We start from the raw sequence: 60,948 nt of genomic DNA on the forward strand, positions 1-60,948 counted from the left end.
TTCTGTATAACTACAGGGTGGTGGCGCTCTCTATGCGGGTAAACAAGCTGAGGAAATTCCTCTAATTTCTACAAAGTAAAGGGAAGGAGTAAAAGTTATATAGTCTCTACCCAGCATGTAAGGACCCGAGTAGAGTAAGCTTACAAAGTAATCAGACCTGCATTGAGACAAACTAGGCCTGGAAGATGCAATCTAGTAATTGATCCAAGCAGAACAGCTTAAGTAGAACTAGCACTGGCATGACCGGCCTTAGCTACGTGTAACCCGGGTTAAGACTCACAGATTCAAATTTTCAAAAATGTATTAATTAATCTTAATTTCCATTAGTGCAATATGAACTATATTGATTTGGAGTGGATGAGCCACTCCATGTATTACAGTACAATACACACACAAGCCTGTTAAAAAAAAGCTTTGGGAAAGGAATAAATGTAGAGAGTGTTTGTACTGACCAACATGTTGTTATGCTGATAATAAACTTTGATTGACTGAGCCACGGCGCTCGTGAACCAATCACAGCCAGCCCTTCTTGCAGGCCGGGATTTGGATTCTCCAATCTAGGAAGGACTGGCCAAATATGAAAGACAAGTGCCGGAGGTGAAGAGGATTTTAAAAAATGTAATATTTTTAAGAAAAAAAATAAAAGTAGTGCAGAAAAAAAACTGTTAAAATTTGGTAGTAATTGTACTAACCCATAGAATAGAGTTATCAGGTCATTTTAGTTGCAGTGTGTATGCCGTAGAAACAAGACGCACCCAAAGATGGCAGAATTTTGTTTTCTTTCCATTTCACTCCACTTGGCAGACACTGAGGACTCTGAAAGGACTCCAGCTGCCATGGCAACCTATTCGCACCTTGCGATTGTAAACCCAAATTATTTTTGCTGTGTTTCTTTTCCCATGATATATAGGGCTATATCTCTTTTTACTTAATTTTGTTCCGTTTTTTTTAGTTTTATTGGGGATTAAAAGCTTTAAAAAAAGGATTTTTAGATTTTTTAAAATTAGTATCTTTATGCTAAAATAAAATATGGGAATGGGTTCCTAATTTTGTTTCAGACGTTTTGACATATACTATATACAGTTTTTGATTACAGGGTCATTTTCTTTTTTATTTATATATTCTGATTTATTCTGTCACTTTTTTTAACTTATTTTTGTAACTATTGCTTTACCATCCATGTTCCTGATGACGTCATTTAAGACCTCTGGGGGTCATTCACATTCTTTATTTCTTTTATTTCACACATTCCAACTATAGCTGGGGCATCCATAGGAGCCGCATCTATAGGAGCCCCAGTTACAGAGGAAAACATCCCCCTGTAGTGACAATAGTCATTGGCAGAACTGATCAGGGTCTGCTGGAATCCTGCAGCTCTGCTGTAACAGGGGCACCCAGCAGTCACATGATCGCCAAGTCACATAGTGTAAATAATACTTCATAAAGAAAAAAGAGGAGAAGAGCTTACCTTTGCTGGGATCTTGCACCTGAGCGCTCTCGCAGACACACTTCTCCTTGTTAAATCATACCGCCCAGTCACAGCGGCTCCAGAAGAACAAATCCAAGGAAATAGGGTACTTGATTATCTTGAAAAGTGTCCTCCTTTATTACAGGAATACTGAGAACGCGTTTCAAACCCTTAGGCCTCATGTCCACGGGCAAATTCGGATTTTAAATCCGCAGCGTTTTCCCGCACGCGGATCCGCGCCCCATAGGGAAGCATTAGACACCCGCAGGTAGTTAAATACCTGCGGATGTCATTTTTCCCTGGTCCCGCGTGCAGGAAAAAATCCGGACATGCTCCATTCAGGCGCGGGTCTCCCTTCTATTGAAGCCTATGGAAGCCGTCCGGATCCGTGGAAGACCCGCACCTGAATTAAACTCACCTGCTCCGGGCGATGCAGGTCTTCCTTCCTTCGCGGCTGGAAACTTCTTTTTTTGGCCCGGCGGATGTGCCCAGCGCATGAGCGCGGCATGCAGCCAACCTGACGAGCACATCCGCCTGGCCGAAGAAAGAAGATCCGGCTGCAACGGAAGGAAGACACGCACGGACCACTGCGGGTAAGTTTATTCTGATTTTTTAGCATCATGTCCGCGGGGCAGGATTCTCCATGGAGAATCCGTAGCGGGCCTGATTTTCCCCGTGGACATGAGGCCTTAAACGGGTTCTTGATCACCTCAATCTTCATTCTATACACTTCTGTTTAAATAGACTAGACATATCAATTAAAAACAAATACTGTACCTGAATTTTAACCCTATGTGCGCTTTCTGCATATGCTATTTGAAAATGCCTTGTCCCTACATACAACGAAAATTAGGTATATATTTGAAATAAATAGAAATGTGATATATTTGTGTATAATTTAAGTGCAAATATGCAACTGGATTACAAACATATTAATTCATTTCATTATAAACTTTATAAATCTTTTTTGTATTCACTATTCCATACATTTACTATTAGATTTCATTGTTTTACCCTTGAATAAAATATTATTTATTGTATATTAATATCTTTATTTATTGCCATGTTTCTACCATATATTAATAATCTCCTAAATATTATATTGAAATATAAGCCCTACCCTGAAAATAAGCCCCAACTACAGAAAAAAAGTATACATCACCTAGAAGCGCTGGCTGGGTCTCCGCCGCAGCTTCTTCCTAGTTTCCAGCACTATTGCTTACCCATTCAGTGCCAGCGCTCGATGAATGGCTATGATTGGCTAAGCATCAACCAATCACAACCAGCGCTTCCAAAAGTCGGAGATTTTTCAATCCCCGGCCAGAAGAGATGAAGAGATTGGATAGCTCCGCCATTAGGTTAGGTATGGAAGTGTGTGGGGAAGATATAAGCATGAGCAGCTCATCTGCAAACATTGAGAGCTAGATTACTCCTGCCCTCTCGCAAAATAATAGATTCCTAACCTCCCTGTAAAAGAGGATATTAATAATTAATGCCTACCTAATTGCCATACTATAGCCCGAGTTTGTGGCGGACTGATGCGATTTCAATCCCTTTTATATCATGATTATTGCGAATTTTGATAGCCAGGGGTTCCATGGCCAGGATGAAAAGTAATGGGGATAGTGGGCAACCTTGTCGGGTCCCCCAATGGATCAAAAATATGTCAGAACAGAAGCCCCGATAGCGTACAAAGGCCCTGATGTGGGCATACAATATTCAAGCCATGAGAGGAATTCATCAGGAAACCCCATCGGTCAAGGACCGAAAATAGGTATTCCCAGCCTAAGGTGTCAAACGCTTTTTGTATGTCTAGGAATAGAAGCATAGCTGGGATACCTCTGGCTCTACAGAGGTGGGTGAGGTGGATTACGCATCATATACTATCAGGGGCCTGGGACAAATTCTACTTAATCTTTACCAACTAGTGAAGGAAGGGCCATATTTAACCGTGTAGTATGTTCTATTTTGTGGTGGATTCCATGCAGGCGGCTCCCATTGAAGTCAATGGAAGCCGTCCGATCTACGGCCCCACCACAGTCATCATTGCGGAAAAGTTGCGGGATGATTTCTGTTATGCCACTTGCTATGTTATATCAATAAACTGGTGGAAACGCTCAGGAACATCAATGCCATCTTGAGTATCTACTATATGGAGGGAACCATGTGACAGACTGATACTTCTGTCCAACAAACGTCAAGGGCTTCATAAACAGAAAAATCTAAAAGTCACTTTATGTATCCCAACTTGCCATTGCAGTGAGGCCTGTGCCGCACTCTGAAACTACTCATGTCCCCTTACAACCTTCAAGTGAAGAACTCAAAGATGATGATGATGATGATGAGACAATGCAGGAAGAAAGCAATTTTCAATTTGAAAGAAATGATCCTACAGTCAAACCTACAGGACATGCAACTTCACACTCCTTAACACAGGCCGGTTGATATCATTTAGTCCATGAATTAGGCCTAAGTAAAAGGAAGGCAGGACTTCTGGGCTCCAGGCTGCAAGAATAGATCGGCAGCACTTAGTAGGGACACACCTGAAGGAAGTACAGAGCAGGGAGTTGTGGGAAATGTAGTTACAAGCTGAATCCCGGTAGGGATGCAGTTGCCCTCTCAAAAAATTAGCAATGTTGGGAAACACAGAAACAGATAAGAGGATAAGAAGGTAATAGCTACGTGATTTATAACCACTTACCAGGACCTTTCATATCTGGAATGTTTGAATATTTGCTTCATAAGTGGAATACTCCTTTAGGCTCACTGTCAGTGTATTTAATGGACCTTTTGAAGAATGTTATGTCAAAAATTTCTGCTCAGTGCCAAATGGTTAATAAGTCGTAGATCAGACTTTACAGACATGATTGGGTCCATAGACTAATAAATAGTGGGCACTTCCAGATGTAGAAGCGGCAAATGATCTTGTAGCATAGGCTATGTACTTCAAGCTGAATTGGTTGTGGACCTGGGAGCAAGCAAGGTGGATCCTGATACAATCTAAGAGTCCTAAAACGAGGGTCTGTCAGAGGTCCACACCTGTAGGTTTCATTTCATACTATTCCACAAGAGACCAGTTTGAGAAACACTGTTGTATCACTCGTACCAGGGAGGTAATGCTGCCATAGGTAGATGCTGCCATCTGCCATCTGAAGTAGACCGTACAGGCCATAGCCATCACGAGTTATTACAGATTGCCCACAGGTCTACTGAGTTACTTTGTTTTATGGATATTGCATAATTCTTGTTATACAGTATAAGGCTGGATTCCCAGGGGCGTATACACTGCCCCTCTGATGCATTGGTTTACAATGCATCAGTGCACATGAGCATATTTACGCCACCGCCGGCTGCATAGACTCCTGTGGTAGCCCATGACAGCTGCCGGAGAAGGGAGGTGGGAGTTTAGCAGCGTGACTGTTAAACTCCCACCCTCTTACCCTACTCCTCTCTGCCCCTTGCCAGCTGTTTGCAATGATTACCATGATTTACCATGATTCTATATCTTTGATTTTCCTAGACTTCTTATGATGGGTTCAAACAAATATATTCAACTTTTTCCCAACCAGATCCAGGTGCATCAAATCTAAATTTACAACACCCTGGTGTGTTCTTGGAGTGTTCTTGTATGAAGTTGTACAGTCATGTCATTACTGATACTGTCCACAATGGGGAGTCTTGAGCTCACTGCTCCAGTATGCAGCATATACTTCTATATACAAGTGGTGAGCTATGATCACTAAACCAATGCAGGGACAGCTTAAACCACATCAGGACCACTGAACGACTATAAGTGTCCTGCAGTGTGTATGGAGTGAGCTCGGGAACAGAGTCCGCTCCATATCCGAAGGCTATCAGCTGTTTCTGATAGCTGCTGGTAACTGCTGCGATCAGAGTTAGCTTTGACCGTGGCATTTGAGTGTTTAGGTGCCACGGTCAAAGCTGGAGGAACCCCGCCTTCTGCACTGCATCAACACTCCCTGTAGCATGATTGGAGGGTGCCAATGGGTTACTGAAGGCTCGCAGGGCTGCCACACATAGGTGCCTATCAAGCTCTGCCCATGGCAGAGTTTGAAAGGCAATATGAAAAGCCGCTATATGCTGCAATACTTAAGTAATACAGTATATAGTACAAACAATAAAATGATTGCAAGGTCAAGTCCCCTGTGGGTACTAAATAAAATGTTGTAATAAATTTTAAAAAAAAGTAAACAGTCAAAACAAAAGCACAGAAAAAACACTTTCCTATTTTTCCTTTAAAAAAAATTAACCCCCCCCCCCCCCTACATATTTGGTATCACCATGTACATAAAAGTCTGAACTATTAAAATATCACAATATTTATTCCATACAGTGAAGGCTGTAAAGATTTTAAAAAAAATGAAATGGAATGCCAGATATTTTGCTATTTTTAAAAAAATCTTAGCTCCTAACTAGAGATGAGCGAACGTACTCGTCCGAGCTTGATACTCGTTCGAGTATTAGGGTGTTCGAGATGCTCGTTACTCGAGACGAGTACCACGCGATGTTCGAGTTACTTTCACTTTCATCTCTGAGACATTTGCGCGCTTTTCTGGCCAATAGAAAGACAGGGAAGGCATTACAACTTCCTCCTGTGATGTTCCAGCCCTATACAACCCCCCTGCAGTGAGTGGCTGGGGAGATCAGATGTCACCTCAGTATTTAAATCTGCCCCTCCCGCGGCTCGCCACAGATGCATTCTGACAGAGATCAGGGAAAGTGCTGCTGATGCTGCTGCTGCTATAGGGAGAGTGTTAGGTGTTATATTAGGCTTCAAGAACCCCAACGGTCCTTCTTAGGGCCACATCTGACCGTGTGCAGTACTTTTGAGGCTGCTGTGAGCAGTGTTGCACAATTTTTTTTTTTTTTGTATATCGGGCGTGCAGAGCATTGCGTCCTCAGTCTGCAGTCATTGTACAGTGTATAGGGCCAGTACTGGTGAGGCAGGGACAGTGGTACAGGGAAAGAGATATACAGGCTATATAGGCAGTGGGCTTTTTCAAAAAAATTGGGGGAAAATACTATATTTGGGCTGCCTGTGACCGTCTTCAGTGTACTGAGTGTCTGCTGGGGGTAGTAGTCCTAATTAATACGCAGCTAAGCGTTACAGCAGGCTTGCGCAAAATTTTCCTGGCTCTGCTGTCTCCGTTACATCACCGCCGTCATCCCGCCAGAGGGAAACAGTAAACATAATATACGCTGCCTACAGTATCTGTCTGCTGTATCAGCTCAGCATTTAAAAAAATAGAAGCAAAATACTTAAGGCCTACTAGTGGCCTTTGGACACTTGACTGCTTCTGCGCTGTGTATTCCACTAGCTCAGTCATACGCACCTACGTCTCAGTGCAGGCGTGCGCAAAATTGTTTCCTGGCTCTGCTGTCTCCGTTACATGACCGCCGTCATAGCGCCAGAGGGAAACAGTATACATAATATACGCTGCATACAATATCTGTCTGGTGTTTCAGCTCACCATTTAAAAAAAGGGAAGCCAAATACTTAAGGCGTACCACTGCCCTTTGGCGACTTGACTGCTTCTGCGCTGTGAATTCCACTAGCTCAGTGACACGCACGTACGTCTCACTACAGGCGTGCGCAAAATTGTTTCCTGGCTCTGCTGTCTCCGTTACATCACCGCCGTCATAGCGCCAGAGGGAAACAGTATACATAATATACGCTGCACACAGTATCTGACTGGTGTTTCAGCTCACCATTTAAAAAAATTTAAGCAAAATACTTAAGGCCTACCACTGCCTTTTGGCCACTTGACTGCTTCTGCGCTGTGAATTCTAGTAGCTGAGTCATACGCACCTACGTCTCACTGCAGGCATGCGCAAAATTGTTTCCTGGCTCTGCTGTGCGTTCCGTAAGCGAAGTCAGCCTCCAACCACAGGCCAATAAGCGGCACATTTAATTACAGCGTTCTGTTTCTGCACTACTGGTAATACAGCATGCTGAGGGGTAGGGGTAGGCCTAGAGGACGTGGACGCGGGCGAGGACGCGGAGGCCCAAGTCAGGGTGTGGCCACAGGCCGAGCTCCTGATCCAGGTGTATCGCAGCCGACTGCTGCGGGATTAGGAGAGAGGCAAGTTTCTGGTGTCCCCAGATTCATCTCACAATTAATGGGTCCACGCGGTAGACCTTTATTAGAAAATGAGCAGTGTGAGCAGGTCCTGTCATGGATGGCAGAAAGTGCATCCAGCAATCTATCGACCACCCAGACTTCTACGCCGTCCACTGCTGCAACTCTGAATCCTCTGGCTGCTGCTCCTCCTTCCTCCCAGCCTCCTCACTCCATTACAATGACACATTCTGAGGAGCAGGCAGACTCCGAGGAACTGTTCTCCGGGCCATGCCCAGAATGGGCAGCAATGGTTCCTCTCCCACCGGAGGAGTTTGTCGTGACCGATGCCCAACCTTTGGAAAGTTCCCGGGGTCCGGGGGATGAGGCTGGGGACTTCCGGCAACTGTCTCAAGAGCTTTCAGTGGGTGAGGAGGACGATGACGATGAGACACAGTTGTCTATCACTCAGGTAGTAGTAATTGCAGTAAGTCTGAGGGAGGAGCGCACAGAGGATTCGGAGGAAGAGCAGCTGGACGATGAGGTGACTGACCCCACCTGGTTTGCTAAGCCTACTGAGGACAGGTCTTCAGAGGGGGAGGCAAGTGCAGAAGCAGGGCAGGTTGGAAGAGCCAGTGCGGTGGCCAGGGGTAGAGGCCGGGCCAGACCGAATAATCCACAAACTGTTTCCCAAAGCGCCCCCTCGCGCCATGCCACCCTGCAGAGGCTGAGGTGCTCAAAGGTGTGGCAGTTTTTCACTGAGAGTGCAGACGGCCGACGAACAGTGGTGTGCAAGTTTTGTCGCGCCAAGATCAGCCGGGGAGCCACCACCACCAGCCTCACCACCACCAGCATGCGCAGGCATATGATGGCCAAGCACCCCACAAGGTGGGACGAAGGCCGTTCACCGCCTCCGGTTTGCACCACTGCCTCTCCACCTGTGCCCCAACCTGCCACTGAGATGCAACCCCCCTCTCAGGACACAGGCACGACCGTGTCCCGGCCTGCACCCACACGCTCACCTCCGCTGTCCTCGGCCCCATCCACCAATGTCTCTCAGTGCAGCATCCAGCCGTCGCTAGCGCAACTGTTTGAGCGCAAGCGCAAGTACGCCGCCACGCACCCGCACGCTCAAGCGTTAAACGTGCACATAGCCAAATTGATCAGCCTGGAGATGCTGCCGTATAGGCTTGTGGAAACGGAGGCTATCAAAAACATGGTGGCGGCGGCCCCGCGCTACTCGGTTCCCAGTCGCCACTACTTTTCCCGATGTGCCGTCCCAGGCCTGCACGACCACGTCTCCCGCAACATTGTACGCGCCCTCACCAACGTGGTTACTGCCAAGGTCCACTTAACAACAGACACGTGGACAAGCACAGGCGGGCAGGGCCACTATATCTCCCTGACGGCACATTGGGTGAATTTAGTGGAGGCTGGGACCGAGTCAGAGCTTGAGACCGCTCACGTCCTACCTACCCCCAGAATTGCGGGCCACAGCTCGGTGCTGGTATCTGCGGCGGTGTATGCTTCCTCCACTAAACCACCCTCCTCCTCCTCCTCCTACGCAACCTCTGTCTCGCAATCAAGATGTGTCAGCAGCAGCACGTCGCCAGCAGTCGGTGTTGCGTGGCGTGGCAGCACAGCGGTGGGCAAGCGTCAGCAGGCCGTGCTGAAACTACTCAGCTTAGGAGAGAAGAGGCACACGGCCCACGAACTGCTGCAGGGTCTGACAGAGCAGACCGACCGCTGGCTTTCGCCGCTGAGCCTCCAACCGGGTATGGTCGTGTGTGACAACGGCCATAACCTGGTGGCGGCTCTGCAGCTCGGCAGCCTCACGCACGTGCCATGCCTGGCCCACGTCTTTAATTTGGTGGTTCAGCGCTTTCTGAAAAGCTACCCACGCTTGTCAGACCTGCTCGGAAAGGTGCGCCGGCTCAGCGCACATTTCTGCAGTCCAAGACGGACGCTGCCACCCTGCGGACCCTGCAACATCGGTTTAATCTGCCAGTGCACCGACTGCTGTGCGATGTGCCCACACGGTGGAACTCTACGCTCCACATGTTGGCCAGGCTCTATGAGCAGCGTAGAGCTATAGTGGAATACCAACTCCAACATGGGCGGCGTAGTGGGAGTCAGCCTCCTCAATTCTTTACAGAAGAGTGGGCCTGGTTGGCAGACATCTGCCAGGTCCTTGGAAACCTTGAGGAGTCTACCCAGATGGTGAGTGGCGATGCTGCAATCATTAGCATCACCATTCCTCTGCTATGCCTCTTGAGAAGTTCCCTGCAAAGCATAAAGGCAGACGCTTTGCGCTCGGAAACGGAGGCGGGGGAAGACAGTATGTCGCTGGATAGTCAGAGCACCCTCATGTCTATATCTCAGCGCGTTGAGGAGGAGGAGGAAGGGGAGGAGCATGAGGAGAAGGGGGAAGAGACAGCTTGGCCCACTGCTGAGGGTACCCATGCTGCTTGCCTGTCATCCTTTCAGCGTGTATGGCCTGAGGAGGAGGAGGATCCTGAAAGTGATCTTCCTAGTGAGGACAGCCATGTGTTGCATACAGGTACCCTGGCACACATGGCTAACTTCATGTTAGGATGCCTTTCTCGTGACCCTCGCGTTACACGCATTCTGGCCACTACGGATTACTGGGTGTACACACTGCTCGACCCACGGTATAAGGAGAACCTTTCCACTCTCATACCCGAAGAGGAAAGGGGTTCGAGAGTGATGCTATACCACAGGACCCTGGCGGACAAACTGATGGTAAAATTCCCATCCGACAGTGCTAGTGGCAGAAGGCGCAGTTCCGAGGGCCATGTAACAGGGGAGGCGCAGAGATCAGGCAGCATGTACAGCGCAGGCAGGGGAACACTCTCCAAGGCCTTTGACAGCTTTATGGCTCCCCAGTCAAGGCTGAGTCGGTGGGAGCACTGTAAAAGGATGGTACGTAGCCGATCGCACGACCGTCCTCCGTGACGCCTCTGCCCCCTACAACTACTGGGTGTCGAAGCTGGACACGTGGCCTGAACTCGCGCTCTATGCCCTGGAGGTGCTTGCTTGTCCTGCGGCTAGTGTCGTGTCAGATAGGGTGTTTAGTGCGGCTGGGGGAATCATCACGGATAAGCGTACCCGCCTGTCAACCGACAGTGCCGACAGGCTTACACTCATAAAGATGAACAAAGCCTGGATTTCCCCAGAGTTCTCTTCTCCACCAACGGACAGCAGCGGTACCTAAACACTACGTATGCTGCACCCGTGGATGGAAGCATTGTTCTCTATCACCATCAAAAACGGGGACCTTTTAGCTTCATCAATCTGTGTATTATATTCATCCTCCTCCTCCTGCTCCTCCTCCTGAAACCTCACGTAATCACGCCGAACGGGCAATTTTTCTTAGGCCCACAAGGCTCAGTCATATTACTTTTTTAAACAATGTTTATACGTTTCAATTCTCAATTCAATAAAGCGTTGAAACTTGCACCTGAACCAATTTTTATTTTAACTAGGCTGCCTACAGGCCTAGTTCCAAATTAAGCCACATTAACCAAAGCGATTAATGGGTTTCACCTGCCCTCTTGGTTGCGCATGGGCAATTTTTCTGAGGTACATTAGTACCGTTGGTACACCAATTTTTTTGGGCCCTCGCCTACAGTGTATTCCTAGTAATTTTTAGCCCACCTGCATTAAACCTGACATTACCTCAGCTGTGCTGGGCACTGTAATGGGATATATTTATGTACCGCCGGTGGCTTCCTGGGACCCACCCATGCTGTCGGTCCACACGGAGTTGTAACTGCATGTGTCCACTTCTAAAGAACCCCAGTCTGACTGGGGCATGCAGTGTGGGCCGAAGCCCACCTGCATTAAACCTAACGTTACCTCAGCTGTGCTGGGCACTGCAATGGGATTTATTTATGTACCGCCGGTGGGTTCCAGGGAGCCACCCATGCTGTGGGTCCACAGGGACTTCACATTGGGGATTTGTACCTGCCTGTGTCTATGAATTGCTGCCTGGCCATGCCAACCCTCTGCAGTGTGTGCTTCCGGTTCCTCCTCATGGCAGACGCACTTATAAATAGACATGAGGGTGGTGTGGCTATGAGGCCAGCGTGTGGCATGAGGGCAGCTGAAGGCTGCGCAGGGACACTTTGGTGTGCGCTGTGGACACTGGGTCGTGCGGGTGGGGGGGGGGGGTTGGGCAGCATGTAACCCAGGAGAAGTGGCAGCGGAGTGTCATGCAGGCAGTGATTGTGCTTTGTTGGAGGTAGTGTGGTGCTTAGCTAAGGTATGCCTTGCTAATGAGGGTCTTTCAGAAGTAAAAATTGTTGGGAGGGGGGAGGGGGCACTCCTGCCACTATTGTGGCTTAATAGTGGGACCTGGGAACTTGAGATGCAGCCCAACATGTAGCCCCTCGCCTGCCCTATCCGTTGCTGTGTCGTTCCCATCACTTTCTTGAATTGCCCAGATTTTCACAAATGAAAACCTTAGCGAGCATCGGCAATATACAAAAATGCTCGGGTCGCCCATTGACTTTAATGGGGTTCGTTATGCGAAACGAACCCTCGAGCATCGCGAAAATTTCATCTCGAGTAACGAGCACCCGAGCATTTTGGTGCTCGCTCATCTCTACTCCTAACAAATTGGAATAAAAAGTGATGAAAACGATGTATGCACCCCAAAATGCTAATAAAAACTACAGCTCACTATGTAGCCTAATCGACAACAAAATAAAAAGTTACAATTCGCAAAATATGGTGATGGAAAGCAATTTTTAATAAAAAATTGGATTTACTTTTTAAAAATAGAAAAAACATTTTTAAAAAACTATGTAAATTTAGTATCACCATAATCATTATGACCCGTGGAATAAAGTTCATATGTCATTTTTACTGCACTGCGAACGCTGCAAATGCTAAATCACCCTAAAAATGGTGCAATGGAATTTTCTTGCATTTAACCCACTTAAAACTACTTTAAATGGTCCCATTAAACAATAAAACCCGACCAGCAAGAAGCATGCCCTCATACGGCCATGTCAATGGAAAAATTAAAATATCTTGTCTCTTCGAAAGTGGGGATGAAAAAACGAAAAAAACATGATAAATCTCTAGTCTTAAAATTGTTACATTAGGTGGGTCCTGTGGTGGATTCTCTGTTGAGGACCCCCCCTCTCCCATACGTGGCGCCCGCCGCCACTCTCATCCACAAGTGCTTCCTTGCTCATGGAACAAATGACGTCCGTCACGGTGCTCGCTTACAACAGTCCTGACCTGGTCTTGTGCACAGCACCGATGGACCTTGTGTGGGCTGAGAGATGAAACCTTGCCGTGGCCATAGATGATGTCCACATGTACGGGAATTCACTTTGAACATTTTGGTGTGGATCTGGGTCAAAAATTGCATCAAAATCCTCAAGTGTGCAGATTGTGATGTGGATTTATCCCCTCATTTCAATAGGTGAAGTTCTCTGAAAAAATGCAGCATGTGGATAGGGAGTGACTTTAATTGTTGACACAACCCCTTTAATAGACAGATAAATGTCCACAGACTGCAATAATCAATGGAATAGCCCTTTAACTGGCCATAATGTGATCCTATAGAAACCACGTTTCTGAGTCTGATGGATGTGTATTTTCTTCATAAGCCGGTGCGTGACTCATTCTATGCCCGGGTGTGCCCTTCCTCTGCTATACTTGGCAAGATAACAGGCAAGAGAAAACAAATAGGCACTGTGTTATTACAGAGCAATCACTAATGACTTATGTACAACAAATGCTCAGATAGATTGGGCGGCCTGGGCCAGTCCTCTCCGTGACGTACCTGTACTCCGAAACTCCAGCCAGCAGGACAAACTGTATTCTGCATGCTACCTGCTGCAGCACAGCTCCTCTATAGTCTCTGGCTTTCAGTAGAATACATCTACTGGAGAGCAGAAAACAAGGAGCTCAGTTGGGCCCAATGTCCACAGGCAGATTTGAATTGAGGAAGACCCACAGTTCAAGCCACCCATAGGGAAGCATAGGCGTCCGCACTGGAATTAAAGCATGCAGATTTGCTTTGCGGCGCACCCCTTCGTCTACTTAGTAGGCCACAGAATACTGAAATTTTTCCCAGTGCAGTGTTCAGCTGTCCTCATGCCACACAGTCACTTGCCACACCACCGTCATGTCTATTTATAAGTGCATATTGGATGAGGAAAAACAGGAGACACACACTGCAGAGGGTTGGCAGGGCCTGGCAGCGACCCTCTTTGAAATGGTGGGTGATAGCCCACAATGCTGATGCGAATTGCTGATAAATTAACGTATGATCATAATTCCAATCCCATGCTACCTCCGTCACAAAATTTCATGAGCCACAAACGTGGGCATAAAGGGGACTCAGATGCCAGTACTTCTACACATCTCCACAATTCAACAACCCATTCTAAAAGAAAAGATTTTTTTTACCCAGAGTGCAGGTGAACCCTTGAAAGATTTGTTTATTAAGAGTGTAGTTGAACTGCTGAAAGATTTGTTTACCAAGAGTGCAGGTGAACCCCTGAAAGATTTTTTTTACATAGAGCTCGTACTTGCTTAATGGGATCTAGGTGGCAGTCCACCAACAGGCAAGCTACCGCCTGTTCCAGCCCCTGCCTCTCCCCGAGGGGCTTTTTAACCAGTGTCCCAGGGAAAGACAGCATGTACTATGAATAAATTAGAGTGGCCAAACCAGGACAATTCATTCTGTCTCGGTGTCAGATAGCAAGACACTGCGCTGGGATATATTTGTGGACTTTGTGGGCGTATGAAGCTGGAACCAGCACGTTTGCTGAACTCTATTGGTGAAAATCTTCAAAATTGGGGGCGAGAACCTGGAGGCAGCCTTCAGAAAACATTTTTTGACAGAGCCTGGAGGCAGCCCTCCGAAAAAAATTGTTTTGACAGAGCCTTTTGGCCCTCTGAAGAATTGGCTGTTGAGCGTGCTGACATGCTGGTTTAGGAGGAGAAGAAAGGTGAGAGAAGGATAGACCAAGCTACTTCTACCCTTTTTTGGGGTGATAGAGGGTGCATGGTTCTCCAGTTCCAGCTTAAAGATGCTTTATATTAAGCTGCTTTCCACCGGTGGAGAAGAGGAGTCTGGGGAAATCCAGCCTTTGTTCATCTAAATAAGTGTAAGTCCCAGTATGCAACACATTGCTTTCCTCACTAGGAGGATGACTCTCAGTCTCCTCCTCCTCTTCAGCCCATACATGTTGAACAGATGTGAAGGAAGTAGCATGGGTACCCTCTGCAGTGTGGCCAGCAGTCTCTTCCCCCTCCTCCTCCGATACGCGCTGAGAAACAGACCTGAGGGTGGTCTGGCTATCAAGCGACGTATTGTCATCCCCCATATCCTGTTCTATCCACAAAGCGTCGGCCTTAATGCTTAGCGGCAAAATTCTCAGCAGGCAAAGCAGCAGGATGGTTACACTGGTAATGGCTGCATCGCCACTCACCATTTGTGTTGACTCCTCAAAGTTTCCTAGCACCTGACAGATGTCAGACATCCATGCCCACTCCTCTGTGAAGAACTGCGGAGGCGGACTGCCACTCCGACGGGCATGTTGCAGCTGGTATTCAACAATGGCTCTACGCTGCTCATAAACCCTGGCCAACATGTGCAAAGTTGAATTCCAGCGCATGGGCACGTCCCACAACAGTCAGTGTACTGGCAGCTATAAGAGATGTTCCAGTGTCCTGAGGGTGGCAGTATCTGTGGTGGACTTTCTGAAATGTGCGCACACACGACGCACCTTGCTGAGCAGCTCAGACAAATTGGGGTAGTTTTTAAGAAAGCACTGAACCCTCAGATTGAACACATGGGCCAGGCATGGCACGTGTGTTAAGTCTGCCAAACTGCAGAGCCGCCACCAGGTTACGCCCATTGTCACACATGACTATGGCTGGTTGGAGGTTCAGTGGTGAAAGCCACAGATCTGTCTGCACCGTCAAACCCTGTAACAGATCTTGGGCGGTGTGCCTCTTGTCACCTAAGCTCAGGAGTTTCAGCACCGCCTGCTGACGCTTTCCCATGGCAGTGCTGCACCTCGAGCTACTGACTGAAGGGGACGTGCTCACAGATGGTAATTGAAAGGTGGTGGAGGAGGAGGAGGAGGGTGGGGGGGGGGGGGGTTGAGGAGATGGCATAATAAGACGGAGAAACCATGACCAAGGTAGGACACGCAATCCTAGGTGTGAATAGCACGTGAGCAGACCCAGGGTCAGACTCGGTCCCAGCCTCCACCAGGTTAACTCAATGTGCCGTCTGGGAGATGTAGTGTCCCTGCCTGCCAGCACTTGTCCATGTGTTGGTGATTAAGTGGACCTTACCAGTAACCGCATTGGTGAAGACACGGTTGATATTCCATGACACATGCTGGTGTAGGGCGGGGACGGCACAGCGGGAAAAATAGTGGCGACTGGGGAGCAGGTAGTGAGGGACAGCCGATGCCATGAGATTGCGAAAAGCTTCAGTTTCTACCAGCCTATATGGCAGCATCTCCAGGCTCAGCAGTTTGGAGATATGCACGTTTAGTGATTGTGTATGCGGGCGGGTGGCTGCATATTTGCGCTTGCGCTCTAATGTTTGTATTATGGACAGCTGAACGCTGCGCTGGGACACATTGGTGGAGGCAGTGGAGGACCGTGCAGGTGAAGGGTGGGTGTAGGGCGGGAGACACTCCTGCCTGCATCCTGGGAGGGGTATTGCATCTCAATGCCAGCATGTGACACAGGGGAAAAGGCAGTGGTGTGATCCGCAGGCGGTGAATGGCCTTCGGTTCACCTTCGGATGGTTAGTTATCATATGTCTGCGCATGTTGGTGGTGGTGGTAAGGCTGGCAGTGGTGGCTCCCCTGCTGATCTTGGTGCGGCACAGGTTGCACACCACTGTTCGTCAGTCGTCCACACTCTCATTAAAAAATCTCTAGACCTTCGAACACCTAGCCCTCTGCACAGGAGCTTACCACGAGGAGGTGCTGTGGGGAACAGTTGAGGGATTACTTGCTCTGGCCCTGCTTCTCCCTCTGGCCACCCCACTACCTCTTCCAACCTGTTCTGGTGCTGCACTTGCCTCCCCCTCTGAAGCCCTGACTTCAGTAGGCTTAGCAACCCAGGTGGGGTCAGTCACCTCATCATCCACCAGCTCTTCCTCTGAATCCTCAGTCTGCTCCTCCCTCAGACTTACTGCCCTAACAACATCACTGACAGACAACTGTGTCTCATCATCATCAACAAAGACCTCGTGAGACACTACTTGGAAGTCCCCACCCTCATCACCCCGAGACTGTGAATTGTCCAAATTTTGGGCATCGGTCACGACAAACTCCTCAGGTGGCTCATGAACCACTGTTTGCCACTCAGGGAAGGCACCTGAGAACAGTGTCTGTGAGTATGCCTGTTCTGAATCTCTCCTTTTCCTGGAGTGACCAGGCTGGGAGGAAGGAAAATCAGCGTGAGTGGACTGCGTGGAAGACTGGGTGGTGGATAAATTACTGGATGCGTTATCCGCTATCCACATCATCGCCTGATCGCACTGTTGTGCTTTTAATAACGGTCTACCACGTGGACCTGCAAACTGTGAGATGAAGCTAGAGCGTAGATACGCGGCATTCTACTTCTCCCTCAGCAGCAGGCACTGTTTCACCCCGCCCAGGACCTCGCCCTCTGCCCACACCCTCATTCGGACGCCCACGTCCTCGACCCTTACCCCTAGTCTTCATCATGTTGTATAATGCACTGCATCAAAATGCTACGCAAACTCTGAGGTATTTTGCGTATGCTTTAAGCCCAAAATAGACAGTCTAAACTGCATACAGTCTTGTTAGATAGTGTGGATCGTCAGGACACACACAGGGGAATTTGACGTACGCTTTAAGCCCCCCCCAAAAAAAAATTTAAAAAAAGAAAAATGACAGGAGTTTTGTTACTTCCTACCAAGTCTGTGTACACTATTAGCAGTATACTGTTTAGCTCCGGTAACAGAATGCAGTATACAGCCGGGATGCTTGTGAATGCTTTGTGCGCACTACTGGTCCCAGTCAGCCAAACTGCTGATGCACAAAAGTGGAGTTGTAGTCCTAAAAAGGACTGTTGGGTTCTTGGAAAATGGATCCCTGTCTAAACGCTCCTTCTAACCTACACTACCACTCTCCCTCATTCACAGCAGCTCCGTCCCTCAGCTAATCCAGCCTGCGTGTAAGGCGAGCATCAGGTGACCTGAGTTTTTAGGCTCGTAGGTCACTTGATCCAGCCAGCCAGTCACTGCTATAGACGTGCACAGGGTTGGCACGTCACAGCAGGTGCCAAAGCCTTCCCTGCATGTTCATTGCCTTTGAGTATTCTAATGCTCGAACGAACATGTTCGCACATCTCTAACTATTTTCTAAGCATGGCAAAGGTGCACATTACTTTGGGGTGTACACAAAGGGGTATGGTGTTGGGGCACAAAAGAGGCATTATTTCTTGAGGTGGCATTATGGGGGAATTATTACTGTATGACGAAAATATTACCATATGGGGTTAAAAAAAAGGGGAGGGGGCTCTATAACTATGGGGAGGCACTGAGAGCAGGGTAGCAGCAGGAGGAGAGTGCAGAGGCAAATTGTGGCTGAAAAAAATCTTCAAGGTGATCTGGGCCCAGATAGAGAAGAAAAGGGAAAGTCACCGATCAGAGATGACATCACTGGAGTCACTGGAGGTAAATCCACTAGAATCACTTCAGTGTGTAGCACGTATATTTGGTAACTGCACTATTTGGAGGTATCCTACCATTCATAGAGCTGAGCTGCTGTTTCTAAGCCCGCTGTGTTACTAAAAGTATAAAAGTTGTCTTGCAGATATGCTCACCATTTTATTTTTAATGGGCACAGTTTGGGGTATATTTTTATTCTGGTTACTCTTTTGGTCCACAGAGTGATGATGGATGGTAGCAAGAACAACCAACAAACCTGAATCCTTCTTCACGACATCAGGCTTTCCTTGTACCCTGACATGAGATTGTTGGTCAATACTAACAAATATGGCTAGCTTTTTGCTCCAATGTATTCCCTGACTTAAACAGCGTCCATTTATATGGCGAAAACTAAGGGCCCTTCAACTCAGGGCGACCGGTCGGGAGCAGATGCTCCACAAGTCACCCCTGTGCTTTTACAGGAACTATCATCGCTGAGTGAATGGAGTCGGAGCAGGCTGGAGATCGTTAAGTACCACCAGCATCCATTCACAATAAACAGGCAGTCGTTCATAAGTGAACAACTGCCTGTTCACACGGGCCGATTCGTCATTCACTTTTCTGCATGCAAAGACTGAACGATGAATGAGAAGCAAACAAATTCTCACTCGTTCAGTTGGAGCAAACATTTACACTGAACGATTTAATCGGCCCATGGAAAAGGGCCCCAAGTGCTCAAAAGTGTGAGCTCAAACACTAAAAACCCCGAAAACAATAGTGAACACGTTCTTAAAATACCAGCAGTTCTGCAATGGTTCCATGTTGCTTCCATACAAATCATAGAGAATGAGCTCTCATGGTATTTCCATATGGCTTTATTTAGGAAACTCAACAAGTGCCTTCATTATATATATATGTAAATGTACATAGCAATCAGTTTTCCTCAGTGCAAATATTAAAACTTCCACTCATCCCCAAGACAGCGGGATGTGATTTCAAGTCCTTCCTGTTGCCATGGCGATTTAAAGGATATTTTCCCTATATATACGGGATATGAAGCAGAAATTATGTTCATTTTTCAAATTTTTTTTCCACTCACGAATCCATCAACTGGGCGCAGTCCTTTTCCTGAGATAATAGAAACCAGTTATTTAAATTGGTAATATCCTGGCAGGATAATCGGAACCCTCCTGTGATAAAAGTTTACGATTGTCTTAATTATTCCCAGAGTTTAGACAATTTTAATAAGAGGTATAAACACTGGTCTTGAAAAATACATTATGTGGTAGAGTTACAAACTTGGCTGAAGATTATGTATTCTGCATTTAAAGGGCAAGTCCATTTACATGGAAGTCGCTCGTTAGTGCAAAATATTTTCAGAAACAACTCTTATCCCCATCCATGTGCATTACGGTGAAGGAAAGGTCAGGTCCCCGTTGGGGACTAGAGGAGATCAAGCTTGAAAATTAGAAATGGAAATATATAAACATTGTTTATTAGTTATATCCTTGGATGCATTACTTCCTACTGCAGTTTCACAACTTGTAATGCTTCGTTTTCATGTGTGAGTGTACATACTAATGGTGCCAAACAACAAAAAAAAACATGAACGGCTGGAGCGGCGTGATATAGGAGCCACTAGCTGCAATGTGGAGACCATACAGTAACAGAACATACGACTGTCATGTGGTAGTAAATGCCTGTGGCAAGGCAACCCAAACGATGGCATCACAAGAAGAGCTAGAAAGAAGGAAGAAAGTCAGACTAACCAGGCATACATGGCTGTTCTATTATATATAAGGGAGGTGGCCATATCGATTACATGGTGGGTCCAGATGGTGCTAGAACACCATATGTACGGCATAATGATGATATTTAGTATTCTAGGGTCATCTGTTATATAGGAGGCATCACGGGAAAAAGTAGGGCTTATTATACGAGTTGTGCCATTTTTTGAAAGTAACCACCTATCCATAGGATAGGGAAAAACTTTCAGGTTAGTGGGGTTAGAACTGCCAAGAGCCCCTCCAATCCCATGAAAGGGGCTCCAGCACATACTGAAGTGAGGGCAGTGGCAATCACACACTAGCACTGCCGCTCCATTCACTTCAACGGGACCACTGGAGATAGCAAAGCGCTCGAACCAACATCCTAGCGGTTTGCAGATAGCACTGGGTGGAGTCAGGAGTTTACAGTTGGCTGTAACCTCCCATTAGTGGTGACTGCAGGCAACCAGAATTATAGCGCAAGAAGAGGATTTGGATCTCTGTATCAGAAAAGGAAAGCACTGGCTTTTATAAGAGTATATAAAGAAATCAGCACAGACTATTGGATCTAAATCACGGACATCCACATGAGAGTCCAATAATGTTCACTGCCGAAGCTCAGGAAGTTCTAGTATATCTATTGGATTGTGGTTTGTTGGGTTTTCATTAGACTGATTAAGTCATTAACGGGTTGTGACAAGTTAAAAAAAGTTATGCCCTAGCTACGGGATAACTTTATCATTGGTGGGGGTCCTATCACTGGTACACCCTCCGATCCTGAGAACTGGGGTCCAGTGAATGGAGTGAAGCTCGTACAGTTGCGCTGCCACTCAGTTCTCTTCAATGACAATGCCAGAGATTACCGAGCTCAAGCGTTTTGGCAATCTCAAGCGCAGTCATTGAAGTGAATGAAACTGCGATGAATCTGCGCGACCGCCACCCCATTTACTCATGGCCTGACCGAACCCGCGTTCTTGGGATCAGTGGGGATCCTAAGGGTTGGACCCCTACCGATCAAAAAGTTATTCCCCATCCTGTGCATAACTTTATAACTTGGCACTAGTCCCTTTAACTAAGGACTTAATAGGATTACAGTGAAGAGTATCTCCGCTATCACAGCACACTTCTTAATAACAAGTCTATCATTACTCCAAAACTAATCCTTGCAGAGCAGTTGTCTTTTAAGCAGTAACATGAAGCATAACTTATAAGTTATTTTGTAATCAACCAGATGCAAGTAACTGGTGTTAAAGGGAGTCTGTCAGCAGTTTTGCCGATGGTCCATGCAGGGGAGAGGAGCAGGGCTGAGGGAACCTTTATATTGCATTGACAAATCTGCAGACAGACTCACTTTTAAAGGGCTCTTCCACCTCAATTCACTTTTAGAAATATCTGACTAGTACAGCAGCCTGAATGCTGGTCCCTAAAGGAAAGGTGAGGCGATCAAGCAAGCACTACTATTCCATTCATTTGAGAATCTCAAGGACCCCTGTTCTCCCGATTGGTGGGGTCCCATTCAGACACATATTCCCTCTCCTCAGTATACGGAAGAGTCTCATGGGTGGGGTCAGGGGTGTTTGACTGCTCTGTCCTCCAAGGACCAGGATAACAATGGCTCTCCTGTCCCCATTGTATGCATCGAGTAGCGGCTGAGGTGCCAAAAAAACCCAAAAACCTAATTTATCAAAACGGTCTAACAGTAAGACTCTCCTTCTTGCCCATAGCGACCAATCAAAGCTCAGCTTTCTTGTCTTAAACCGTTTTGGAAAAATGAAAGCTGAGTTGTAATTGGTTGCCATGGACAACAATGACAGTCTTACTGTTAGACAGTTTTGATAAACGCAATGCGTGTCAATCTGGCCCTACACAGTCCTTAAATTGGGTTGTCAGGTAGCACCTACAGAGCAACCAATTGTCTCTGGATTACCCAGGTCTTAGATCTCCATCTCTTACGGCTATAGTAACAGTATTTTTGTAAAAATGAGTTCCCATGGACAAGCTCATTTAGGCAGCGCATATAAATACAGTAAGAAATATCTTGACATCTTTGAAAATATACAGTTGTGGTCGTCGTGTTTTTGTGCAAAACAACTTTTGTTTTAGGTTCTGGAGGCATCAAACCATCTACACTTTCAAAAGTGTGAGGCTTCAGACGGCCGATTTTTGTAGGAGATGGACGGTGGACCATAGACACAAGAAGGTCCCACCAGAAATCGCTCCATCTGCCAGTAAATATCTCGTGTCTATCACCAGTCTTAGTTCTACTAGAAATACATTCCTGCAACTGAAAGCGCAGAAAGCTTTTTCTTGGCATCCCTTTAGGTTCCTAGTATGTCCCGTTTTTCTCGAAATAGTCCTTTTTCCACTCATCGTAAGCTGGACAGCACAACACATGAAGAACGCACAGAAGTCAAGATTATTTTGTTCCAATGATTTCACTTCACTCATACTAAACCAAAAAAAAATAATAAGTATGGGCAAGATGTTATGGCCGAAGCAAAGTCCAGGTCACAGGGCTGTTCCGGTTATTATTTTAAAGAACGTTACAAGAACCATGAACGTGAATATGGTAACGGTCTGTAGTCCGCACCGCTACCAGTACGCATCCTGAAATGGTTTCCAATAAGTAAAACCTGTTTATTCACAAATGGCTTGATTTACTAAAAAATAAACTTAGGTTTCACCAAAAACTCCCGTTGTTTCGTGTAAAACTTTTTTGTTTGTCTAAATCAAAAAGTTTGGGGAAATAATCTCATCTCTGTACATTCCTCAAAGTGATTCAAAAATAGCGGTCTCTGTACATCTGTTAACCAGGTTCATCAAGTGGCAAAAGTATACCTCAAAATCCCCTATCCCAAAACAAACAAAAAAAAACAAAAACCCCAAAGATGCCCTTTTCCCTTATTTCTCAAAAATCCACATCGCTCTTCTGGAGACTTATCTCCTTCCGTTGATCAGATCTTCACTTCTTCTAATCTTCAACGAACATCATGGGCCACATATGTTCTTCAAGAACTCTTAAGATTCCATTTAATGACTGATGCCATAGCTGGTTTCTCTGAAGAGGTTCCACCACATCATCACAGCCCCTTCCTCTCAAGCCTCTCCAAAATGGACTGCAGTTTTCTCACAGCCTCCTTCCGTGCGTGCCGAATACCTTCCTGGCCGCCAGTCTCTACCGAATCTAGCTCTAGTAATTCCTTGGTCAACAGCTCTTCTAAACAACGATAACTCATGTCAGTCTTTCTCCCTACAAACTCATCCACTTCGCTTTCGAGATCTACTACCCTTTCCAAGACCTCCTTGATCTTTAATATTCCTGGATGTGTGGCGCTTGAAGCGTCGGCTGGGTTGTTGTTGGCTTCTTTGGGCCGAGGAGCAAGTTCTGGATTTGAAGGCTCCTTCCTGTTATACATCTGTGGAGAGGCGCTGTAATGAGGGTTGGGTGGAGGAAGGTTCGGCTTAAGTTCGGGGGGTGGACACGATTGTGGGACATCTGAAGGGTAGCCTGGGAATGGTCTCTGGTGGTTGTAGCCAGGATTTTGAGGGGTTTCCTGAAATGAGAATTAAGAGACACAATTTTACATTACAAACTTGCTTCTAAGGATGCTTAACCCCTTCCCGCTCCATGACGTACCGGTACGTCATGGGAGCCTGGTACTTTGCGCAAAATGACGTACCGGTACGTCATCGGGATAGCGCGAGATCATGACTGACCTCGCGCTATCCTGCAGCGGGAGCCGGCTGTCAGTGATAGCCGGCGTCCCGCTGCAACAGCGGGGGGGGCATCGGAGATGCGCCCCCCGCTGTTAACCCCTTCCCTGCCGCGATCTAAGCAGATCGCGGCAGGGAAAGAGTTCACAGAGGGATCGCACTCCCTCTGTCTCCGGCCGGCACTCGCGAGAGCCCGGCCTGTCATCATGGCAACAGGACGCCATACACCGGCGTCCTGTATTGCCTGTGCCTATAATCGCTGTACAAGCGATAAGGCATGGGAGCGCAGTAGCTCTGCCATGCCTTATGACAGCGATCATAGGCACAGTGCTGCAAGTCCCTCAGAGGGACTCGAAGTGTAAAAAAAAGAAAAGCAAAATGTAAAAAAAAGAAAAATGTAAAAAAAATGTAAAAAAAAACACCCTTTTTTTATGCTTTCTAATATTAGCAATGAAAAAAAAGGTAAAAAGAAAAATTAAAACTCCACATATTTGATATTGACGCGGCCGTAACGACGTGTACAAAAAGTTGAACACTTTTTATTTTGTACAACAAGAAGCGTAAAAAAAAACGCTAAAAAACAGAGGCAAAATGCTAATTAGCATTTTGCCTCACAAAAATTGCAATAAAAGTGATCAAAAAAGACGTACATTCCCCAAAATGGTACCAATAAAAACTACAGCTCGTCTCGCAAAAAATAAGCCCTTATAGAGCTCCGTACATAGAAAAGTAAAAAAAAGAGAAAAAAAAAAGATTTAAAAAAAAAAGATTTAAAAAAAAAAAAAAAAAAAAGGCTTTTTATTGCAAAAAAGTGTAAAAACCTAAAAAAAAAATATAACAATTTTGGTATCGTTGTAACCGTACCGACCCGCAGAAAAAATTTTGTGTGTCATGTATGCTGCATGATTAACGCTGTAAAAAATAAAAAAAATCTATGTCAAAATTGATGCGTTTTCTCTCCCTGCTATCATAAAAAAATAATAAAAGTTTAATGATATAGTCTATGTACCCAAAAGTGGCACCGATAAAAACTACAGCTCGCCACGCAAAAAACAAGCCCTCACACGGCCACGTCGATGAAAAAATAAAAAAGTTATGGCTTTTGAAAAATGGAGATGGAAAAATACCAAAAATCGCTTGGTCCTCAACGCCAAAATAGGCCATGTCATTAAGGGGTTAAAGGGCTTGTCCAGTTACCAGACAACATTTCTTCTTTGGTTCCTTGTAATTCAGCACTGCAAACCCGCCGTCCTTCCGCTGTTTGCTGTGGAGGATGATGTCACCTGACTGAACACCTGGCATCATAGCACCCAGGATGTGAGCTAATGAGCAGTCAGATGACAATCGGTGACATTATCCTCCACAACAAACGCCAGGTGAGTGCCGGGGCTGCAGCGCTGGATCACAGGGGCTTAGGGCAGGTAAGTACAGCTCCTTATGTTACGTTAGCGCAGCTGGACCCAAAGAGGAAATGGTAACAGGACAGCCCCTTTAAAAAGTTATTCCATCAAGATCATGTATCATCTGTCCACAGATAATGCTGGGGGTCCGACTGATGCGACACCCAAAAATCACGACAACATTGGTTCCCAAGTCCCCTTAGCGAAAAAAGCAGCAGTATGTATGCATGACCATTGCTCCATTCACATCTATGGGACTGACGGAGATAGCCAAGCTCAGCACTTAGCTATCTGCAAAACCAGTGAATGGAACAGTGGTAACATACACTGCTGCCCATGTCTCTAGGACATTTAGGGTGCACCGTTCTCGATGTCCCAACAATCAGGCTCCTGGCTCAGACTCATACATTTATCCCCTAAACCTCCAACTATGGCATTAAAGGGGTTAACCAGGCACACAAAAAAAGTTTGAGAACCCGTTTACTGTGGTGAAAAAACAAAAAAGGGATACTCACATAGCCAATCCAATGGTACTTGGTACCCCTGCTGATCTCTACTTACTGATGCACAGATGACCCCAAACAGCGGCTCACCCTTGCCAGTGATTAACTGCAGCGGTCTCGTGTGCGACTAATGAAATCACCACTATAGCAAGAAGTACGGAGCAGCCTGGGAGCCGCTGTCATTGATGTAGGAACCACAGGGAACTGGGTGAGGGGAGTATGACTTTTGTTTTTTGGGCGTGGTAAACAGGTTGCCAAACTTTTTTTTTTAACCTTCATGGTCTATTAACCCCTTAAGGACACAGTGTATTTTGACCAATTTTTTCAAAAGCCATAACTTTTGTATTTTTCCATCGACATCGCCGTATGAGGGCTTGTTTTTTTGCGTGGCAAACTGTACTTTTTATTGGTACCATTTATAGGTACTTATAATGTATTTTAAAACCTTTCATTCATTTTTTTTGGAAGGGCAAGGAGAAAAAAAAACCAAAAAACAAATCTGCCATTTAAAAAAAAAAAGAGTTACGGTAATCACGCAGCATAAATGACACAATACATTTGTTTCTGCAGGTCGGTACAATTACAACAATAACACATTATTTTTTTTATGTTTTTCCACTTTTGCGCAATAAAACCCTTTTTTTTTTACATTGCTGCATTCAAAGTCCCATAACGTTTTTATTTTCCATCCACGAAGCTCTGTGAGGGTTTTTGCACGTTGGGTACCATTTTAGGGTACACACGGCTTTTTTCTAATCACTCTTATTGTGTTTCTTTTAGGAGGAAAAATGAACAAAACAAGCATTTTTCACATGGTTTTTGCCGTGCAGGACAAATAGTGCATTCAATTTATTGTACGGGTCTTTACGGATACGAAGATACCAAATATGTGGTGTTTTTACATTTTTTTTTCCCTTTTCTTAATACGAAAAGGGGAAAGTGCGCAAAAAGTTTTTTTTGTTTTTACACTTTATTTTTTATGTCCCTATAGGGGACTTGAACCAGCAAAGCTCTGATCGTTATAATAATGCATTCCAGTATTGCAGTGCATTCTCTCTCACAATAGAGATCACAGGCCATGATGGGCCTTGACACCAGTGTCTGGCATCCGGTTATCATGACAAGCCATTGGCCCTCCATAATTACATAGTGGAGGACGGATGATATCAGAGAGGGAAGGCACCCCCTCTGTGAACCCTTTACATGCCACAATCTACATTGACTGCAGCATGTCCAGGTTAACAGTGGGAATTAGTGTTCTCATGGATCCCCGTTGTTGCAGCGGGAGGCCAGCTGTGACTTACTACCGCTGTGAGATGGTGTAGGCTCACTTCTGAGTCCATGCCATCCGCAGGACGCAAGTTTATGCACTGTTGCATTAACTACGAACTTGCCAGGACGTAAAGTTATGTCCTGTGGCATTAAGGGGTTAAAAGAAACCAATAGTTGCCTTGCAGTACAGGACTGGCATGATGGCTCAACAGATCACACTGCTGCCTTGCCACAATGGCACCATGGTTCCATACCCAACCACGCTAATGTCTACATGCATTTATGGTAATCGTCTAACATTAGAGAAAACAACGGGGTAAACAATAAATCCTACCTTTACGTCATACACTGGCGACTGGACATCTCCTCCTGGCCAAGGGGGTCTGCCTCCGGTCATATAATGAGGGTCATTCGGGTTGGGCGGTGGTGCAGAGTGCCATTGGTAGTGGTTTGGATTCCCATACACATTCCAGCTCTCCTCTCTAGGACCCTGCTGGGACACACATACAGTACACAATAAGGGATGGAAATCACAGTGCTAGTAAATGGTGCCACATTACACATCATAGCTGCTGGCTACACCATGGCACCTGGAAATAAATCATTTGACATGTTGGGTATTAAAATACACAGATGGGGTGCGTTGGCCCCAGCAAGCCACACTGTCCGCCCTAGTGTACAGAGAGGGGTCCCCAGTGGGAAACACCCCTCTAAGGGCATATTCCCACTGCCCCAACAAACAGCACACAGACCCATCACAGTCAACGGGGATAATCAGATATAGTTTTTTGTTTAAACATGGAACAACGATGGTCCGTGTAAAACAAGAACAAAAAATTGCAGCAGGTCCTATACTGGACCAATGCCTCAGGCAACAGTCCAACCGGAGCACACTGCGGGCAGCTGGGATGGCATGGGCCCACCCACCGGACTGTTCGGGATTGATAGAATTACAGCACGGGAAATAGTAAAACTTAATTTTAAAAGTAGGATGCCATTAAAGGGAAGCTGTCCCCTCCCACATGCAGCATAGACCAAGTGATGGTGCTTATAGGACAGGGAGTGCAGAGTCCAGGGGTGTCATTTTTACACTTATTGGGGTCACCCAAAGAAGTCATCGCTCCGTCTATCAGTATTACTCTCTTCCTTCAGTCCATGCCTGCACAGAGCTGTAGAGAGTGTGTGCCTGGACTAAATGAGACTTCCACCCGTAACTATGTGGGTATGGGGAGTCGGTAAGTGTAAAGGTTACACCCTCGCACTGAGCGGGACCTGCCCTTAAAGCACCAGAACTTAGTTTATGATGCTTACAGGAGAGGACGGGTTCCGTTTTTAGTGCTGTAAGACCACCACTATTGGAAGGCTCTCTAATCTTTGTTCTCTAGTTGCCACCGGTTTTATAACTCCGAACTGGTGACAGGTCCCCCTCAGAGCGAGGCGATTAATGAAATTAATTAGATTCATTTACAGTTTTGGCAAAGTATGGTTCTGACTTTTGTCAAAATCATGAAATCTGTATTAGCTCTGCCTCTGTGGACAAACAGGAGAAACATCAGGGAACAGACCCGAGCATACAAGCGTAGTGCTGATTGGCTGAGGTTCGGCCAATCAGCACTATGCTTGGTTCCTACTCCTAAAAACAAATACATTCTAGCATTTACAGTGCTGCTACCTGGGCCCGGCTGTCATTGGTGAATGTATGATGCGGGTTTAAAGCTCCTGCAATCCAGGTGAAGCAGGTCATGCTCGGATGAAATAAGAAAAAAATGACGTTGTTAATGTCCCCCAGAGGCCTTACATGACGTCGGGGAGGACAAATAGGTTGAGGCTGGTTTCACATCTGCAGGCCGAGGTTCCGTCGCAGATCCAGCTACAAGTACCGGAAGAAAAAGTCCTGCATGCAGCTCTTTTTCTTCTGCCCCAAAACCAGGCAGTTGGACGGACCCCACTATAGTCAAAGGGGTCCGCCGGACGTTGTTTGGTTTTGTCCAAAGATCGGCCGCATTGATTTCCCATTCCTGTTCCTCGAACGGAGCAGGAAAGTGGAATACCCAGCACAAGTGTGAAAGCACCCTAATATATGCAAAATTAAGTAAAAAAAAATATGATTATATATATTTTACACACACAAAAAACAAAAACACTGACCGCACCAATGCAAACTGTCGCCATAGCGGCCCTGTAATCAGAGACTATACGAATTATATATCCAAACGTCCGAAACTAAAAAGGTGGAGCTCGTTGCTGTACTTTATTTTAGCGTAAATGTACTAATTTTAAGACTAAAGACCTATAAATAAAAACACTTTATTTAAACTGTTTAGACACATTAGCTTCTAAAAAAAAATAAAAAAATAAAAAAAAAATAAATTCGTTGTCGCGAAATAAAATTAAAAATTGCGACCCTTACCTGGCAACCACTACTAAGCGCTGCGGCCATTAGCCAGGTGATGAGTAAGTGGGCGCATTACCCGACTGGCAGCTGCAGCGCTCGCTTAGTAGCGGTTGCTGGGTGAGGGCGAATTTGTGTGCTGCAGCGAGGAGCTGCCAATCGGGAAGGGTTTTGACTGCATTTCCGCTTAGTGTGAAATACCCTAGAGGTGTATTGTGATAAGACAGCCTTACTACACTTGTAGGTTATTAATCATCAGAGCCGATTATTTCATCGTGTATCACCGCCGTCCCTCTCCCAGCCTGGAGGTAAGTGCGTGCCATTATCTATTTTAGGAGTGCACTCAGGGAGAGAAAGTAATTAGAGAACTAATTAGGAATCATTCTCCGATTCTATAAAACACTGATCTGCTCGGCAGTGACATTCATTCATATCTCCGTAATGAGGGAATTAGCCCCGACTGAGATATCCCAACTGCACGTGCCCCGAATACAGAGAGGTGGTTTATGCTGCTCCTCATATTATCACACTGATATTTAATGTCACGGGAACATGAGTTATGTGTTCATTATATGGAGCTGGTATACAATATATGTCAAGATATGCCATTCCCTGGCACAAACAAAAAAATCATAGTGCTCTCCTTAGTGCAGAAGTGCCTTCATTGCTTATCCAGGCATAGCCCTATACATTTGAATGGGCTGAGCTGCGATTCCAGCCACAGCCACACCGGTATGTATGGCGCTGTAACTTTACAGTATTCTTCTGGTCGGTGGGTGTCCTGAGAATAGGCCAACAATTGAAAGTCCCAAACAACCCTTTTAAAAGGGGTTCTCCCATTTCTAGCAGTTTTCATTGCACAGTGGCTCAGGTTTTAATCGGATTCAGCCTGCATTACCAATCTGGGCCATTATGCAATGTACAGAGCTGTCTGCAAAACAGCTAGAACTGGAAGAACTCCTTTAACATTAAAAATAGAAGACATCTGTACATAGTTCTGGTTCGTGATCTTATAATACCGTGTTTCCCCACGAAAATAAGACCCTATCATATATTCATTTTTGCCCCCAAAAAGGCACTAGGTCTTATTTTTTGGGGATGTGTTATTATACTTAACCAGCTGCTCAGTCCAGGTCCCTCCCGCTGCTCTCCAGAGCTCTGGCGTGGTTCCTGCAGTCCTTGGCCGCCCACGGAAAATCACTTGTTGGTTTCAGGATTAATAAATCCCGCGTCCACGAAGCGATGGCTCAGATTAGTTCTTCAAGCGCTGATCAGCCAATCAATGCAGCACTTGATGAACCACTGTGATGGCTATTATTGGTTCATCAAGCGCTGCATTGATTAGTTTTTAGAGCGCTGCTCAGCCAATCAATGCAGCGCTCAATGAACCAATCACAGCCATCGCAGTGGTTCATCAAGTGCTGCATTGATTGGCTAATCAGCGCTCGAGGGAAGCAATCAGAGCCATCGCTTCCTGGAGGCGGAATTTTTGAATCCTGTAACCAGGAAATGATTTTGTATGGGGGGCCGAGGACTGCAAGAACTGCGACACAGCTCCGGAGAGCAGCGAGAGGGAGCTGGACCGACCCTGCTAGGTAATGTTTTGTTTTTATGCAGTGTAACTAGGACTTATTTTCAGGGTAAGGCTTATATTTCAAGCCATCCTGAAATATCAGGTTAGGTCTTATTTTCGGGGGAAACATGGTATTGGTCATTTCTGAGTTTATACAGGAAATACGGCCATATTGGTTTTAGATCTGTCGCTAAACTGGTATGAAAAAAGTATAAACATCATAAAGTGTAGCTAATACTCACCGGCGCGGGGTACTGAGGAAAGGGGGGACGCTGCTGAGGAATGTTGTGACAACCTTGCTGGGGGTACCCCCAATGAGTGGGTCCTGGTGGAGCCGCTTGCTGCATGGCTGATTTGTAGGGATCAACGGGATAAGCAGGCTGTGATGGAGGTGGGTAGTACGGGTTGGCTGGGTGGAGGCCAGGATAAGGTGGGTTCATTGTAGACTGGTTATACGGTTGTCCATAGGAACCGTTGCTGTAATGCTCCATGCCCTGCCAGATAAAACGCCAGACATTCGCCGTATACATAAGACAGGACATAAATGGCGGCTTCATATATAACCGGTTCAAAGCAAGCACATACATCAGTGACAAAAACTAGGACGGAGCCTTAGAGTAATACATCATACATGGCGGTCCACGGAAAAGTAGTCCGGCACCACACTCTTATGAAAGTGGTTTAAAACATAACCTGTCTTTGTTGCCCATAGCAACCAATCACAGCGCAGCTTTCATTTTACCTCAGCAGTATAAGAAATAGCAACCAATCACAGCGCAGCTTTCATTTTACCTCAACAGTATAAGAAATAACAACCAATCACAGCGCAGCTTTCATTTTACCTCAACAGTATAAGAAATAACAACCAATCACAGCGCAGCTTTCATTTTACCTCAGCTGTATAAGAAATTAAAGCTGCGCTATGATTGGTTGCTATTTCTTATACTGCTGAGGTAAAATTAAAGCTGCACTGTGATTGGTTGCTATTTCTTATACTGCTGAGGTAAAATGAAAGCTGCGCTGTGATTGGTTGCTAGGGACAACAAAGACACTTCTGACAGTTTTGATAAGAGTGCTAGGACTAGCCGGGGGCCAGGATTTCACTGCCAACTGCGCGGGGTTTTCTCATACAGCGGAGTGGATACAGAATAGCGTGATCGAGGGACCCCTTTCCCCAGAGCAACATGACTGCAGAGTGCCGATGGGTTGCCATGGCAGCTTGTGGCCTAGTGAAGGCTCACAGGCCTGCCATGGATTCCAAGCTGCTAAGCCCAGCCTATTAAGCTAATGTTAATTGGCTAATATTGACAGTACAATATAGTAAAAAACAGAAGCAATGTGTTATATTTAAGTCCAGCAATAGAAAAAGAGGGCAAAAATAATTTAAAAAAGTAAATATTAAAAAGTAAAAACCTTTTCCTTTTTTGAATTAAAAAAAAATAAATAAACAATCAAAAAAAATACATTGGTATCCAAATTCCTGAAAAGTGAGAAATACAGGAATTACCAGGCAAAGGTCGGCACCGCACTCTTTATGAAAGCCGTCTAAAAGAAAATCTGTCTTTGTTGCCCCTAGCAACCAATCACAGCGCCGCTTTTATTTCTTATACTGCTGAGGTAAAATGAAAGCTGCGCTGTGATTGGTTGCCATGGGCAGCAAAGACTTTCTGTTAGGCTGCCTTAACAAGAGTGTGGCGCCAGGCTAATTTTTCGCAGCCCACCCTTTATTAAAATATCGCATTATTTCTCTGCAAAGGTGAACGCGGTCACAAAAATAGCGCACAATGCCAGAATCGTGTTCTTGTGGTCACCCAGTTCCCCTAAAAAATATGTGAATATAAACTCATCGCAAAGTCATACGTACTCAGAAATGGTACCAATAGAAATTAGCGTGCGCCCGCAAAAAACGCATCACACAATAGGCGCACGTTCGTGCTTTGCAATTTTTGGCCGATGCTTTTTAACATTAGAAAGTCCTATTGACGTTCGCTTTAAAAAAACGCAGCGATATCGCGATGGCGAGTGTGAAGGCGCCCTTACTGCTGAGGGGTAAAGCTCCTCCTTGTGGGTGAAAGGAGGCAAACGGGAGATGGAACGATGGCTGCCACATGCTACATACCTGACTGCCGACTGTATACGTGGGGGGATATGGAGGACGAGGTTGCCCGGCACAGGACCAGCCGCTGGGATCGTATCCAGGGTATGGAGAGTTCTAGAACAGATCAGAGCAGGCAAAATACATGTTTGTGATAGTAACCAAATAAACCCACCCTGACCCCAAATATAAAAGGTCATCCCAGGGTCGTACAGCCATTTGTTTTATAAGAGTGACACACAATCTGATTGGCCAGGGTTGTAGGAGTTGAATTTTCCTGCAGCACTACCGCAGGGGAAAGGAGGCATTACACAGTCCAGGTCCTCCAGGACGAAAGACACTTCTTGTAGTCACTCTACTCTCATCAACATATGAGGATCTGGAACAGAGGACCCCCCCCCCCTCTATTAACGCCCTAACTGGATGTATGGGATGAATCTTAGGGAAGACAAGGGGGCGCTAAATGGTGCAGTCCAAGATAATCCAGGAGAGCCAGGGTGAAACACATAGGTAGGGCTAATGAGGAGCACAACCACATAACATCATATTGGGGTTGGTAATAGAAACCCAACGGTGGAGCTGCAAGCCAACTGGTGGAAGTCCAACGGTGGCACATGTTACGTCAGGCTAAGAGAGGCTTCACATCTATGATGGGGATTCGGCTTTCTTGATCTGTTCGGCAAGCAGGAAAGGGGAATCCCTGCGGCCAAACTTTGCCAACATTCTTCAGGCGCAAAACACATTCCATATATATCCATCCACCCTAAACTGAAGGCCAGCAGTTTACGGCTATACGTGTAATTGTAAATCTCTAAGAGGGCTAAAAGCGCTGACTCCTACGCATTACTGAAGCGCTGTAAGGTGGCTCCGAGATCCGATGAGGATTCGGGATTGACTTTGGATTGCCAATGAATCAATGACTAGATTATCTCCGGCCCGGCCTGCCATCCTGAGAGCTCCGGCACACTTGCGTTTTTACCACGTGATTTTGCAGCGTTTTAAACACGAAAGTCAGTAGGACTTTCTAATGTTAAAAACACATTGCGATGTTCGCGCCATGTGATGCGTTTTTAACATTAAAAAGTCCTATTGACTTTTGGGTAAAATAAAAAAAAAAAAAAGCAAAATTGTGTGGAAAAAAAACGTATGAGAAAAAAAACACAGCTATGCAGGAGCTCTAAGGGGAAGTTCACTCATTGCAGAAATGCTGCAGATTTTTCGCAGTGGCATTAACTGCGGAAAATGGGCAGCATTTCACCGTACGGGCGGCGAGGGTGAGCGGTCAGGAAATATCCACATCCTGCATTGCGCATATTACATTTGTAGCATGACAATTTACACTGCTGATTTTCACCACATAGTAAAAAAACTTCCCCAAAATCTGCTGTAGACATTCAACTACGTGAACGTACCGTAAGTGTGTCCAACTGCCTATACACACTGTGGCTGATCTGCTCTAACCGCATGCAGATCACCTGGACTGACAACTTCTAGGAACCCCATAAGCTATATGGGAGCCAAGACACTGAATTTGGTGATAGGAGGCTTATACTTACCTTCCCACTGTGCCCTGTCCAACCTGCTGCTGAAAGCACCCGGCGGACCGCAGAGGTGCACACACAGAAGTAGTCCTCTCTTTGTATGTGTCCAGGTCATCCATGGGATACATTTACAGGCAGCTTTGAAAGCATATAGTGGAGGAGCGGTAAGTACAAGCCTCATATTGTCGGATCCAGCTCATAGGTTTAGTAAATGGGTCTCATAGTAACCGACAGTCCCTTTAAGGCTATGTCACACGTTGTGGAAATGCTGCAGATGTGTTGCGGTATTTTCACAGCATTTCTGCAATGTATGAAAGCAACCTTGTCCAGGATTACACTACTGATGACCTACACTCAGAACAGATCATGGAAAGTTGATCAGTGGGGTCTAACGATCAGGAGCCATGCCGATCAGCTGACTAAAGTGACAGTTGTGCTTGGGTGATCGCTGTTGTCACTTCAGGGCATACCAGGCACAGTGCCGTACATTGTATAGAGGTTGTGTCTGCCATTGCAGCTCAGTCCAATTCACCTGAACAGGTCGGAGATGTTAGAGGTCACCTGCATCTTGTACGGCCCCTTAGTGCAGACAAGTCACACCACAACTAGTAGTACAAGACAAAAGCCATTCACATTCCCCATGTACTGCTAGTAATGTAACGCCTGGCAGTACTAGTAGCCACGGGCTACCATAGAACTACTAGTCCAACCCAGCACAAGACGCCGCACACATCCTTACCTCTGGAGAGCATCAGGAGGAAGCGTCTGCCGACTTCCTCCAAGTGTTCTACATTGAGTCACAAGGACGGTGAGCAGGCCCAGACAGCTGCACGAGGCGTGCCCATGCCGTCATCTATGTGATCACACCGATCTGATATTTTTAAGAGCCGGGGCACAAGACGTCTTCCAAAATAAATAAAGGAAGCGTATGTGACCTTATGTAATCAGGCATGAGGATCTAACGTGAGCGGCTGCATGACGCACAATAGGACTATTCTCCAATCTGTGGGTGGGAGGCCTAGGACGAGTCTCAGGAGGGTAGAGTGTCTCCTTGTGGAGAGCACCTAGTAGGTGTCAGGAGACGTAAATGGGATATCCAGGCAGCACCCGCCGGGATATATCGGGGTTGGAGTGGAAGCACTGCTCTGACTCCTGTGTTGCGGCCGGCGCTCGTAACTGCAAGCATAGCAGCTCACATTGAAATCAATGTGTCACCCGCCTGCAATTACAAGCACCGGCCACTACACAGGGGTCAGAGCAGTGCTTCCACTCCAACTCCGGGCTATCCCGGTGGGTGCTGCCTGGATAACACCTTTAAGACCATATATGCTCTCCAACTTGACACTTCCCGAGGCCGCTCCCCCAGACGGCAACCTACTACACCCTGATGAGGGACAAAAGCCCTCAGTCTGTTTGGACATGGTTGTCTGTCCCCTCTGTAGAAGACTGGCTTTGTCTTATATTGCCAGTCATTGTTACAAGGCTTCTTAAAAGGCCCGTTGTGGTAGGACTTATATTCTAATAGGTGGCGCTGTAGAGGCATTGCTCCACCTTCCCTTTGCATAAATCTCCCAGAGGAGCATGCATGGCCTTATAAGACTCCTCACCCCTATTAGGTGCTCTCCCTAAGGAGAAACGACACTCCTTTCGGTCTGCAGTGTATACACACCAACAACCATTACAATAAAGCCAGTAAGAGGCGAGAGGAATAAACAAGAACAATCGCAATAACGAGTGATTATTGGGAACTGTCGGCCCGGGTACACATGGCCCCCGGGGGGCGCTAAGCGAGAAGTCAGCATATGTCACTGTGTGTAAACAGGAGTCACCCGATCTCTGAGCGGCTGCCTGTTTACTGTCAATGCTTGCGGGCGGCTGGAGGAGATCTCTGGCGCGCTCTGCCCCCATTCTCAGACAGACTGTCGCTCCATAGTGAAAGGAGCGACAGTCACTGGGACGACCGTCATGCACACGTCTGAGGGGTGCAGTCACATGGGCAGGCGCAACCCGCTTTTAAAAAGATTGTGATTCTGGATGTGAGAACGATACATTGTTGCTTTATAAATAAAATCTGCATCGCCTCGCATCCAATAGTCTTCAATGGTAAAATAAAATCACACTTGCGCGCAAATCACATGGGACACGATTTTTTTTAAAATCCTGTAGGAAATAATGGGCTATTCCTTCCGAGGAATTGCCCCAAAATACGACATACGGCGGTATTTTAATCTCACAGCGTCAGCGAAAATTGGCTGATGTGAATAAACACATTGAGATGAATGCGTTATGAACACGCGGACGCTCTGTCCATACCGCCATCGCCCGGTACTCGCCCGTAAAAGTTCACACCCTTACACTGACTGTCTCATTATAACGGCACTGATCACGGGGTGGAATATTCTCGGGGTTGATGTGTTGGACGCCGAAAATAAAAAGACAAATCAGGATCTGAGTGACTTTAGCAACGGCCAAACTGTGATGCCTAGATCCCTGGGTCAGAGCACCGCCACGACTTGTGAGGAGGTCTTGTGCTGTAGTGGTCCGAGGAAGGACAGGGTTAACAGCGCCCAAGGCTCATTGATGCATGTGAAGACTAGCCGGCCCAGTCCGATCCCACCGAAGAGCAGATATATAGTACATAGATATATACTGATATATATATAGTACGGATATATAATACAGACTACTGGAGAGGTTCTTGCTGGCGATGACAGATCACAGAGGGCACCACGGTTTGTTGGATATGGGGCTAGGCCGAGAAGCACCTACAACGGGCACCTGAGCGTCAGGAATGGGCAATGGAAGAAGGCGGCCCATGCGGATGAATGACATCATGTGGACGGCGGGTCTGTGTGCGTCACTTACCTGGGGAAGAGATGGCTCCAGGATGCACTATGGGAAGAAGACAAGTTGGTGGTGGCAATATCATGGGCGTTGTTCTTTAGGTACTTGGGTCCTGGCATCATGAGGATGTGACACGTACCACCTACCTAACAGTATTCAGACAAGTACCCCCTTCATGGCAGCGGTATTTCCAATGGCAGTGCCCTCTTTCAGCAGGATAATGCCCCCGGGCACTCTGCAGACACTGCTCAGGATGGGGAACAGCAAGATCAAGGTGAAGACTTGTCCAGCAAATTCTCCAGATCTCAATCCGATCTGTGGGATCTGCTGGCAAACAAGTCCGATCCATGGAGACCTACAGAGCAACTTACAGGATCTGCTGCGGACGTCCTGCGCAGATACCCCGGGGCACCTACAGGGGTGGTCGTAGGTCACAGCTGCTCCGGTTGCATGAGGCGGACATGGACAATATTTGATGTTCTGGCTGATCCGTGTACCTACTGTCTATACCAGATCAGCATCTCAGCAGGACTACGAGGCGCTCAGTATTTGGGCGACTGGTTTATAGAGGGCGGCACGACTATTTACAATCTGAGCCTATCACATAGGAGGACACGAGACCCCGGCTGTAGGTGGGTGCGGTGCGCTTCCCCCGCGTATTAGATTTTCCACATCATACACCCATGAAGACCTCTGGATGGAAACGTCCGTTGCTAATTAGCAGTAAGCAGCATTCTCAGGATCAGCCTGTACCTACTGATAGGCGTGTCACCCTGAGAAATCGCTCACACGCATAGCAGAGCTTACGGGTCGCCTTAAAGGGGGATTCCAATCTTAAGACATTCCTGGCATATCTCATGGACAACACTTGCCAAGGGAAAGGGGCCGTCCTTCACAGAGTATCCAGACACAGCGCCATACGTACAGGTGTGGCCGAGCCTGGTACTACAGCTCATCCCTATTACCCAGGTGGACTGAGTATCAGTACCCAGTGTGGCCACAACTGATATTAAAGGGGTTGTCCATGGCTAAAACATAAGAGCTAATACTCACCTCTCTGCGACAGCTCCAGCTCTCTGCTGTGACACCTAGTCTACAAGCAGCAGCCTGTGTACGGGACGCCAGAGGCTGCTGCAGCCAATGACAGAGCTCGGTGATCAATCACTATCATTGGCTGCAGCAGCCAGTCCATTCCCGCACACACGCTGCTGCAGCCAATGACAGAGCTCAGTGATCAATCACTATCATTGGCTGCAGCAGCCTGTAGACCTTACATCACTGCGGACAGCCGGAGCAGTGGGTGGGGACATGCGGGAAGAGGGCAGTAGCAGCTCTTTATTAGGTTTTAGGCTGCTTTCACATCTGCTTCCGAGGAACAGGAATGGGGGATCCCCTGGCTGTAAGGATCCGTCTTATGACGGAATGAACAGCGCCGAATGGACCCCACTGACTATAATGGGGTCTGTTTGGTTTCCGCTCAGCTGCCTGGCGTTTTACCGATGCCGCATATGGAACTTTTCTTCCGGGATTTCGTGACAGATCTGCAACGGAACCTTTGAACGAAATGAAGAGACGGCAGGGACACAGCTGATTGTGGATTACTGGGGGTCCCAGGAGTCGGACCCCATGAATCGTAAACTACTGACCTATTCTAAGGAATGAGCGGCGATACAAAGAATCCGGCATTTATAGGAACACCACATTCTGATACAGACTGCAAATCACTAAGTGTCAGCAGCTACCCCGTGCGGACCCCACAAACACCAATCAGAGCTTTAGGCGGTGTTAGGGTCAGTTCAGGGTTTCCGTCTCTCAGGTCTGTTTTGGAGTTGAGAAACTGAAATAAAAGAGCGGATGAGTTTTTTCCCACATTGATTTCAATGGGGTTTAAAAAAAAATGGAAAGGCTTCCATTCTGGAAGGTTTTTCTGTTTTTTAAAAGGGATGGAAAAATTGTGCAGTCTGCAGTATTATATTTCCGTCCAAAAGACGGAGACCTGATGGAATGGAGGCATTTTTCTGTTCTCTTTAAACCCCCTTGAAATCAATGGGGGGGGGGGGCATAGAGAAAAAAAAAATGGAGCAGAGAAGCGGAAACCCTGAACTGACCCTAACACCGGTGCGACCGCAGCCTAACCCAGAGATCAGTGGGGGTCCCTTCATAGAGATGTACACACACCCCACAAGGCATCTCCAGCTGCCCGGAGGAGCTAAACAGCAGTGAAGACAGCCGAAGGGGCACAGCGCTCAGGAGAGTCCTGCAGCCCCCCGTACTAGCGATCAGCGGGGGTCTCAGCCGCAGCACCCCACTCATCAAAAGTCTGATAAAAGTGCAGTTTTTCTTTAAAATAATCCAAGATGGCTTCGCCGCCTCTCGGACTTCCTGATGCGCAGCGGTAGTCTAAGGAGCTGAATACTCCCGACCAGAGGACTACTTTTATCAGACCTCTCGAAAATAGACAGCCAGTCTGAAGAGGAGCTCCGTAATACCAGAGGTCCAGCGTGAAAACCATCCACAGGATCTGCCCTCCGCCATTAGCACGACCCGTATGTGTAGGGGGCACCCAAGGGGAATGCATTTCCAGGAGGAACAACAGAGGAACAGTACAACATACAGCTGGAAGAAGAAACGTTCCTGCAACAGGAGTCCTACAGGAAAACTCGCGGTGGCGGAGCTACTGTACATGTGCCATGCTGCCACCCAGGGACGGGCGCTGAGGACCAAGCTGTCTACTAGCTGTGGCACAACACCCACATGTTGGATGACGCGGAGAGCAGTGTGCAGTCACGTGCCTCGCCGCTGCCAAAAAAACATACCTGTCGGCGGGGCATGAGGAAGTGTATTTAGTCGCAGAATATAGCTATAGTGTACTGTCGCTTTAAGAGATTACATCCCGTTAACGTCCACGCGCCCTCCGATACCGCCAAACAGCGCCATTTCGTAATTGTGCACTAAAAGCAAATTTTTATTAAAAACCATGCCGCCTCCACCAGACCTTTTCACAATATCAGACATTACCACCTCTCACCCAATTAGGCTCCGCAAGTACACGATGACCAACTCGCCACGTGCCGCCAATCAAGTACACGATGACATGCCAACTCGCCACGTGCCGCCAATCCCCAATCGCTATTTGGTGATGCTGCGCACGTAATTCACACCAAGATTGGACATGGCCCCATTTTTTTTTTTGCGAGCGTATGTCTTGCGCTGTGTGTGCGGCCCAATTAAAGCCTTACGGACAACCGGTACTACATATTACGTGCGCAAAAGCTGCAGATGCAGTTAAAATACGCCCCCCTCTGAAAGACAGGCCTTAATGGAAAACCACGCGCCATTGCCTGCCCGGTTCCACGTCTGATGGAGGTCGAAATTGGTAACGCCATCAGTAACGCCTCCGGGGGGCGCTGTAAAGTAGACTTAGTAGCGGTCTCCCAAAATAGAAGCAGAAAAAGGGGGAGGGGCATCTGCTGACAACAGAACAGCCCGACTGCGTCTATACAGCCACTGGGGGGAGCTGCACATACTGGTGTCGCCACTGACAGGGGACTACAGGGCTCAGCAGTACCTGCGCTCCGCCGGCTCCTCCCATCTCTCCGCCTCCGGCCCAGTTCCTCGCAGTCTCCTGGGGGTAGTATCCGGAGCTCCAGCCGGGAGCCGCCTCCCCGTGCCGCTGCCGCGCCAGCACGTCCCCGCTCGGATAATATCCGCTACCATCCCCGGCTCTGTGCGTAGTCGACATGAAAGTAGCTGAGCATACAACCAGCCGCGCAAAACGGGACTGCTACTGCGCAAGCGCTGTACGCAGCATGGCAACCGACAATTAACCAATCATACTAGCCGAGAAGAAGCATCAACCAATTAAAATTAAGCATGCCACCTTTTCCACGCCCACTACAGTTTCAAACCACCAATCGAGAGTAAGTAGAATGATCTGTCACTTTAGCCTATTAGTTACCGCCTTCGCTTGTCCTTTATAAGTATTCTAGCCAATCAGGAGTAAAACATGCCTTTACGTCATACTCCCTATAACCAATCATGACCTACATTTATGCGCAGGCGTATTGGTAACAAATAATTTCCTGACCGCGCCTACTTAGGTTATTTAAACCAATCAGGATTCAAATGCTAACAACACCTATTCAGCGCACATTGCCGCAATGATAGATGGCAGAGGTGTAACCACGCCCACTCCGCGGGCGAAGGACTGATGACGTCACCGTGACGTTTATATGGCGCGTCGCTGGGACTAGAGCAAAAATTTTTTTTCAAAAATGGTGGCGTTTCCGGCCGGCTTGTTAAGGTGGTGTCTGGTCTGAGGCTTTGCCCCAACCGGGGGCAGGAGAAAGAATGAATTACATGCCGGGGACCGCTAGCCTCATAGAGGATATAGACAGTCAGTATTGTTCTATTGTTGTGTTATGGGGGAGAAATTACCATGGCAACAGAACTTCTTTGGGTTTGTAATGCTTGGTTGCTATGGGGATCTGTGTACTTGGACTTCTCAGCATCTTGTAAAGGACCTAATTATGTAGTTTGTCCTCCTGGTGGTCTTACTTTATGGGGGGGGGGGGGGGGGGCTTATTTTCTGTGCTCACTGTCGCCCCCAGCTGTCCAGACGAGGGTTGAAGGTAATCAGCAGCTACTTGGTGCACCTGGTCCAATCAGCAATACCCGGTATACAAGTTCTGGGACTAAGAGCGATATGGACGTAATATATATTGTAATTAGCGCTAGTTCCCTATTCCATAATTTGCGCGGTTTTGCCCAATCCCAGACCGTGTGGGTTATATCTGCACCGTCCATCTAACATCCACCTTCTACAACTGTAATGGAGTCCGATAAAGCCCATGCACTAAATAGAATTCCAATATTCGTTGACGTTAAGGCTGGCCGTCACGCAGGCGTTTGCAGAAACGCCGCCTTTTTGACCGCTGCACTTACTGCTGGTTCAGCAGCGTTTTCTCAGCATTTTCTGCCCAGCTGAAAACTGAGAGGGAGGGAGAGACTCTTGTTTACGCTGTGGAAGACGTAGCAAGTTGAGCCGCGTCTTCAGCAGCGTTTAAAATGCTGCCTGTTGCGTTCAATGGGCGCCGCACTGCGCTTTAAATAGCCGAACACCCAAAAATAGAACATGCGTCGCTGTAAAATAGCGGCGTTAAAAATGCTGCGTTTTAACGCTTGTGTGAGCCGCCCCAATTGAAATGGATGGGAGCGTTGTACAGAGCTAAACGCTTAGAAAACCCGCCCATGTGAGCGAGGCCTCCGGTATAATCGGACCCCCGCGCACCCCTGCCGCCCGCTTATCTTCGCTGATATGGCCTGAGCGTTTTTCAAATTTTTCTTTTCCCTTTATTGGGAATTTCTGTAAATGGGAAGGTTTCTGTCCATATAAATGGGATATTAACCCTTTGTAGCTCCAGGACTCCCAAGGAAATTCACCAGAGGGTGTTGGAAGTGCTGATATTGACCGTCCGAAGCAGCAAACGCATCTCATAACTGACGAGCGTGGAAGAATAATTATGGGGAACATCATAAAGTTCTGCAAATTGTTCTAAATTATTAAAAAGATCCCTGGAATACATTTATTCCAAAAACATTCCTCCGCTCTTCCCCCCATCTATGGCCTCATGCTCACAGCTGGGTCAGATTCCGACTGCGAAATCTCAGTGGAATCCTACCCGGCGTCCCCCAGAGACCCTATGCTCACCCCTCCATAGAGAGAGTCTCTGCCGGTGCGCATGACACGTAGGTGCTGGGCTATGATGAGGATTTACGCAATACTTCCCCCCCCCCCCATTGCTCACAGCGGAAGTATCGCAGGACGGACGGCTTCTATTGACTGCGATGGAAGCTGTCCGCGTGATTTTCTGCACAAATTAGAACATGCTGCGATTCTCCCCTGCAAGCGGAAAATCGCAGTTGCTTTCCGCTCGTGGGCAGGGGAGAATTGATTACCACAGCATGTCTATGGACGGTCATTGCTGCGGAATTCACAGTAGGTGTCTGAGAGCAAATTCTACAACGATAATCCGCCAGTCCGTGGGCATTAGGCCTTAAAAATCCTTCCAACCTAAAAAACTGTCAGTTCAGGGTTCATCCAGAGGGGGGTGTAATAGTAAATCCATCTAGTTTCAAAATCTGCATACATTTATTCATGTAGTCGGGTATAACGCCTTTTTCCCTCTTTCACATACTGGTATAAAGGCCCATTTACATGGAGCGATGATCGCTCAGTGTGAGTGACAGGTTTAAGCGATCATTTTGCATAAAGTATTAAAGGGGTTGTCCCGCGAAAGCAAGTGGGGTTATACACTTCTGTATGGCCATATTAATGCACTTTGTAATGTACATTGTGCATTAAATGTGAGCCATACAGAAGTTATTCACTTACCTGCTCCGTTGCTGGCGTCCCCGTCTCCATGGTGCCGTCTAATTTCAGCGTCTAATCTCCCGATTAGACGCGCTTGCGCAGTCCGGTCTTCTCCCTTCTGAATGGGGCCGCTCGTGCCGGAGAGCTGCTCCTCGTAGCTCCGCCCCGTCACGTGTGCCGATTCCAGCCAATCAGGAGGCTGGAATCGGCAATGGAACGCACAGAGCCCACGGTGCACCATGGGAGAAGACCTGCGGTCCACCGTGGGTGAAGATCCCGGCGGCCATCTTCGCAAGGTAAGTAAGACGTCACCGGAGCGCGGGGATTCGGGTAAGTACTATCCGTTTTTTTTTTTTTAAACCCCTGCATCAGGTTTGTCTCGCGCCGAACGGGGGGGCTATTGAAAAAAAAAAAAAAACGTTTCGGCGCGGGACAACCCCTTTAAAGGGGTTGTCCCGCGGCAGCAAGTGGGTCTATACACTTCTGTATGGCCATAATAATGCACTTTGTAATGTACATTGTGCATTAATTATGAGCCATACAGAAGTTATCAAAAGTTTTATACTTACCTGCTCCGTTGCTGGCGTCCTCGTTCCCATGGTGCCGACTAATTTTCGGCCTCTAATGGCCAAATTAGCCGCACTTGCGCAGTCCGGGTCTTCTGCTGTCTTCAATGGGGCCGCTCGTGCAGAATGCCGGCTCCGTGTAGCTCCGCCCCGTCACGTGACGATTCCAGCCAATCAGGAGGCTGGAATCGGCAATGGACCGCACAGAAGCCCTGCGGTCCACAGAGAGAGAGGATCCGGGCGGCCATCTTCAGCAGGTGAGTATGAAGACGCCGGACCGCCGGGATTCGGGTAAGTACTACCTGGTTTGTTTTTTTAACCCCTGCATCGGGGTTGTCTCGCGCCGAACGGGGGGGGGGGGTTAAAAGAAAAAAAAAAACATTTCGGCGCGGGACAACCCCTTTAAGTAGCTACTCAGCTACTTAAATACTAATTGGGTGTGGAAATGAAGCCTTAGCTGAAAGCAGTTCATAGTCCGAGGGCTTTTATCTGCTTTCAGTTCCCTTGTTCTCCATGGGGAAGCAATGCTATCAGCACTACCCGCATAGAACTACTGATAAGGCTGAACGACGATTTTTAGGTTGGACTGAATTTAACGATCAGCTAACAATCGTTTTTTAGCGTTTTTATTTATTTTTTGAGATCATAGCTCCGTGTAAATGGGCCTTAAGGGGGCTACAACCTGTGATTTTAGAGGCTAATTGACCCTTCAACCTCACCCCACTTCTTCCACCCCTTCAACTGTTGCATTTGACACTCCATGAAATATATCCAAACAGTTGGCATTCTGACCCTCCGGACTGTTTATCCCTTTGAAGGGTCTCCTCTTCTAGCAGACTTCTTGTTCTATAATCTTATATATAACATAAAATCAATCTGTGTTTGTTGTATACGAATCCACAGTTCTGGTCCCATTTGAGTGACATTTTGTCTGAGTGTCATTCAGCACCCGGCGACTAACACTGGCGTAATTAAAAATCGTAAACTCAGACTTCCCTGTAATTTGTTTCCAATAATAACCAATCACAGCGCAGCTTTCATTTCTTATACTGCTGATGTAAATGAAAGCTGCGCTGTGATTGGTTGCTAGGGACAACACAGATTTTCTTTTGCACAGCTTTCATAAGAATTTGGTGCTGGGCTCAGTTTTGTGGCCCACTTTGTATATTCCAGGACTGCTAATCATAAAATCACCGTGTAATGCAGGGTATATCACCTAGTAAACCATATAACAACGCACGGGTAGATCACCTAGTAAACCATATAACAACGCATGGGTATATCACCTAGTAAACCGTATAATAACGCATGGGTATATCACCTAGTAAACCGTATAATAACACACGGGTATATCACCTAGAAAACCATATAATAACACACAGGTATATCCCCTAGTAAACCATATAACAACGCACGGGTATATCACCTAGTAAACCATATAACAACGCACGGGTATATCACCTAGTAAACCATATAACAACGCACGGGTATATCACCTAGTAAACCATATAACAACGCACGGGTATATCACCTAGTAAACCATATAATAACACACAGGTATATCCCCTAGTAAACCATATAATAACACACGGGTATATCCCCTAGTAAACCATATAACAACGCACGGGTAGATCACCTAGTAAACCATATAACAACGCACGGGTATATCACCTAGTAAACCATATAACAACGCATGGGTATATCACCTAGTAAACCATATAACAACGCATGGGTATATCACCTAGCAAACCATATAATAACGCATGGGTATATCACCTAGTAAACCATATAACAACGCACGGGTATATCACCTAGTAAACCATATAATAACACACAGGTATATCCCCTAGTAAACCATATAACAACGCACGGGTATATCCCCTAGTAAACCATATAACAACGCACGGGTATATCCCCTAGTAAACCATATAACAACGCACGGGTAGATCACCTAGTAAACCATATAACAACGCACGGGTATATCACCTAGTAAACCATATAACAACACACGGGTATATCACCTAGTAAACCATATAACAACGCACGGGTAGATCACCTAGTAAACCATATAACAACGCACGGGTAGATCACCTAGTAAACCATATAATAACACACGGGTATATCACCTAGTAAACCGTATAATAACGCAGGGGTATATCACCTAGTAAACCATATAACAACGCATGGGTATATCACCTAGCAAACCATATAATAACGCATGGGTATATCACCTAGCAAACCATATAATAACGCACGGGTATATCACCTAGTAAACCATATAATAACACAGGGGTATATCACCTAGCAAACCATATAATAACACACGGGTATATCACCTAGTAAACCATATAATAACACACGGGTATATCGCCTAGTAAATCATATAGCACACTGGTATATCACCTAGTAAACCATATAGTAACGCATGGGTATATCACCTAGTAAACCATATAATAACGCATGGGTATATCACCTAGTAAACCATATAATAACGCATGGGTATATCACCTAGTAAACCATATAATAACGCATGGGTATATCACCTAGTAAACCATATAATAACACACGGGTATATCACCTAGTAAATCATATAACACACTGGTATATCACCTAGTAAACCATATAGTAACGCATGGGTATATCACCTAGTAAACCATATAATAACGCATGGGTATATCACCTAGTAAACCATATAATAACGCATGGGTATATCACCTAGTAAACCATATAATAACGCATGGGTATATCACCTAGTAAACCATATAACAACGCACGGGTATATCACCTAGTAAATCATATAATAGCGCACGGGTATATCACCTAGTAAACCATATAATAACACACGGGTATATCACCTAGTAAACCATATAATAACGCACGGGTAGATCACCTAGTAAACTCCTAAATATTGGACAGAGCTTTGTGAGGTGTGTTTTTTGGGCTCAAGCAGACGACCAGGGTCGGATCTCGCTACGACCATTCTCGCAGCAGGATGTGCCCCGTGCTCCTGCAGTGACCCGCGGCTCACTTCCTCAGGTGTCTTCTCTCTGCTCTGAGGAAGTGAGCCGCGTCAGCGGTAATATTTTTGTGCGAGCCTCCGTGAGAAAATAGGACAAGCTGTGATTTGTTTACAGTGTGAGTTTTCACGCGGTCGGATCGCGGCCGTCTGCATGGGATTGCATTAACTAATGCAATCGGGGGGGAAGTTCTGCAGGAAATCCTCCTTGGAGTTTCCGCCTGCGTGCACTCACCCTAAGATAACTCTAATTTTCTTGATATTATTTTGAGATCTATACGACAACTTGATTTTGAGTTCTGTTTTGCCAAAGGGAGATGAACAGACAATGGCTATTTTAGCACTTTCCTTAGTTTTTACATTTCTTAACGTGCTTTTCCAGTATAGGTTATGGATATGTTGATACCAATTATGTGTAGGCTTTGTTTTTTTTTTTTCCATGGACGGAGCTCTGTGAGGGCTTACTTTTTATTGGTACCATTTTGGGGTACATACATTTTTTTAATCACATGTATTGTGTTTTTTGGGAAGCAAAATGCTAAAAATGAGCATTTTTGCCTCCGTTTTTTAGCGTTTTTACGCTTTTTGGCGTGCAGGATAAAGAGAGCGTTCGATTTATTGTACAGGTCTTTACGGACACGACAATACCAAATATGCCTTTCTTTGGGTTATTTAAACTTTTTTTAATGCAAATATGAGAAAGCATAAAAGGGTAATTTTTTGTATATTATTTTATCTTTTTACACCATTTGTGTCCCTCTGGGGGACTTGCACTGTACCACCGATTGCTGCGATAAGGCATTGCAGGACTTCTCTCCTGCAATGCCTTATCGCTTATTACAGTGATCATAGGCACTGGCAATACAGGACACCAGTATCTGGCATCCTGGTGCCATGGCAACCAGCCGGGCTCTCTGCGATAACATCGTGAGAGCCGGCTGAAGTCACAGAGGGAGCGCGCTCCCTCTGTCAACCCTTTTCCTGCCGCGATCTACATAGATCGCGGAAAGGAAGGGGTTAACAGCGGGGGGCTCCTCTCTGATGCACCCCCGCTGTTGCAGCAGGAGGCCGGATAGCGCGAGATCTGTCATGATCTCGCGCTATCCCTATGACGTAAGGGTACGTAATTTTACAGGAAGTACCCCGCTCCCATGACGTACCCTTATGTCATGGCGAGGGAAGGGGTTAATGGACCTGTTGTAAAAAATGGCTGCAGCTATCTATATCTGATGTTCGCAGAAACAAACTGATGGAAACTGTCTTTTAAATACCTGCCACCATTTTCGAGTTATGGATGACATGTTAAGTGTTAATAAAGTTCTATTGCCTTTTGTGGTATGGAAAGCACTAATCACGTGTCTCTTCAGGTACCAGAAGACGCCGTTTTACAATCTAGGATAGAGATAATCCTGATGGTCGCTAACAGAAGTTCATGTAAGGTGGCCGAGGCTTTCGGTTAAGAGCCCCCAGGAAGAGGAAGTGAGGGCATGAACTGTCCGGAAACTAATTCAGAAGTTTAGGGATACTTGTAGTGTCCAGGACAAACCAAGAGCTGGTCATCCGGCGGTGTCTGATCTCCAGGTGTTGGCAGCTGTGCACCACTCCTCAGTTTGTCCTGCACACTCCGAGTCCCCCGGACCCTGTAAACCCGTTTCCTGGCTGTCCTGCGCTCATTCGCTGTCTTTCTCGGTGTTCTTGATTGAACCCCTCAGCTATATAAACCTCCGTTCCTGACAATCAGGATCATCTCAGTTCTGTCTTGGGTTGTTTGATATCTTCAGGTATTTGAAAAGACATGTGATTAGTGTCTTCTGCACCACATAATTCAACATAAGCCCACTTCCAGACGGGCGTATATTTGCTGTGTTTTGTGGAGCTTAATACGGCGCGAATATAATTCTATGCATCTATTCACGTGGCCGCAGTTTTTTTCAGCTTTTTAAAAACCCAGCATGACCTATTTTTCCCGTATTTGCCTCCGTATTGCTATTCTTTTGTGTTGGGTGAATATGGATCAGTATGTGCCCGGTAGACAAAAGCAGAACACGTAGTGATGAGACTTTGTTGTAATGTCATCTGTAACGGATCTGCAATACGCTCGTGAAAGTGGCCTTACTGTATTAATACTCAACATGGCAGCATCCAGAACTAGAGATGAGCCAGCATACTCGCTAAGTTCAATAACTCGATCGAGCATTGCCTTTAGCGAGTACCTGCCCGCTCGGAAGAAAAGATTCGGGTGCTGGCGCGGGTGAGAGGTGAGTGGGGGGGAGGGGAGAGAGAGGGAGATCTCCCCTCCATTCCTCCCCGCAGCTCCCCGCCCGTCGCCGGCACCCGAACCTTTTCTCTCGAGCGGGCAGGTACTCGCTAAGGGCAATGCTCGCTCGAGTAATTGTCCTTAGCAAGTATGCTCGCTCATCTCTATCCAGAACCAAAAAATGGTTGCAGGGATTGAAGAAAAATGACCGTACCATTTCTAAAGAAAATGCGTTATTCCCGGCATTGTCAACTGCTGAGCTATTTTCTATGACCTTTCCTGCTCCTCAATAAGATGGTGCCGGACGTCCGGGCCATCAGAGGACCAGAAAGTAGAACAGGCAGCATTACTCCCGTTATATCTGATAGCGGGTTGGACAATCAGCTGATGGATGGGGGTTCCAAGTGACTGAGCCCTGTCCAACGGCTAATGACCTAGTTAGAGGATCATCAGTTGAAAATGACTAGACGACTCCTCAGTCATGCATTCCACAATCCCCTTTCCGTTGAAGTTTCTTGGGCTGAATCAAAGATGGCCACCATAATGCCTGCCCCACCCATCTAAGTGTGCCACAAAGCTTTCCTACTTGTATATCTTCAGAAAATATGGGTGGCCCTGACCTTTGACTCCCCCTTTATGTTAGCGTTCCTTCCTCCATTTGCTTGCTGTAGCCCTATTTTTACACTTTTTTTGTTCATTTTAGGTCTATTCTCCAAGATTCTTTTTTTTGTTCTTAAGACGCACCAGTTGATCTGTATCTTCCTTGCCTGCTGCCTTATTTAATGACTGTAAATCTGTTGCAGAAAAACACCTGGTTCTACTCCGAGATGGAAGAACCCTTATTGGATACTTGAGAAGCATTGACCAGTTTGGTAAGTTGGATTTCTTGGTGGACTGTGATTCCCCTGACCGGTGGCCTCCGACCTGTGACTCAACTGTTGCAAAACTAAAACTGACAACCTGTGGCTCTTGGGGTTTGTTCACATGGTGGAATCTAGCTGCAGACTTTGTGTGCTTTCAGCATCTGATCCGTGCCAGTAAAGGCCTCATGTCCACGGGCTTTAAATCCGCAGCGTTTCTCCTGCACGTGGATCTGCATCCCATAGGGATGTATTGGACACCCGCAGGTAGCTAAATACCTGCAGATGTCATTTTTCCCATCAGGTGTGGATCCGCGTGCAGGAAAATAATGGACATGCTCCATTTTCGTGCGGGTCTCCCGCGGGGGAGCGGCTCTTGCAGGCCTCTATTGAAGCCTATGGAGACCCGTACCAGAATTAAACTCACCTGCTCCGGATGATGCGGTTCTTCCCTTCTTCGCAGTTGGATCTTCTTTCTTCAGCCCGGCGGATGTGCCCGGCGCATGCGCGGGGCACACCGCTGGCGTGCCGAGCACATCCGCCGGGCCGAAGAAATAAGATCCAGCTGCGATTCTCCGCATCGTCTGGAGAAGGTGAGTTTATTCTGTTTTTTAGGCCACATCTCCGCGGGGCAGGAGGACCCACTGTGGATTCTACATGAAGAATCTGCGGCGTGCCTGATTTTCCCCGTGGACATGAGGCCAAAGGGTTCCATTCAGTTGCAGGTTCTGAGCCATGGCCTCAACGGCACAGACTGTGGCTTTCAAATCCGCACACGAAAAAATAAGATGACAAGTCGCTTCTGGATGCAGATTCCACATGCAGATTTGCCACTGCAAACAAAAGGGCAAATCTGTGTCTTGGCTGCAGATCACGGGTGGAGACTTAGATGCGCAATCTACACTGAAAAATCCAATGCAAATTCAAAGCGTACACTTGGGGTATATTCACACAGCGGATCCTGCCACAGGATCTGCCAGAATTAAGTGGCTACGCTGCCGTTAGATCCACCCGTGAATCTTGTCCTTTCAGTGGACAAAATCCACATGTGGAATTGCCAGCATGTCTCCACATGGAGCCGCAGGACAAAGTGACGGGTCACTGCAAATGGAAACGTGGCGCAATCTCCAAATGTGGACTTTGCAACGGACAGAGCTAAATCAGCATGTGGATCCGCAGCAAAAACTGTCAGAATAGCCGCATGTTTTCGACACTGTATAAGGGGTCCTACCGACTAGTGTTTTTTTTTTTTTCAACACTGCGATATTGCTGCTTTTTTTTATGCAAATGTTAATGGTACTTTCTAATAAAATCACATCGCACAAAAATCGCAAAGCGACTTTGTGCTTTGCGATTTTAACATTAGAAAGTCCCACTGACCTTTGCATAAAAAAACACAGCAATATCACAGCGTTAAAAAAAGCTAGTGGGTAGGAGCCCTTAGTCAAATTTCACCTGGAAGATTCCACTGCATATAACGGGATCCATGTGGATTTATCTGCATGGATTCCACCTTTAAAAACTGGCAGAAATCAGCAACTGAGCTCCGTAGGAACAAATCCACATATGCTATTCCATGCGGGAACACTTAATCCACGTCCAGAAGTAATATAATAATAATCTTTATTTGTATAGCGCCAACTTATTCCGCAGCGCTTTCAGGCATGGATAAATGCAAAACAATACAACAATTACAATATAAGGTACATTGGGTTAGACACAAATGGGTTGAGGGTGGTACAGGAGGTGCAGGGGGTGGGGAACACAGGCAATAGGAAATTTTATGTACAGATCATTTATCAGAAGGCAAACAGGGTGGAGCACCATAGGGAGGGGCGAGGGACTATGTCAGGAGATTTGGTAGGCTTCCCTGAAGAGGTGCATTTTTAAGGCACGTCTGAAGTTTCATGCATCGGGAATTGTCCGGATGCCTTGGGGTAGAGCGTTCCAGAGGATGGGTGCTGCTCTGGTGAAGTCCTGTAGGCGAGCATGTGAGGTTCGTATTACAGGGGTGATTAGTCTGAGGGTGTTAGCCGATCGGAGTGAGCGGGCTGGGTGGTGTACGGACGGGAGGGAGGTGATGTATGGTGGCGCAGCGCCATGCAGAGCTTTGTGGGTGAGGAGTTTGTTTAGTTCTGCAGTGGATGGGCAGCCAATGCAGCGACTGGCATAATGCAGAGGCGTCTGAATAACGACTGGATAGAAAAATGAGTCTAGCTGCTGCATTTAATATGGATTGGAGTGGAGCGAGTCTAGTGCGGGGGAGGCCAATGAGTAGCGAGTTGCAGTAGTCAAGCCGGGAGTGGATGAGCGCGACCACAAGCGTCTTTAGCGTGTCCGTGGTTAGAAACGGACGTATTTTAGCAAGATTTCTGAGGTGCATGTGGCATGTTTGGGCCAGAGATTGGATATGGGGGGCAAAGGAGAGGTCAGAGTCCAGTGTGACCCCAAGGCAGCGGGCATGCCGTCGGGGGGTTATGATGGTGCCAGACACTGGAATGGAGATGTTGAGGGGAGGTCGGTTAGAAGGTGGAAAGACAAGGAGGTCAGTTTTAGAGAGGTTTAGTTTGAGAAAAAGGGAGGACATGGTGTTAGAGACAGAAGTGACACTTTGTTACGGCATGCAGATCTGAAAGCTGTACTATACGGGCTACATGGCAGAGTCCTACTGAAAGTAACGGGATGGAGATTTTACATGGATTCTGCAGCACAAATCTGGTGTGTGAACATACCCTAACAGTGCAAGTTCTGCTTCACTATTAAATTGGAGTACCGAAGGAGTCATTTTTCCGTGTAGAAGGGCAAGTCTTTGCATCCTGTACAGGGATGAGGCTCTTGCTAGGGAACTTGCCCAACAGCCATGCCGAGTGCCAGAGGTTTTCTAGACCTAATCCCCGGGGTTAATAAAGTAAACCGTTTTTGTGTGGACTTTACATTCTATTGACAGCATCACTTTCAACATGCTGGCTTATTGCCCTGCTGTACCTAAGACTATCACTAGGTGGCAGTGGAGTAATTGGCAGTTTCCAACCTGTTAAATAAGACCCCTTTTACACCTGCGCCAGGAGAGTGCCATTGTTTGTCTTCGTCTTCTGAGCTGAACAATGGAAATGGCAGAACCGCCAGAATCTAACAAACCCAATTGGCTATAATGGCTCTTGGCATTCCCACTAGCACTTTACTGGATGAAACGGCACAGCATGCCGCACTGCTTGTATATTATAAAGCCACCATGTAGTTGCCTGGTCTCACCAACCATCAAAACTAAAACTCCTGGCATTTGGGTGTCGGGGCTTGCTGCGTTTTCTAGCTTTCTGAGACGTCTTCCTCACTTGGGGGAGTTTTCTCCTGTATAACAATGCATTTATCTCTAATATCGGCCCCGGAACATGCTTAGGGTATAAGTGATGCTGACTAATGCCGGGCCGTCGTTACTGGCTCGTCTCTGCCCCATCCCATCAGTGTACGTTTTTCTCATCAGGATTATGCCTGGTTACATACAGTATCTCCCTACTCATAAAGACTGGCAGCGGATGTTACAGGGGGTTAATTTAACCCCTTCCTGCCCCACAATGTATATGTATGTGACGGCAGCGCAGGATTCCGGAGCAGAGCCTGCTTCATACAGTGTACTCTGATAGCGTACACCTGAGTGTTAACCATTTCAATGTCACTGTTGATTCTGACAGCATCATTTAAATCCTTCAATTACCGTTTGGGGATCCTGACTGGTCCCCTGCAATGATGTAATGAGGTGCTGTCCAGGTGTCATGGCAGCCAGGGGCCACCGTGCATATCTGCTCATTATGATGGGCCTGTGGCTTGTCTTAATAGAATGCCAACAGAAATGCCATACTTCAGCGTTGCAGTATATGGTTTAAGATATCAATCGCAAGTTCACGTCCCCTATGGGAATAAAAAAAAGTTGTGAAAATATGGGATGTTGACGGTGTTAAAAAAAAATATATCCCTTTTTCCCATATTTAAAAAAAATAAATAAAACCCCTAAGCATAATTGGTATTACTGTGTCCGTAAAAGTCCAATCAAAATAACACATTAATTATCTTACACAGTTAATTTTATTTTTTTGATCACTCCATCTCCAAGAAGAAAATCGGTTGAATTTCGTCCCAGATGGTACCAATTGAAATGTCAGGCCGTCCTGCAAAAATTGCATGGCAGAATCGCATGAGATTTGTGCGTTGCAAGGCTCACAAATATGACCCCCGTTCTTTTGAATTGGGTCATACACATGAGCGATGTCTCCCTGCATGGCACTGCGACGCTATGCGGAAAACAAATCGAGGCATGTTCTATCTTCCTTCCTCGCATCACGGCGCCCATTGCGGTCAGTGGGGCTGGTGGTAGCACTGGCCCCATAGAAAACAATGGGAGAAATTCCACAAATTCACATGAAAACGCCTCACATTCCTGGGGAATTCACATGGATGCCGAACACAATATGAGCGGCGGGATTCACTGCCCAATATCGCGCTCGCCCGTATGAAGTTGCCCTCACACAACCCCATCGACAAAGTTATTGTGGTCTGAAGATGGTTACACTAAATTTAAAAAAAGGAGTACATTTGGTATGGTCGTAATTGTACTGCCCCCAGAATACAGCCATCATGTCACTTTTGCTGCAGGGTAGACTGTAAAAGCAACTGAAATGGGAGTAGAATGAAAGAAAAATTCCACTAAGGCTGCCTGTCCACAGGCGTATTTTCATAGGCTCACAGTGGACTTGCTGATCGGTGGGGATCTCACTGCTGAGAATGGGGGTCTCGTATCCTGATCCTCCTCACTTTGGGGTTACTGCACCCGTCACTGTGAGGAGGAGACTGATTGGAGCACTCCATTCTCTTTCAGTGGGACTGGGGAAATATGAGAGCGGCTCTCCTGTGGATAGGGGATAACTTGCAATCCTGGTACAACCCCTTTAAATCATGGATACAAGAATTTACTAAAAGACAAGTTGGGAAAGTGTACAATCTGCCTTTAGGCGGGGTTCACATGGGACGGATTTGCTGCCGAATTTCCGTGCGGAACGTCCGCACGGAAATTCCAAATGCAGCTCCTAATCCCAGGATTAGCCAGCAAAGTGGACCAGATTTTGCAAAAATCTTATCCACACGCTGCAGCCAATCCGTTGCAGACAAACCGTGTGGAAACGGCCGTGCGGCGTGGAAATTAAGGATGCAGCGTGTCAATTTTTTTTTTACGCAGCAGCCTCTCTCCTCTCTATGGGGAGAGATGGCCGCAGCAGATATGCAGGCAGTGAAGCCGCTCCAAAACCCGCAGCTTCAGTTTTCCAGCTGAATTCTTACGATTTTCGGTGTGGCCAATCCACGAAGATTTCGCTGGAAATCCATCCAGCCTTACTCTTCCTGGAAACCTATGATGGCACCAGCTGTATCTCCTCAAAAAAAGTGTGACTGTTGACTATATGGTCCATGGATGCGGCCGCGCTATATTACCAGACGCTCGTGGTCAGGAGCGCCGCTGTCCCTAACAAACCATTCTTCTGTCCAGCCGCAATCTGGTATTGCGCCACATCACATAGCACTTGGATAAAGGAATATGAAGTCAGAGGGAGTTTTGAGGACTGATCTAATCTCTCATCCGTACTTTTCTTACCCCTTTCAGCTAATCTTGTTCTGCACCAGACTGTGGAAAGGATACACGTTGGCAAGAAATATGGGGATATTCCCAGGGGAATATTTGTGGTACGAGGAGAGAACGTGGTGCTGCTTGGCGAAATAGTAAGTAAGCGAAGTGCCTAAAACCTGCATGTGGCAGTTATACACACAGCCGGTGGTCAGCTCAACTTGGAAGACTACCCTAAGAAAGTTGTCTCCAAGTCATTTGTATTCTAAGCTTTAAATACGTCCATCCGTCTCCTATATACTTGTCAGTATATACTTCCCACATGACGTGCGCAAAATATGTGCTCAAGAAAAAAACGCAGCATGTTCCATCTCAGCGCATACACACCGAGATAGTATATAGCGATGGGCAGTATGCAGTGTCATTGCATACTGACTGCATGCCGCATGTGTATATCACACAGCAAGATACGATTGTGTGAGCCCGGTCTAAGGCTCACACAGGCTTATTTTGGCTGTGTATTACGTGCGTATTTTTTATGCGTTTAATACGCCGTGCTAAGACCCCATTGATTTACATTGACTGTCTTAGCAAATCAGAGCTTGCTGAAGGGCTGTGATTGGGCATCGAGCCAGCGCCGACAACCAATAACAGCACTCTATTGCTGGAGGCCAGGTTCTCAAACCTGGCCTACAGCAATAGACTTGTGAGTGCAGGGGAAGCCCGGACCGCAGCGGCTAGGTGAGTATTGCTTTTTTTTTCTTTTTAGCAATCTTTTTAGCTGTCAAAGTATGCCAGCGCTGCTGAAACTGGGCGGAAGTCTACGGGCTTAATATACAGCCAAAATGCGCTCGTGTGAGTGAGCTCTTATAGAAAGAAGGCTTCAGGCAGACACAAAGGCGGTTTTCACACGGCTGAGATGTTTGTTGTGAGACGTGCGAATATGAATCCCATTCACTTGAATAGAATCATACACGATTGTGACACGGCAAACAAAACGCGGCATGTCCTATCTTTGTGTGTGCTCTCGCATTGCATCCCCTGTTTTCAATGGGGCCAGCAGCAGCATCGCACCACGTGCTAGTTGCACGAGAGTGCAATGTGAGGTGTCTCCACAAGGTCGGCCATCCTCTCGCTGTCAGCTGTGGTGGACGACTGCTGAGGTGTTGCAAGGCAGTTTTGCATCTGCAAGGAAATCGCATGTTGGCGAGCGTGCTATCAGGCTGTGACTCACCGCCCAATATCGCACTCACATGTGTCAAGTTGGCCTTAAAGGGGTTGTCCCGCGGCAGCAAGTGGGTCTATACACTTCTGTATGGCCATATTAATGCACTTTGTAATGTACATCGTGCATTAATTATGAGCCATACAGAAGTTATAAGAAGTTATTCACTTACCTGCTCCGTTGCTGGCGTCCTCGTCTCCATGGTTGCCGTCTAATTTTCGGCGTCTAATGGCCAAATTAGACGCGCTTGCGCAGTCCGGGTCTTCTTCTTTTCTCAATGGGGCCGCTCGTGCAGGATGCCAGCTCCATGTAGCTCCGCCCCGTCACGTGCCGATTCCAGCCAATCAGGAGGCTGGAATCGGCAATGGACCGCACAGAAGCCCTGCGGTCCACCGAGGGAGAAGATCCCGGCGGCCATCTTCAGCAGGTAAGTAATAAGTCACCGGAGCGCGGGGATTCAGGTAAGCGCTGTGCGGATTTCTTTTTTAACCCCTGCATCGGGGTTGTCTCGCGCCGAACGGGGGGGGGGGGGGGGGGGTTGGAAAAAAAAAAAACACGTTTCGGCGCGGGACAACCCTTTTAAAGAACTGAATGTGCATAGCCCTCAGATGAGCGCTTCAGGTCTTTTTTTTTTTTTTTTTTTTTTTGGGTCTCTGCACACAGGATGGGGGCTAAATAGTTGAGGATGGTGAAACTGGAGCATCCGGTAATGAATAAAGCGGCTGATGCACCATGGTTCCATTCACTTCAACAGGACTGTTGGAGATGGCATAGTGCCTGAAGTCGGGTATCTCTGCTGGTCCCATTGACATGAATGGAGCCGCAGTGCTCTTGTATAAGCGCTGCTGCATTCAGTACAGATGCTCCATACTCTTATTCCAAGGATCGATGGGAGTCTCGGCCGTCTGAACCCCAACAAGTAACTAGCTGGCCCTCATCCTGTGGATATGGGTACACCTGATTTTGTGAAACCCCTTTAGGTGTTTAAGTTTTTCAATACAGTATATGATGAAATTAAATCTACAACTCGTCCTGTAAAACACAAGTCCTCACACGGCTTATCTCAGAGGAAAGAACGAAAATCTATAAACAAGATAAATCTGTGGTCCTGATGGGGTTATGGGGGATGTCTGCTTTAGACAATCATCAGTATACTTCCAACACAGACTGTCCCACCGCAGGATGCCTTGGTGAGCAGCAAACGATTGATCTCTTTGCAGTGCCACCTTTAGGAGAAATGAAGCATTACACAGGTCTTATTGTATAAATGGGCTGTCTGGCTAATGCATAGACATGCTGGGTTTTCCAGAGACCACCTCGCTGCTGGAAGAGGGTCTTAAATGGGAGAACTCACATTTTCAAATAAAACGGACACCAGTGTAAGGACTGGACATTGCAGTAACCTGTGACTCCTTATGTGGCCTGGGTTTTGTCTTTCATCAGGAAATCTGTTCCTTATGACTTGATGGCTCACACACCGCCTGTGACCAGTACATGGTGGGCCCTACTCTTAAAATCCAGTCCAAGGGCTTATTCACATGAGGGTTTTCACATGTATGCTGTCCGTATTTGCAACCGACAGCACCAAACTGTATACTGACTGATTACAAGTCAATGGGACTACTGAGACATGATTTTTTGCAAGGACTGTTTAAAAAAAAAAATGCAATCTGTTTTGGTCTGACTTCTTGGATGTCAGTCACTTATTCAAGTCAATCGTTGTGCAAAAAATGGAGCACACATGGAGGAAATCTGTGTGCACTCCATTTTTACACTTATCATAGAATCCTAAACTGGTAGAGTTGGAAGGGACCTCCAGGGTCATCGGGTCCAACCCCCTGCTTAGTGCAGGATTTACTAAATCATCCCAGACAGATATCTGTCCAGCCTTTGTTGGAAGACTTCCATTGAAGAACTCACCATCTCCTGTGGTAACCTGTTCCACTCATTGATCACCCTAACTCTTCTCTGAACTTGCTCCTGTTGGATGATTATTATTTTTTTAAATTGTGGTGCCCAGAACTGGACACAGTATTCCAGATGAGGTCTGACTAAGGCCGCCTGCAGATGGGCAGGTCGGATCCGGCTGCGAGGATTCTTGCTGCGGGACCCAACCCGAGCGCCTGCAGACAGCAGTGCGTACTCGCCCGCGGGCTCCGGCTGTTTGATGTGCCGGCTTGCCGGGCAGCCGGCGCATGCGCAGACCGGAGCCGGTGGCTGGGCAGTGACGTTTCTGTGCTGGGCTCTGCAAGCCCTGCAGAGAAATAGAACATGCTGCGGTTTGTTTGCCATGTGAGATTTCGCGCGGACAAACCGCGGACGTCTGCCTAGGATTGTGTTTGCTTACGCAATCCTATGGCAGCTTCCAAGGGCAAAAATTCTGCAGGAAATCCCCCAGCAGAATTTCCGCCCATCTGCAGGCGGCCTAAGGAAAAGTAGAAGGGGATAATTACCTCACGTGATCTAGACTCTATGCTTCTCTTCATGCATTCCAGAATTGTTTGGCTTTTTTGATACTACATCACATTGTTGACTCATGTTCAGTCTACGATCTATTAGTATACCCAAGTCTTTTTCACACGTGCTGCTGTTTAGTCCAATTCCTCCCATTCTGTATGTGCTTTCTTCATTTTTCTTGCCCAGATGTAGGACTTTGCATTTCTCCTTGTTAAATACCATTGTTAGTCGCTGCCCCCTGTTCAAAATTTTCTAGACCTCTCTGAATCCCCTCTCTTCCCTAATGTTAGCTATCCCTCCCAGCTTTGTTTCATTGATCAGTTTCCCATCAATCCCTTTCTCCTGATCAATGTTGCCCACCACTGGGCCTAGGACAGAGCCTTGTGGTACCCCACTTGATACATTCTTCCACTTCTATGTGCAGCCATTTATGACCACTCTTGGATCATTGCTAAGCAATTCTAAAAAAAAAATTGGGTTGTCTCATGCAAAAAGACACACAGATCTCACATCGGTGTCAGAGAATGGACACGCAGCGCATACAGATGTTAGACATGCAGTGTTTCTTATGCACCAGAATCAGCCCTGCTGGTGTGAATAAGTCTTTAATCTCTGTATTTGTCACTGCAGGACCTGGAGAAGGAGAGCGACACACAACTACTTCAAGTCTCCATTGAGGAGATTTTAGAGGAACAGCGTGTGGAACAGCAGAGCAAACAGGAGGCGGAGCGGGTGAAGGTTTTGGCCCTGAAGGAGCGCGGCCTGTCTATTCCCAGAGCAGACACCCTGGATGAGTACTGAGCGGACGATGACGCGGGGGACGCGCTTACCATGCACATCCCAGGGGGATTACTTTGCGTTTTGCCTTTTTTCTGATTGGACTTGTCTACTGCAGCCGCACTGTATGAATTATGGTTTACACTTGTGAAATGATTTTGGTTGCATGTAATGATGATGGTACCAGGCTGGGAGCCCTTATGTTCCACGATGCCGAGGGAAAGGAACCCATTAAAGATTTCATTTTTGAGCGGTTTATTTTTTAATTGCTGTGATGCTTCCCTTCATTACATAATCGTATGAGCACATAAATGCTATGAAGTGCATGAGCATACATGCAATATGGCTCGGCATACCATACAGGACTGGCTTGTCCATAGCGTCCTCCACTGGTATTTGCAGTATGATGCTGGGTGAAATACAGTGCAAGTTGGTTGCAGTGCACACCGAGACTTAAAGGGGATGTCT

At 46.8% G+C, this 60,948-nt stretch overlaps 2 protein-coding genes across 3 annotated transcripts; one reads left to right on the forward strand and one right to left on the reverse strand.

Moving 5' to 3' along the window:
* Positions 1-19,093: 19,093 nt before the first annotated feature.
* On the reverse strand, positions 19,094-41,133 carry BAG4 (BAG cochaperone 4). 2 transcript variants are annotated; one of them, XM_066593359.1, is made up of 5 exons: positions 40,910-41,133; positions 32,981-33,073; positions 31,104-31,355; positions 27,231-27,386; positions 19,094-23,561 (listed from the first exon to the last, which is right to left on the reverse strand). In XM_066593359.1, exons 1-5 carry the CDS (start codon positions 41,081-41,083, stop codon positions 23,088-23,090), a joined length of 1,149 nt encoding a protein of 382 aa, XP_066449456.1. In that variant the 5' UTR covers positions 41,084-41,133; the 3' UTR covers positions 19,094-23,087. The 2 variants fall into 2 exon arrangements, with proteins under 2 accessions (XP_066449456.1, XP_066449455.1); XM_066593358.1 differs by having other exon boundaries at positions 27,231-27,389.
* Positions 41,134-41,562: 429 nt separating this feature from the next.
* On the forward strand, positions 41,563-60,746 carry LSM1 (LSM1 homolog, mRNA degradation associated). The gene is made up of 4 exons (XM_066593360.1): positions 41,563-41,737; positions 50,357-50,425; positions 56,061-56,176; positions 60,334-60,746. The coding sequence occupies exons 1-4, from the start codon at positions 41,692-41,694 to the stop codon at positions 60,502-60,504; spliced, it is 402 nt and encodes a 133-aa protein (XP_066449457.1). The 5' UTR covers positions 41,563-41,691; the 3' UTR covers positions 60,505-60,746.
* The last annotated feature ends 202 nt before the right edge of the window (positions 60,747-60,948 follow it).

Source organism: Eleutherodactylus coqui, chromosome 2 (assembly GCF_035609145.1).
Source record: "Eleutherodactylus coqui strain aEleCoq1 chromosome 2, aEleCoq1.hap1, whole genome shotgun sequence".
Lineage (NCBI taxonomy): Eukaryota > Metazoa > Chordata > Amphibia > Anura > Eleutherodactylidae > Eleutherodactylus > Eleutherodactylus coqui.

Bases quoted from the DNA above. Each gene is read 5' to 3' on its own strand.
- LSM1 (XM_066593360.1), top strand. From the start codon at position 41,692: ATGAATTACATGCCGGGGACCGCTAGCCTCATAGAGGATATAGACA. The intron at 41,738-50,356 runs GTCAGTATTGTT...AATCTGTTGCAG, and splicing joins CCTCATAGAGGATATAGACA to AAAAACACCTGGTTCTACTC. The intron at 56,177-60,333 runs GTAAGTAAGCGA...TTGTCACTGCAG, and splicing joins TGGTGCTGCTTGGCGAAATA to GACCTGGAGAAGGAGAGCGA.
- BAG4 (XM_066593358.1), bottom strand. From the start codon at position 41,083: ATGTCGACTACGCACAGAGCCGGGGATGGTAGCGGATATTATCCGAGC. The intron at 31,356-32,980 runs GTATGTAGCATG...TTTATCTGGCAG, and splicing joins CGTATACAGTCGGCAGTCAG to GGCATGGAGCATTACAGCAA. The intron at 23,562-27,230 runs GTAGGATTTATT...TTCTCATTTCAG, and splicing joins CGCCAGTGTATGACGTAAAG to GAAACCCCTCAAAATCCTGG.